The sequence below is a fragment of the Sarcophilus harrisii genome, chromosome 1, assembly GCF_902635505.1.
Source record: "Sarcophilus harrisii chromosome 1, mSarHar1.11, whole genome shotgun sequence".
Classification (NCBI taxonomy): domain Eukaryota; kingdom Metazoa; phylum Chordata; class Mammalia; order Dasyuromorphia; family Dasyuridae; genus Sarcophilus; species Sarcophilus harrisii.
Genome location: NC_045426.1, coordinates 104,854,212 through 104,926,300, shown reverse-complemented (window position 1 = coordinate 104,926,300; position 72,089 = coordinate 104,854,212).

Below are 72,089 nucleotides of genomic sequence, written 5' to 3'. Positions count from 1 at the left end.
GTGTTATTATTGAGTCATTTTTTTTTAATAATGTCTAACTCTTTGTGACAACATTTGGGACTTTCTTGGCAAAGATAATGAAGTGATTTGCCATTTCCTTCTCAGTTCATTTTACAGATGAGGACACTGAGGCACAGGGTTAAGTAACTTGTCCAAGGTCACACAGCTACTAAGTCTCTGAGGTTGCATTTGAACTCAGAAAAATGAGTCTTTCTGATTCTCAGACCTTTATTTTTTGCTTTATTCACAATACCACCTAGCAGCCCCAAATCCCAACAGTGCTGGTTACCTTTCCACTGGGGAGGACGAATGCCTCAGAAGGAAATTATTGTTCCCAGCTCATGCCAATTCTCTTAGGGAATAGTTTGGGTGTCCCAGCCTGGTCCATGCAGCTTGGCCTGGTTCTACTGCCCACAGAAATTTTACGAGGCCCATTGAAGCTCAAGCAGGCAAAGCAGTCATTTGATGGGGGCAAAGCAGCTGTATCAACTCAGATCAGAAAAGCTTATGTAGGCAGTAATCTTGGACTATGCATTTGTGCAGCTTGAAAGTAAGTTCAACATATTATTCACGGCAACACTGAAGCGAGCCAAGTTAAACAGTGCACTCCCTGAAAGAGTTCATGTACTGATTTCAGAAGGAACTCCAATTTGAAGAGACACTTTTGGGATTGGGAGTTTTGTTGTCTTAAGGAGCAAGGGTTGATTCCTCATTTTTTTTTGAAGTTTAACAACAAAAAAAAGGTATAGCTAACATCATGATGCAGTTTCATTCCAAAGGCTGTGGAGCATCTGACTATTCTGCTTTTCTACAGTTCAAGAATACAGACTACCGATGGCCCCACTCTTGGAAAGTCTCATATTTGGGTCATACCCTTGGGTTCAAAAAATTAACCATACAAGTACAGGATGGGGAGATGTGGTTGGACTTAAACTTATGAGAAAAAACCTAGAGGTTTTAGCCGACTGTAAGCTCAATGTGAGTCAACAGTGTGATGTGTCAGCCAAAAACATTAACATGATCTTTCCATAACTGAAAAATTTGTTTCCTAGTGGCTAATTTGCCAGTTATGATCGTTTTTTTTCTTAGCTAGCTTGATTCTTGGATCACAGACGGAGTTTGTCATTGGTTTCATTGGCTACTAATGTAGCTAATGTAGCTACTATTGTGTCTGGTTCTATGAAGATGATAGGACTATTATATTCTGCCTAAAGCAAACCATACTTGCAGGGTAGCCCATCCAGTATGGTAAAAGCTGATCCTTCCTCCCTCCCTCCCTCCCTTCCAAAGCACAGTTTGTACTCTGTCATAACTATTCGAAGCAGCTAAGTGCTGCAATGGATAGAGCACTGCCTAGAATTCAAATCCTGCCTCAGACACTTACTATGTATGTGGGTTTCACCTAGTTTCTATTTCAATTTCCTCAACTTTAAAATGGGGATAATACTAGCACCTCCTAAGGTGGTTGTGAGGATTAAATGAGATAATATTTGTAAAGCACTTAACACAAGACAATAAGTGCTTAATAAATCATTTCTTCCTTCTTTGTCTCCCTTGCTTCTTCCTTCCTTCCTTCCTTCCTCCTTTCTTTCCTTCCTTTCTTCCTCCCTTACTTGCTCCCTCCCTCCCCTTTTCCCTTCTTCCTTCCTTCCTTCCTTCCTTCCTTCCTTCCTTCCTTCCTTCCTTCCTTCCTCCCTCCCTCCCTCCCTCACTCCCTCCTTTGCTCTCTTCCCTCCCTCCCTTCCTCCCCTTTCTCCTCCCTCTCTCCCTCCCTCCTTTACTCCCTTCTTTCCTTTTCTCCCTCCCTCTCTCCCTCCCTCCCTCTCCGCCTTCTCTCCCTCCCTCTCCTCCCTCCTTCTCTCCCTCCTCCCTCCCTTCCTCCCTTCCTTCTTTCCTTCCTTCCTTCCTTCCTTCCTTCCTTCCTTCCTTCCTTCCTTCCTTCCTTCCTTCCTTCCTTCCTGCTGTCCTTCTCTTTCCCTCCTTCCCTTCTCTCTTTCTTTCCCTCCCTTCTAACTCTCCTTCCCTCCCTTCCTCCCTTCTCTCTTTCTTCCCTTCTCTACTTCATTCCTTTCCCCTTTTCCTCTCCCTTCCCCCTTTCCCTTCTCTCTTTCCTCTCTCCCTCCCTGTCTCCTTTCCTTCCTTCCTTTCTTCCTCCCTTACTTGCTCCCTCCCTCCCTTTTCCCCTTCTTCCTTCCTTCCTTTCTTCCTTCCTTTCTTCCTTCCTTCCTTCCTTCCTCCCTTCCTCCCTTCCTCCCTCCCTCCCTCCCTCCTTTGCTCTCTTCCCTCCCTCCCTTCCTCCCCTTTCTCCCTCCCTCTCTCCCTCCCTCCTTTACTCCCTTCTTTCCTTTTCTCCCTCCCTCCCTCCCTCTCCCTTCTCTCCCTCCCTCTCCTCCCTCCTCTCTCCTCCCTTCCTTCCTTCCTTCCTTCCTTCCTTCCTTCCTTCCTTCCTTCCTTCCTTCCTTCCTTCCTTCCTTCCTCCCTCCCTTCCTTCTTTCCTTCCTTCCTTCCCTCTCTCTTTTTTCCTCTTTTAAGAACCTAGATCAAATCTTTATCCTGGGAAACAGATGATGATGCGCATTTTCCTCTTACTCAATAGAGTGTTGGGGCAGAGGGGGGGTGGATCATGGATATAAAATTCTACATAAACTAGCAGATACAGTTGGTTGTTTATGTCTTTTTCTTTGTTTCAGGTAGGAAGCAAAGAAGCAGTGGTTAGAGCATACCAGGAAATTACTGGCACAAAAAACAAAAGGCATCAACAATATATTTTTTAATGAACCCATGGTCACCTTTGCTCCACAATGAAGCCTTGGAGTAGTATTTAGCACTAATGGAATTACTAGTCTAGAACAAAGGAGGTTATATTCTTGTTGCAGTCAGACTGCATCTGTGATATTGTCCTCAATTCTAAGTACCTCATTTAAAAAAGGCTAGATTATAACCAGAAGAACAATGAATATTTGTTAATAAGGGTTGTTTTATATTTTTAATTTTTTCAGTAAGCAGGGAGATGTGGGAAAGAGAGAAAATCAATGTTTGTTAAGTGAATATAGAATTTAAATTTTTTTTAAAAAAAGCTTAAGGTAAAGAGGGGAATCTTTGGAAGTACTATCCATCTTCAAATATATGAAAGACTATTAAATGGAGTAATGAGTAGTAGATTCATTCCTTTTTAACTCCTAAAGGCAGGAATTGAAGTAAAGGGTAGAAATTCTTGAGAGGAAAGCTTGGGTTGACTTGATAGGAAGTTTCCTCACCCTTAAGAGATGTCCAAAAGTGAATGCCTAGGGAAGAAGAATATTCTTACTCATTTTTGAAGGACTTCATGTAAAGGCCAAATGGTCACTTACAAGTCCAGGATTTTGCGGTGATAATTCTTGTTCAGGTCTGAATTGGGCTAGACAATCCATGGTCTCTTCCAACCATGAGATTCAGTGATTCCATAATCCTGTGGGTGGTGCTTGACCAGGTCAGCAAACCCACCCATGATGGTGGCTGCCAATACCCTTTGCAGCTGCATGTCCATAGAGATACATTTCTTCCAGCCTTTGTTATTTCCATTCCCCAAAGCACAGAGAATTAGGTTCCCTCTCCCTACTCACCCACCATGAAAATGTTCATATTTTCTTTGTTTGGTCCCCAAAGAGGTGGGGCTCTTGTTTTTTAGCCTGGGTAAGAATTCCAGGGGTGGTAACTCTATTTCTCAGTGGGGAAAAAATGTGTTATTTTAAAATGCTTTATTTTTCAGTCTGGTCCCTGCCTGCTCCTTGCTTCTAGGACCACACATACACACATGTGCACACTTGCACGCACACAACTAAAAGTTTTTCCATTCATCTCTATTTGGGGGAATCAGTGGTCATTGGGTCTCTTTTCCAGCACCTGCAAGAGAAGAATGAGGCGAGTCAATGGCAATAACCCAGAAGCATCCCTTCCCACAAAAGAAGGAGCTACACTCCCTGGACAACTATGGCTCTCCAGAGGTCACATTCAGATTCAGGGTGGGACCTCAACAAGAAATAATGGGACTTCGAAGCACCTTTGTTTTTGTACATCTCTCCTGGCCAGCTATTCTCTAAGTAGACAGGAACATCTTCTCCACAAAGTTTAGCAGTACATTTTATTAGTACGTGACAACTGTCCTCTAACAAAGTACTATGCTCCACCACAATGACCACACAAATAGTTGACTTCAGAAAAAGAAATTTCAAGAGTTCAAATACCAGATATGCTAGGGACATAGTAAGTATTCAATGATAATTTTGAATTGGTTGATTAAAAGAGCTAAGTTTTGCTCCAAGTGAAGGTAGGGGGTTCCAGTAGATCAATTTGCAGTCATTTCTGGCACTTTCCATTCATATGGTATCATCCATCATTCATTCAACAAATTTTTGGGAAAAAATGTCTTGATACCTTTGGTTTTTGTGTCACCTACATTTTCCAAAAGTTTCCTTTCTATCATTTGTAACTCAGAAAAAAAGAAAGAAAGCAATTCAGCAAAACTAACCTAACAACTAAAACTGCTAGGCTATGCACTATTGTGCACCCATATTGCTCTGCAAGAAAGGAAAGGAGGTAAATTTTTTCATCTCTTTTTTTGAGCCAAGCTTAATCATTTTAATTACATAGCATTCAGTTTCAGAGTATTTTTTTCTCATTGTTGTCATTCTTTCCATGTACATTTTAATAAACATTTATTGTGTGTTCTATTGTCCTGGGATTCTGTCAGGCCTTAGGAATATAAAGACCAAAACAAAACAATCCTTGTCCTCAAGAAGCTTCCATTATGTTGAGTAAAAACTGAGTGTTCAAAGAAAATAAGCCCCCAATAGGTAAAGAGAAATTTCGATGGGATCAAGGTAATCTTCACAAGGGAGGTAGGTAGCATTGGAACCAAGTTTTAAAGGAAGCCAGGGGAGTTTATGAGGTAGATCTGAGGAAGAAGTGCATTCCTAGCATGGGCAAGGCACACAGATGAAAGAACGAATACCATGTACAGGAAAGAAGAAGGAGGTCCATTTGGCTGCAACATAAAATACAAGAGGAAGAATAATGAGCAATAATAAGCCTGGAGAGGTAGACTATAATCAGAGATGTTTGTATTTAATCTGAGAAGGAAGAGAAAACCACTGAGCAGAGAAATGTTATAGTCAGACCTATACTATAGGAAAAATCAATTTGGCAATTATATAGAGAGGGGAAAAGAATTGGGGCTCAGGAAATTTAGTTAGGGGGACACTGTAATAATCCAGGGGAGAAGAGATAAGAGAATGGGAGTGAATTTATTTGAGAGGCAAAATAGTCAAGAGTTCCAACTTCTTGGCTACAGGAGGGCAGAACAGTGAAGAATTGAGGTCAACGTCAAGGCTGGAAACCTGACTCACTGGATGGATAATGGTGCCTTCCCAAAGGATACAGGAGAGGCTGGTATCAAGGGCATAACTGAAGAAGCTGGAGTTTGCAAGGAGAAAGGCCATCTTTTCATCTGGTAGTTTCCTGTTTTAACTAATTATTTCTGTTAAGTGGATAATAAACTCAGTTATTTTAACCAGCTAAAGGAATACAAGCTTTTCCAGTGACCTATAAATTATGGTCCCTAGAGCAAAGCCCCTGTTGCTTCACCCTAGTTACAGTTCTATATGAATAAGTCTCAATCTCTGTGAATAGCTGTAGTATGGGGTAGCTAGGTGGTGCAGTGGATAGAGCATCAGCCCTCAAGTCAGGAGGACCTGAGTTCAAATCTGATCTCAAACACTTAATACTTCCTAGCTGTGTGGCCCTGGGCAAGTCATTTAACCCCAACTGCCTCAGCAAAAACCAAAAACAAAATAGCTGTAATAAGGTCCTGACAATAAAACGTATACTCTCTTTTTTATTATTATAACTTTTTATTGACAGAACCCATGCCAGGGTAATTTTTTTTACAACATTATCCTTTGCACTCATTTCTGTTCCGATTTTTCCCCTCCCTCCCTTCACCCCCTCCCCTAGATGGCAAGCAGTCCTATACATGTTAAATAGGATATATATTCTCTTAAGGTCACTTCTGGGTCTCAGAGCTATGCTTCTTTCAGTCCCACTTCATTTCCACAAGCACTTTATGGCAATCATCCCTAAATGAGTATCCTTCTTAAGCTCTGCCCAGTTTTTTCTTGTTTGAAATGCCTTCCTTTTTGGAAAAAAAAAAAACACTCAGAAATAATTGAAAGGTAGAGGGTGAAAGAGTGAGAGTAAGATAATTATAGGAAGCTAACCATTTTGATTTAGTTAATTTTATATATATGACATGGAATATTGAACTTCATATGTAAATCCACATGTGAATACTATGCAAATTAGTACATATGACCAGAATCACTGTCACTTTTAAAAAATAAGATAAGCTGGAGTTTTACTGGTTTATCTCTGGCTTTCCCTAAGCCCATAAGTGCATTTTTCCAGCTACATGAAAAAGTGAATTTTTTTTATGACCCTTGAATAGAAATGACTCTTAAACTATAAAAAAGTGAAGGTAGAATGGAATCAAGTCACTGTACTTGCTTTTATCCCCAAACCATACAATACCGACTTATCTAACTCACAGTAGGAAAGATATAGATTGCATACTGCATGAAGACAATTTTTTTTTCTGTAGTTGCTGTTAAACACTAGCATTGGTGACTAAGACAGTTGGAGAAATGTATGTCCACAAAGACCTTCATTAATAATACAAAATTGTATCTATCATGGACAGTTTAAGAGCACTTATGCTCTGAGATTGAGGGATAGACAAGGCTGAAATGTGTTCTATTTTTACACAATGTTTCAGTAGGAAGCTCATCCATACCAAATACATGTAACAAAGAGTTCAAAGAGGCAGTTGAATGGCCCAGTGGATAGAGCACTGGATTTGAAGTCAAGATAGACCTGAATACAGTCTCAAGACACTTATTAGATCTATGATCTTGGACAAGTTTCAGTTTCTGTTTGCCTCACTTTTTTCAGCTGTAAAATGGACATAATAGTATTTATACCCAGGGTTGTTGTGAAAATCAAAGGAGATAAATAATATTTGGAAAGTGGTTAGCCTAGAGTTTGGTATACAGTTGCCGTTCTGTTATTTCAGTCATGTTCTACTCTTCTTGGCTCCATTTGGGGTTTTCTTGGCAAAGATAATGGAAGAATTTGTCATTTCCTTCCTAGCACATTTTTACAGATGAGACAACTGTGGCAAATAGGGTTAAGTGACTGTGCTTCAGTTGTCCCTAACTGTACATATATAATATATATGTATGTATATATACACATATATATGGTTTTATATAGATATATGGCACTATATAAAAGTTATCTGTTATTATTACTATTATTAATACAGAATGAGAAAAATTTGCTTCAGTGCAACAGAAATGTATGGTTCCGTTGCTCTGTATTTACAGAGAAGACAATGCATTTCAATGACAAGCATATTAAATTTGGATTCAGAAGTCCTGCATCTGAATCCTGGCTCTGCTACCTATACCAAGGTGTGTGACTTTGGGCAGTGACTTCACATTTTTGATTCCCAGTTTTCTAACCTGTAAAATGAATGACTTACTTGCTACTTACTATACCTTAAAACCCTGAAACCCACTTTGATGAGCCCCCTGAAAAAAGTCCTACAACAACATGTTACTGTAAGGTGGAAGGGACCTTTCTTTCTTCTGGAAGCAATCAGGGTTAAGTTACTTATCTATAGTCATATAGCTAACAAGAAATTAAGGCTGCATTTGAATTCAGAACTCAGATCCTTCTGATTCCAGAGTCTACTCTACCTACTGTACCACCTAGCTGCCCTATAACCTTATTTTTTTGAATGCTATACAGTAGAATTATACAATCTGGAAAATTCTACCATTCTGGAAAGCCTTGGGAGTTTGAAATTGGTAACAATTTATGCCTACTTCACAAAAATAAGCCTGGTTAAGCATGAGAAAGTCTGAACAGGAGGTATAATATATTTTGATAAATTCTTTGGTCATAATAACCAATGAGACAAAGAAAAAGACAAAATGAACAGGATGGTGATAGATGATAAAGATGGAAGAGATTGCTAGGAATTATAGTATCTGAGGGTTATCACTAAACACAAACTTAACTGTTGGTACTCTAAATGCAAAAATGTTGTCTAGGGACATACTATTCAACCATATCAATCTTGAAATTGTTGCTCTGAAATAGAGATTCTTAATTTGAGGTCTACCAATTGGGTTTTTAAATATATTTTGATGATTGTTTCAATAAAATTGGTTTCCTTTGCAATCTTATATATTTCATTTCATTTTATGCATTTAAAAACATTATTCTGAGGTATTGCTAGTTTGCCAAAATGGGTCCATAACATAAGAAAAGTTTAACAACTCTTGCTCCACAATTAAAAAAAAAAAAAAGGAAGAAAAGGGTGTGATTGGAAAAGAAGAGGGCCTGGTCTAGTGCTAAGGGTAAGGCATTCTCTATCAATATTCATACAATTTCAAGGGTTCTAGATGGACTAGAGCAACTGCTGATGGAGAAATGATGGACAGGAGTCATCCAGGATAAGAAGCAGGAGATGGAGAGCCCACCCTGATTGGGTCACTGATTCACCGGAGAGTGGAAATGAATGGCCCTGAAAAGTCAAAAGTCAAAGTAAGTAGATAAAAAGGCATAAGCTAAAATCTAACTTCCAAAGAGAGATGATTTCCACCTCCCTGTGTGTCTTCCTTGGGAACCAAAGGGGGGATACCGAAGTCTCCTGGGTGATGGAGCAGCTGGCTTCTTCACAGTGTTAGAAGCTAGTAATCAAATTAAATTACATTTGCGGTGGGTCCTCCTGTGTGACACAGGATGGCCAATGTGTGATGTCTCTTTCACATCCCAGACAGATGTGGCTTTGATATTTAAAGGGGAATGCTTCCAAAACTCTTTGTCTTCATCCGGCATGCAGAGGGAGTGTGAGCTGTTTGCCTTATGTGCACACTTGGCCTTTTCTTGGGAGTCTCCAAGATAACTCTGCAACCTCTGGAGCAAGTGCTGCTTCTCCAGGCTGCAGAAGGCTTCCTCCGATAAGAACAATGCAGCTTCTACTGAGCTGTTAATTACTTTTCAGAAGCACCTGGGATAAGGAGGAAGTATATTTATCACATGCACACATAAAGCACATACATATTCTCTTATCAAAAGAAAGAATACTTGATTTTAACCTCAAAGAGCCTGGATTCTAATCCCAGATTAGTTACTTATTTCCTATGTGACCTTAAACAAATTGACCTTTCTGGGTCTCAGTTTATTCATCTATAGAATGGGAAAGTCGGATTAGATAATCAACTAGATAATTTTTGTCTAGTCTTTAATCCTATGGTCCTAAAAACTTGATTTGGAATTCTGGATCATTGAGTAAAAATGTGAAGTGAAATCTATATCTCTCATTCCAACCCTTGTCAATTAAATTATATTACATTGGAAGATGAAATGAATTTTGGATAAGGGTTTTGGGTAAAATGTGTATATGTGCACAAGGGATATCCTATAAGCAAAAGTATGAAGGGAGATATGGAGAGAGATCTCTAGAATCTTGTCCACCTCTTTCAAAGGGAAGCCGTGATTCCTGCTCTGAAGAAAGCAAGAGAAGGGATAAAAGGCTGACCACTCCATTTTACTCAGAGAGAGGGAGGTCCCATTCTAAAATCATGTCTACGTACTCCCATAAATATTGATAGTTCATGGAGACAATTTAATTTAAAGTTGATTTCCAGGTTACTATCTCAAAATGGGGAGAATAATATAAGTGCTAGCTACATAAAAGATCATAACAAATAGTGAAGAGTGAGTAAACCCATTTATCCAAAGAGATAGAAAACAAAAACTAAAATTTCTTTAGATTAGAATGTATTAGAAAATACTCTAAAGGGAATGAACTCTTCATTTAAGACTAAACTGAACTATTGCTTAATCAAAAGAGAGGCCTTGATCTCACCCATGGGCACATTTCCCAAAATCTGCACAGAGGCAAACTGGAAATCAGGGACATTTTGAGAAGCCATATTCCCCTTACATTCTTTCTCCTTCCTGGAGTTGTTCCCAAAAAGAGTCTGGAGCAGGGCATGTCTCTCTCAAAGCTTTTCTGTTAAAGAATTGAGGCATCATTCTCTCCAACAATTAAAAGAGTATTATGCAAAATACTACCAGAAAATAAGCTTATATTTGGTTTTGTTCTAACCTATGATCTTACCTATGTAGAAATGAAAATCCAATGATACATAAATTACTTGGGACAAATAATAATTTTGATATGTTTTTGTTTTATGATACCAATGGTTATGTGCGTATGCTTCTATTAATTCTAGCCTGATCCAGGACTTCTGACCATGTCCAGATGGAACCAAAATGAAATGTATTCTCCACCTTTCATTATTTTGCTATTAGTTTAGTGTTAAATTTCAACTGGATTCTCTAAGAAATGGGTTTAAATCCAATCTATAATGCTAGCTGTGTGATACAAGGCAAGTCACTTTAATCCCTGTTTGCCTCAGTTTCCTTATCTATAAAACTAAGATAAGACCCACATCCTAGGGATGCTGTGAAGATCAAATGAGATACTATTTGAAAAGCATTTAGCACAATGTCTGGCACATAGTAGGCACGAGATTAATATTAATGATGATGATGATGATGACTTTGGAGAGAATTCCTTGTTACTATTATGCATTTATGGTTTCATAGAATTTCAACTCGGAAGCATAGTGACTATGGCTGTAACCTTTGTTGTGGGGTATTTGTCTAGGGTGATGTAAATAAGAGAAGAAACAAGAGAGAGCGTGATGTAGTAATAGAGGGTGGTAGTGAATTTGCTCTCAAGAAGTCCTGGCTTCAAACACTTCCCAGCTATGTAACCATAGGCTCTCTGAGGCTGTGACCTCATCTCTAAAATGGAAAAATTAATACTCATTTCACAGAGCTGTTGTGAGGCCCAGATGGGATAATTTAGGTAAAACACCTCATGAACTTTAAAACACTTTATAAATATCAGTAATTATTACTCCTTCCTTCTGACTTGCAACTGAAACTTGCTAATATGCACTGTGCTTCTCTGTTAGAATAGGAGCTCCTTGAGAGGAAGGATTCTTTTGCTTTTCTGTTTATATTCCCAGTGCTTAAGACGTTGCCTTGTACTTATTAAGTGATTAATAAATTCCCTTTTATTCATTCATTCATTACCAGAAGTATCATTGTAATCATCTACATATGACAATCTTAAGGGGAAAGCTCCTATCAATAGAGGTTGTTGTTGAGTAGTCAGGAGAATAAATAAAAAATAGCAGCCTCCCAAACTAACCCTTTTAGAATGTGAGGAGATGTGCTCTTACTTTCAGTCCCCAACCACTCGTAGTCCCCCTAATAGCCACCTTTACTGATATCCCACTAAATTCATCATGGGGAGTCGACAAGTCTGTGGGCCTCCAGTGGGCTCGCTGTTGCTTTCATATTTCATATGGTATATGGGGCTTCCCCAGGGCCTGGAATATACACTGTATTCCAATGCTTGCCAGCATGGTCCTGACATGAGGAAGCTCCAGAGCATCGCGAATGAAAAAGCAGCAATTGACCCGCAAGAGAGTGACAGACTTCTGAGGCCTGCAAGGAACCTCAAGGCAAGGAGGGGCTGAGAGAGACAGAGACACAGAGAGAGAGACACAGAGAGAGAGAGAGAGACAGACAGAGAGAGAAAGAGAGAGAGGCAGAGAGAGACAGAGAGAGAGACAGAGAGAGAGAGAGACACACACACACACACAGAGACAGACAGACAGAGAGAGAGAGACAGAGAGACACAGAGACACAGAGACACAGAGAGAGACACAGAGACACAGAGAGAGACAGAGACAGAGAGAGAGAGAGACAGAGAGAGAGACACACATAGAGAGAGACAGAGACAGAGAGAGAGACAGAGAGAGATACACACATAGAGAGAGACAAAGAGACAGAGACAGAGACAGAGACTATAGTGTTTTAAAGTTTATAAAGCACTTTCCTCATAAGATTTTGGAGACAGAAATTGTAAATATAGCATCCCCTCTGAGTCGCACCCCAAGTCTCACTTAGAGGTTGAATCCCCCATAGGATCTTCATTCTTAAAACTATAGCTGAAAAGCCCCTCCAAGAACATTTACCTTTAATGGCCATCCAATGGCACAATTAGGTAAAAATAAAAGTCATTACTGAGATGGCATACCATAATCAATAGTAATAATAACAAGAGCTAACATTTATATAGCATTTACTATGGGTCAGATACTGTGCTTCACAAATATTATCTTATTTGACCCTCACAACCTTGTGAGAGAGGTGACTGTTATTATCCCCATTTTATAAATAAGGAAATTTGGGAAGACAGTTTTTATGACTTGCCCAGGCTCACACAGCTAGGAAATGTTGGAGACTGGATTTGAATTCAGATCTTCCTCATTCCATCTATTCACTCTGTCCACTGTACCCCCATTCACCCTATGAACCTGTAGGGCAATTTCCCATAACTATCCACTGGACCACCATGAAGAGCAGGCACAATAGCGTACACTATTACACAGGCACAGATACAAGAAACACATAGCATTATAGAGCCCAAATGTCTTGCCCCTTCCCTCATTGTCTTCATGCTCTCACAGAGGGCACAGAATCTCTCCTGAGCAGTTCACTCAGCTGTGCTCCCTTGTCTCTCTCTGTATCTTAATTCCCAATGGCCAGGGATCACATTCTGCAGAGTTGTCTTTTGCCTCAGCTATCAACTATTTAGAGAAATCACTTTTTAACTTTTTAAACATAGCAATGACCAATCTTTTGCCAACCAGCTTCCCTCTCGTCAGTTTTGATTGGGATGGGAACTTATTCATACCTCACAAAGGAGTAAAGATGTCTAAACCCTTCTTTATACTTCCTTCAGCCCTTTGTCTCTATTACCTACCTCTAATAAGCTTTTGTAATTTTTATCCAATGGGTGAGGAAAAAAATCAGTTGATCAATTTCTGATTTTTATCAACTTTCTGCCACTAACATATGATTGTTCCCCTTTTTTGAATGAGGAAATTGAGACTCAGAGAAAAAAATACTTACTCATGGCCACATACATAGTTTGCTGCAGGAAAATACCTTCAACTCAGTTCTACTTTCTATTAATTGCACATTGTCTTTCCATTATACCACCCTGTAACATAAGATGCTTCACAGAGAAACCTTTGAGAGACATTATGGTATAATGATAGTATGTTGGTCCTGGATTCAAGAATAGTTGGATTCAAATCCTATCTCTTTCACCAGCTGCATGACTATGGTCAGGTCATTTAACGTCACTGAGACTTAATTAATCATCTGTGAAATGGGGGGGGGGGAATGCTGGACTAGATTGTCTTAAAGGACCATTTCAGTTCCAAATCTATGATCTTTATAAAGAATATCTCTCTCCAAACTTCACCCCTTAAATAAGAAGAGATAACAGAATAAGAAGATTTAGTTTAAATGGGAAGAAGGGAGAAAAGCTGAAAGGATTGAGACAAGAGTACACACATCACTAATATGATAAGAAGTGCATATATTTTAGTGTTTCATCTTGTGTGGATCTTTCTCAAGTGTCCTTGGAGACCACTTCATTATCTAAAAGATCTTATTGAAGAGATGTTTTTCCTTCCCTTAAAGCCTCATCTACCCTAATTTCATGCCATTATTTCTCATTTTGGTCTGCTCTCTAAGGAAGAACTCCTTACTTCTCTTGCTACTTACACCTTAGGACACCACTTTGGTGTATTTGAGATGATCCTTCATTAACAATAAAAGTCAAAGATTTTTCATTTGACCCCCAATATTTTCTTGGAGATTGCCCCAATCTGTAATATCCTCTATGACACAGCATGTACTGACACACATGGTAGTGATCACAGTCATTAGGAAATATTGCTACAAAGTCCCACAATTCACCAAAAAGGCCATTATTGTTATTTTCTGGGAAATCTAATGGAAATTTGCTTTAAAATATAATTCTTGTCTATCTGGGCTTAACTTTCTTTGTCTATTTGTTTTCATTTACTTGTCTGTATACATATTGTTTCCCTTCCAGTAAAATATAAGGTCCTTGGAAGCAGAAACCATTTCATTCTTTTTTTAAAAATTTATTTACTTTGGTTTTTTTTTTTTTTGTTTTAGCTCAAATACTTATTTGAATCTGTGATTTCATCAATATAGATATTCTTTCCAGTCAGTCAATATTTATTAAGTACTTACTATATATATATATATATATATATATATATATATATATATGGTGTCTATATCTATCTAAATCTGTGGGGGGGGCTAGGTACTGTGCTTAATGCTATTTTCCATCTATATTAAATTTTGGTTAGAATTATCTCCATACACATTGAAGAAATTTATTTTAGTAAAGAATAGGCAGTCCTTCACAAGTGATACTCCACCGCAGACGACAGTTTTATCATCACATTAAGTGACTAAAAATTGTACAGAATGTAAGATCCTACTGGGCTCATTTTTTGATTTTTGATTTAATATTTTTTATTTGATTTTATTTGGCATTTGATTTGACAGAATAAAATGTCAGTTTTAAAGCTCTTCTAACATATCTCCTACATATTAATCAAAATAATTCAAGATGCCTCTAAAGATAAACAATGAAGATAAATTTTTTCAAGGACCATTACCAAGTAAAGTATGTAATTGGGAGACATATGATGCCTGAGTTGGGGTACAGAGATTGATAGCATTATGGAGATCCAATACAGAATCCAAGTTGAAGAGGGATTCCTTTGGAATACAAAGGAAGGTTTACAAAGTTCTTTGCTTTCAAGGAGTTCACTTACAATAACAAAATATTCAAATAACGATGTCCATTTTAGAAATATATAACGAAGAAATAGAAGATAGCCTCATACTATTTGTAGAGGACAGGATTTGGGTTGTCTTGAAGGAAGTCAGTCATAATCTATATTATTTACTTGGTTTTTCCCATCTGAAAGGTTAGGGCAAAGTCTAATGAATGGTAATATATCTCATCTAGGAGTTTCTATAGTGTTCTGGAGTTCAATGTAAATAGAACTCCTGGATGAGAAGGAGAATTTGGAGGACTTCATTGTTCGAAGGAATCCCTCTTCAACTTGGACTCTGTGTTGGATCTCCATAATTGAATCAATATCTGTACCTCACCCTAGGCATCATATGTGTCTCAATTTTATATTTCACCTGGTATTAATGGTCCTTGAACAAAATTATTTTTATTGTTTATCTTTAGAGAAACCTTGAGTTATTTTGATTAATGTGTAGGAGATGTGTTAGAAGAGTTTTGAAAGTGTCATTTTATTCTGTCAAATTAAATAAAAAATATTTAATCAAAAGTCAAAAAAAATGAAAATAGTGGAATCTTATATTTTCTACAATTTTTAGTCACTTATGTGAAGATGATAATGAAATTATCATCTACTATGAAATATCACTTGGAAAGGACTGTGTATTCTCTAATATTAATTTCTTCAATGTGTATGGAGACTACTCTAAACAAAAATTTAATATAGATGGAAAATAGCCATATGAGGCAGTGACTGCTAACATTTTCTTGGTCATTTTTTTTTTGTTTTGTTTTTGCTTTTAAGGTCTGAGATGTTAACAGGCTTTTAGTATCTTCTCCTTGAAGTACTTTATAAATAAATCCCCCAGTACCCTTACAATTATGTCATTTCTATCACGAACATCTTCTATGTATACTTGACCTTATTTAGTCACTTTTATTGTCTTCCCTGTAGTACCATTTCTATCTACTATAAGCATGTCCAAGATTGTGATGCTAGACTGCCACTGTCCTTGATGGTCAAAAAACTTTGCTATAAGGACTGCTACAGATCTTTTCCATTTTTTCTTTTATTTGATGTACTCCTTTTATATTCATTTTTAAATGTCTTTGATTTCTTGCCAAGCTTTAAAAAAAACAATTAAAGCATCATACCTCTTCTTGATGACTTATAAGGTGCTAATTGCTCATCATTTTTCATCATTTTTTAAGATTGTAAAAGTGAATATTCTATACCAGTATTACCCTTAGTTTCTCCGTCTCCTTGCTTGGAAAAAAATGAAGTATATAGGTGCTTTTTAAGCTTTTATTTTCTTCTTTATAAAGGAGAAGTTTTATCCTTCTTGTCCTAGTGATTATATTAAAATTTTGTATGAAAGTATTATATTTGGTGAATCCATCCTTCCTTACATCTGTGTTCTATTTTTTTTCTATCATTAATTCACATAAATAGGTAAAGATGGGGTGGTGTTTTTCTTTCAATTTTATTCTTTCTTTTAGCTTTGTACTAACTTTGATATTCATACTAACAAGTCAATGATGCAGCTATCTGTAAGTAGCTAAGGCAAGAATGATTCCCACAGCCATAATGAGTCATTTCCTGTCTATTAAGATATAATCAATTTCATCTTTTGTAATGTTATTTGGTGCTTGTCATGTCTGGTCTTCTAATTCTTTTCTCAAAGAAAGCATTCATAGAGTATGGAAAATTATACCGGTGTATGAAGTGTTTTTGCCGTTTTTTGTCTGTGAAACTTTCACATAGTCTGCGTGGCTTTGACCTCTCTCATTCCTTATTCCTGATTCATATATTTTCAACATCCTTACCTATTCCTACTTTTTCACTGAAGTCTGAGTAACCAATATTTCATTCTGATTTAATTTGGAGGATTTTACTGAGTCATTCGCAGAATTTCTTTATGTCCTAATCCTTAGCAATAGCTGTTGATGCAGAAAATGCTATTGTTTTAATGGTGGATTTTTTTTGTTGTTGCAAATGGTTAATTAAATTATGCCCAGTTTTTCTTTGGTTGCCTAATAAAATCAGCTCAATCAACTCCTTTTTTTCCCTTATGGAGAACCTGTGACACATTCTGCTCTTTACCTGAAAATTTCTTTCTCCTGTTGGGTAGAGGAAGAATATTAAGATTCATAGAATTGTAGTCAAAGCCTTTCCAGCATAGTAGAACCTTCCTCTGCTGGAATGAGCCTTTGGAACTCAGTATCAATTTCACATCACGATGAGGCAATGGATTTGAACTCTGGAGGATAGAGTATGTTTTTCCAATCTACAAATATTATATTTGGTGCTGAATAATTCTTTGAACTTATATTTCTTAATAGGATAATTCTACTTATACATGAAGGATTGGATATTTCATCCTCCTAGCAGCTAGTCTATAATTAGGTAGATAATTCTTCAATAGGTGTATACAGATTAAGTGACTGGCCCTTGGCTGTAGTTATATAGCTAATGAATGACAAAAGTCTGATTTGAATACTGGTCCTTCTGAAACCAAATTCAGTTTCCTGTCTACTTTCTCACTTCTACATATTTTTCTCACATTAATATCATGATACTTTACTGACACCTTGCACTTAAAATATATGGATATTGAAGTCTGAGCAACAAACATTCTTCATCCCTTGGTCTTTCTAATCTGGATGGACAGATAAGACCTTTTTGAGTAATTATAGATCCTTTCCAAAAATCTCTGAAATATTTTGGTGCTTAACAAAATCAGTATAATATCATCCACAATTATGAGACACCAGAGAACCTCATAATCTACAGGCAATTACTGGTCTTCTGAAACTTCTCCATCTGTCACAATCAGAAATATCTTTTATGATTTCACATTGTCCTGTTATATGTTTCCCCTGATGTTTATTATCACAGGGTTTTTCAATCACAGGGTTAATTCCTGGAGGAATTATTTATTTTTGCTGATCCCCCTTTTCCATGAAAGCAGACTCAACTTTTGGGTACTATTCTCACTACTATAATAGTCTCTATAGTAGTAAGACACAGTATGCAATCTGCCTTTGAAGAATTAAAAATGAGGATCACACAGTGGGAAACGGAAGGTAAATGGTGGCCGTGAGCAATCTACAACAAACAAAGACAAGAGTAAGAGATTCCATCAAAGAATTATATGACAGGAAGAGAAGGTGGGCTGGTCGCACAAAAAGGCGAGTGGGTTATGTGGTAAGAACTAGCTATAAGAAAGGGATAGCCCAGATGCCCCAAAGGAAGAGTAAGGAATACCTCCAGCATCTAGGATGGACACTTGGGACTCCCACTTATGAGAGATATAGACAAGAATCTCCTAGAATGAGCAGACATAGGTGGATTTTTGCTTTGCATTGTTGGAAGAGACCCCCAAATTATTGAAATTCTAGATCTGAGCATTAGATAAAAAGCTCCTTGAGGGCAGGAGCCACATGTCATTTTATCATGATGTAGTGAACATAGAGGTGCTTTGCAGAGGGAAGCACCTAATAGTTCATTGAATGAATGGATGGATGCATGAATGAACAAATGAATGAATGTTATGTTCTCTCAACTAAGCCATATGTAGTAATAAGAAAAAAAAACATGAGAATATGTTTAGGAGGGTGTGGACACAGCATTAAAAAAATGAGGGTGGGGCAGACACAGATGTTGGCAAACTCAGGAAACTTATAGTCCATTAGATGATATTTTCAAAACCATATGTTGGGCTATTACTGCAGTTCTATGACCTTTGGTTTTTGTTTATTTATTTTAAAGTTGTAACTTTTGGGTGAAGGATTTGATGTGATCTTTACAAACATTTTCCTTCCCTCCCTTTTTGAAATTCATGGCACCTGGCAAAAGGCATTCGCAGGCTGCACTGGCAGAGTAGAAACAGCCCTAGACTTGGAATGGGGGAGGGAGAGTCCTTTTCTAGCTGGGCAAAAGTCATTTTATCTCTCCATTTCTGTTTCCTCATCTATAGAAATGGGGAGAAGAATTTTTGCCATATCTACCTCAGAGAGTGTTTGTGAGCAGAGCCCCTCTGAGAACATGTAAGTGCTGTAGACATAGGAGTTGTTATTTTTATTTGTTGATTGAGAAATCACTTGATCTGGAACCAAGAAATCTGATTTCAATTCTTGCTCTGTTTGCTTCTTGGGAAAACCTGGTCCAGTCACTTAACTTTTCATGTTTAAGATGAATGTGTCCTCCAGAGAATATTACATCATGGAAAGTGTATTAGATTTAGACATGGGGGACACTGGCAAAGGATTGCCCAACATGGCATGGTCACGTGGACTATCTATGCCTGAACTGTGGTTCTTCTGAGTCTGAGTCTTCTTGGTCTGGGTGACCACAATCAGACTCATAGTCCTTGTCTCCCACACAAGGTCATTTTGGTCCTCCTCAAGAACAAAGGACAATAAGCGACTAACCACCAGATTTGGATTCTAAAGCAGCTATGCTAACATCTCACCTCTGTTGCTTAACTTAGAAACACAAAAGAAGCATCGTGTAGGTCAGATTTGCAAAACACTTTAGAATTTTTCTCATTTGATCCTCACACTAACACTAAAAGATATTTTCTATTATAATCACGCCTCATTTCACAGATAAGGAAACCAAAACTAAGAGTTTAAGAATCACATCGCTAGGAGCTTAAGAAAGGTTTTGAACTCGGGTCTTCCTCAGTCTAGTTCCAACACTCCATCCACTGTACGACCTAGTTGTATCCCTGAAGTCGCTACAACCCAGGGGATGTTGGACCAGTCACTTTTCATAGCTGTAAGATGAGGGTAGACAACCCAGAGGTCCACTCCAAAACTACTCCCCAGAAGTCTGGGATCCTCTTATTTTTTCTTGGAGCTTAAAGGCTTTCTGAATGACTTAGATCCTCTCCCCTTTGTTTATGGACATCACTCCTATATTTGCTTTATGCTGGCAAAGTTTTAAAAGACTTTTTCTTTCTTTTCTACAGCTGTGAAGTAACAACTCATTTGGTCTTGGCTGCCTCTGAAGACATAGTGGTGGGCTGGGGTGGGGTGAGAGGGTAGGAAGGGAGCAAGAACATCTCCAAAGATTCAGGTGGACTTCTGTTTATTTCAATTCTCTCTCTCCCCACCTCCCCAGTCTGGCCCAATTTTCTCATTACTAAAGGAAAGCGGAAGCGACATGACCCCAGATCTGTCTAGGGGCTCACGGTGAGGGCCCCAGTGAGAGTGATGATTCACTCAATGGGGAAACTTTATTTGCTGGTTTTCTGCCTTCCATTGGGAGAGATTTGGCGTTGTGAGTTAGAGCAATCCCTCTTTCACTCCTACCCACCATGCAGTTTAGTTCTTCATTAAAAGAAAGTCCATTGAGGTGCTTAAACACCGAACTCTCCATAATGGGGAATACTGTGAATTACCCTCAACCCGATATGGCTTCATTTAATTGGAATAAAGCAGAGGCTCCCCTGACTCCAGACTCCCTGGAAATTATACCCGAATTTGCCTGGCTTCTCTATGGGCCCAGGTAAATGTGTTTGGGGCACAAGGGGATTAAGAGCAGGGCTCCCATTAACCATAATGGTTGGTGCCGGACTGATTCCCCAATTGCACCCCGCTCCCTGTTCAACCCCAGGAACAGGCTTGCCAGTATTCAAGGAGTTGGCTCCCCAGTGCCCCCTTATGAAGAAGGTGTTGCACAATTTCATTTAATATTGCATGGGTTTCCATTAGCCAGAGTAAATTGCTCTCCATCCTCAATTTAAGACTCCCTCTTTCTCTTGATTATCGCTCTATTTTGGAGAGCCCCACCTGGCCTCCCTCGGCCTCAAAGCCAGAATGGAATGTGTTGCGGATTTAACCTTGGGGCACCTTGGTTTGGCCAGCGCTGGTATTGCCCGGCCCTTCTGCAGATGTCTCCAACTACAGATGCCTCCGTTTGAGACCTGTGGTCTGTGAGGTGCTTAAAATATTATTTGCCCTGGCTCATCGGTTTGGGAGAGCGTTGGATTCACTTTGTTGTTTGTTTATTTGTTTTGGAGTAAGAGAGCTGGGGTTTGAGAAGGAGGCGAGGAGTCCTTTAGGGAATCTTTCACATCTGCTGGGTTTTGTGTTAGGGTGAGTGTGACTCAGTGTGATGCAAGACATTTCCCGGTGTTGTACCTAGGACCATAGCAGGAGGAGCTCAGCACTTCTCAGACTGGAAAGAAATATTCCATTGAAGTACAGTGTCTCGATATTTAGATAATTCAGTGCACCTGTGACTTCTTGCAGTATATGTTAGAACTCCCTCCCGCTGTCATCTGCCCATCCAGAATGACCCCTGGGTTTACATTCTGAACCTTTCTCAAGATCTTTTGTCATCATTTGGGTACCAGTGGAGTATGCAAATTGTCTACTGGCTATCACTCTTTCTTACTATGTGATGTCCCATCTTTTTTTGTTCTGGAGAATACATTTTAGGGAATCAGATCCTTAATATCATTTCTCTCACATTTCTACAACCGTGCCCATTATTAGTATGAACAGGAAGGGAACGGAAAACTTTAGATTTTTCAGGAGGAAGCTATTTCTTCTGAGACCCAGGGTGTTCTGAATTGACAAATTCTCTAACCATAGTTTCTTGGGATATTTGCACAACTGACTGCACCATTTTCTCATGGCTCTTGGCCACTAGATTTTGTAGGAGCACTAGAAGTATGTTTCCTTTCTTACCCAACAAATTCAATTATAGGTAAGGCAGAAACTAGGAAAGAGACATCCAGTATTGGTACTGATTTATATCCAAAAGGAAAAGTAGAGATGTGATTCTTTCTTCCCATGTTTAAGTATCTCCTGCACCTTCCCAATGATTCTGGATAAACACAGAAATCAGAAGCCCTGAATGTACATCCCACCTACCTGTTTGATCTTAGCTAAATTATTTGCCTTTTATATACCTCAGTTTCCTTCTCTAGAGAATGAAAGGATTGAACTAAATAATCTACATGCTTCCTTCCAAATCTAACTGTCATGATCCCGTATGAATTACCTTTGGTCTCTCACTTATCTAAAATGCACCAGGGCTAATGCAATGATAGGTTATCAAAGTCCATAATCAGGGAGGTATGAGATATAGCCAGATGCTATCAATTTGCCTAACCATTCTTGTTTGGTCATTTCAGTCATGTCTGACTCTTTGTCACTGCATTTGAGGTTTTCTTGGCCAAGATGCTAGAATAGTTTGCCTTTTTCCTTTTTCAGCTTATTGTGTGCATAATAGGAAAACTGAGATAACCAAGATTAAGGGGCTTAACAGAAATCATACATCCAGAGTCAGCTTTGAACTCAGGTTTTCCTGATTCCACTCCTGGTGCCCTATCCTCTGAGATACCTAGCTGCCCAATTTACTTAGTACCGGCCTTCAAACCACCTACCTGAACCATTGCAATAGACTTTCTGCCACTATCCTTTTCCCCTGTAGAGATACTTCCCCCTGAAGAATATATTCCAGCTTCTTCCAGCAGCAGCAATGATGCAGTGATGCAAGGATGACACTTCTACTCAAAAAGCTTCTGTAGCTCCCTCTTATTTTATTCAGTAAAACCAGCTTTTCTGTCTGTTTCTACAACCTATTATGTCCCTACTTTTCCTCTGATTTGTCTAATTCTTGCTTAGCATGACAAATGTGGAAATATGTTTAGAAGAATTGCACATATTTAATCTATATTGGATTGCTTGTTGTCTAGGGGAAGGAAGGAGGGGGAAAGAAAAATTTGGAACATAAGGTTTTGCAAAGGTGAATGTTGAAAATTCATTACACATATTTGGAAAAATAAAAAATCTTTAAAAAATGAAAATAAAACTATTCTTTAATGCCCACCTCAATTGCTAATTTTTTATGAATGAATGAAAATTCTCATTTAACTCTTTCTATATTCTATAGAAGTAGTAACACTGGTAACACAAATTCAAAAGTGAGGCAGTCAATTCGCCCCAAAAGTTGGAATATCCTAAAGGAAAAGACAAACACATATACCAGAGTGATAACCACAGAAGGAAGTTATGGCCTGAGAGAACTTGTTCTGAATGACCCAGTCCTCAGGGACCTCTATCTGCTCAGATCACATAGCATTTTTATGTTTCTCACTACTGTACTAATTATACATTATATATTATTTTATATAATAGTTATTTGTTACCATTAATCATACTACTAATAGAGAGTGGTAGAGAATATTTTGTCCAAACTTTGTTTCTGCCTAAGTAAGGAGCACCATGTTCTGCAAACAAATTCTTACTGAATTCAAAGAATATTCCCCAGTATTAAGGAGCTTCAAAGCCTGAAGCCTGACAAATGACTACCAGTTTTTGTTTACCTCCTCACATGGGCCACCCAGGAAGGGACACAATCATAGTCATCACAGGCAACCCAAATGTTGGTACCATAGACACTGTATGTAATATGGGACAACAAGACATTATGTTATTGGTAGTATGAATGCATGCAATGTGTGGCTGTGACTTCATTCTTAGCAAGTGTAGAGAAGAGAAGGGAGATAGAGAGGAAGGGAAAGAAGAGAAAAGTAAAAAAAAAAGAAGGGGAAAGAAGCATAAAAAGCATTGAACCAAGAAAAATACCTAATAGATCCTTAGTTCAAGCTGGACTACACATTTCCATATGATCAGGCAAGTCTGATTTGTCCTTGGCCATTCTCTCTGTGACCATGAGGTCATAAAATCACAATCTTAGAGCTGAAAAAGGTGCTCATCTAGTCTTATAGTTCTTCTAATGAAGAAATAATAAAGAAAAAATTTAGGGAATTTAAGTAAGTTCTCTAAAGCTGTATCAGGATTTGAACCTAGAGATTCTGAATCCAAAGTCCTAATTTTATGCACAGTACCACAAACTGTGCTAATTTTGGTCTACAGAAGGAAAAATGGTGTCTTTAATCAGGAGGGATATTTGTTCTAGGACTGTTCTAACTAATGCCTACAGAGACATGACTGTGCATCTGGGCTTGTGTGTCTAGCACTCACTTCTGTGCAAGTGGGAACGTTAACCTCAATAATCTGCCGATAAGGTCTTAGGTATTATGTAAATGATAAATTCAGATGTGGAATGTGTGTGTGCTGCTGTTCAAGACCATGTGATAAAGAACAAATATTATATGTTCTTTATTTTCATTCTTCCTCCAATCTCCCCTTCTCTTTCCCTTCCTATCACCTTATTCTTCCTTGAATTTGTTCTTTCTTCTTACCTTTTCCTTTTATTCACTCTCTCTCCTTCTTTCTCTCTTTACATTATTCTCTTCTTCCCTATTTCCTTCCCCTGTCTTCTCCCAATTTCTTCCCCTTTCTTCCCCTTATCGTCTCCCCTTTTCATTTTCCCTCTCCCCTCTCCTCTCTTCTTTCTTTTTTCCTTTCCTTCTTCCCTCTCTTCTTTCCTCTTTACCTCCAACTTTCTCTTTCCCTCTTGCCAATTCCCTTCTATTCCTTCCCCTCTCTCCTCTGCTCTACTCATGAAAAGAACAAAATCATAGGCACACATCACATGTGTTCATATTTTTGATTCTAGGAATAAAAAAGACCCTGTCACAAAGGCTTTAAGCTCTCAAAATGAGATCCTAGAGTCTTCATGAAGATGAAACACACCAAGAGGCTTTTATGGAAACTTTTACCTGCAAAATGGTACCAAGAATTGACTTGAGGTAATTGAAGAGAATTCAGTAGCATCTTGTGCTGGCTTGACCTGTTGGGTTCATGCTATTTTTCTGGGCATTTTCCAGAGCAGAAAAGGCTCTGTGCCCCCAGCACTTAACATGGTGATTTGCCTACCATAGTTACATTTGTAGAGGCAGAATACCTGGTTTCCATTATAAGCTCTGACACAGCAATTTTGTGAATCTGCCTTTTAACTTCTTTTAGCTTCCGTTCCCTCACCTATAAAACTGGGGGTGATGATAATTGTGCTACCTTTCTCATATGGTTATAGTAAAGAAAATGTTTTGTAAGCTTCAAAGTGCCACATAAATAGAAGTCATTATTATGAGCATGATGATGTATCAGAATACTGTTATGATACAATAAGGCTCTAACACTTGGGCTCCCACTAAATATTATGAAAGAGTCACCAACCTTCCCCAGAACCTAATGAATCAGAACAGATTTGACTAGATAGCCAGTCCCAAAAGGTGTGGCCACCCCCTACCAATACATGATCAGCCAAACAGAATCAGTTATAGAAGGTCTCCTATGTTCCCTGGTCTCTCTGAGATACTTCCCTTACATAATGCCACAATTCCCTTGGAAGCAACCTCTCTACTTAAGGTTGCATTAGCCAAGCATACCAAGGGGGTTTTTTCATGGGCCAACTCTCCCCATTCTACCCTTACATTCTCGAGAGCCCTGAAACTGGGGTGGAATCCAGGCTCTGCTATTTACTCACCAACTACCTTTGGGCAACCTAGTTGCCCAGCCCTCTTTCAACCTAATTTTTGGATCTAATAAATCATATTTTCACTATTTATCTTACAGGGTTAGGAAAGGTAAGGAAAGGGTATTGTAAATCTTAAAACATGTAGACTTTTGATGCAATTAAACAAATGTTTATTAAATACATAATATACACAAAACCCTGTGTCAGACTCTTAGAATACACAGACAAAAAATGAAGTCCTTGACCTCAGGAAGCTGAGTGCAGGTTATGATTATTGTTATTAGCACTCATCCCATTCTTCTCATTTATTTCAATGGGTGTTCAGATAGAAATTATCCTGCCACGAATCCCTAGTCTGCTATTATTCTTTTATATTTTGTGTTCTGTACACTGTTACATTGGGGGATTAAAATAACTAATTTTTTTCCCAATTGAATAGAATAATCAGAAGGTAAGCTCATTTTTGGTAGTTCACTAAATGCATTAGAGACAAATTCAGTAGTAAATAGGAAGAGATGAGATGCACAGCATCCTTTTCTCACATAACTTTTTGTTTCTTCCACTTTTAAAAGTTTTTTGTTCAAGGTAGCTTGGAGATTATATAGTTTAAGGATGAAAATATCTGTTAAAAATATTGTCCTTGAATTTATATGGATCAACATTATATTGGTGTGACAATTTTGTGTGTGATAATAGTCCAGGACAACTTATTTATTATAATCCTCAAAAATGTTTTGTGATTTGTATTTATAGTATGGGGATTTGGAATATGTTAGTTATGAGAGATAGTGAACTTTGTATGTATAATTCTATCCAGTAGTTCCTGTTTTGTTATTAAATGTTACTATTAATAATAATGTTAATGTTCAAAATGTTTTGAATGAATTAATTGAATTAAAACACAGAGAAACAGTATAAAGGATGCCGTCAACAAATGTATGATTAACCAAGATTATCTGGCCATATCAGAAGAGTAAACAAGATAGAACCAAAAGCTAGCTTGCATGTTCCATTAATATCCTAGCCAAGAGAATTCAAAGAACGCCTTCAACATACTAGAATAACTCTCCTATGACAGATTTACATAAGGTTATGGTGAAGAATTGAACAGGGTGGGCAGGAATACATGGATTATCTTTTGCATTGCTGGAAAGAATGCCCTAAATTCTAAGAGGGCACAACAAAGAATATATATGCTTTGGCAATATGATTGGTGAGAAAATGGCTAGGAGTGAAGGTAAAGTATGGCTAAAGCCAGCCAAGGGTTTATTCACAATAGTAGGGGAACTCTGGGCAATTCTCATAGAATTTGAGAATTGGTTCTTTTCATGCCCTACTTAAGCAAATCCTAAACTGAAAAGGGTTCAGAGCTGAGAGTGTTACTTGGACCAAACATGACTTCATTGTATATGTGTGTATATATACATATATATATTCATATTTATAAATTCAAATTTATAAATAAAATGAAGTCATGTTTGATATATATGTATGTATATATATATACACACATATGTATATATATATATATATATATATATATATAAAATGGAATGATGCCATGTTGAATATATATGTATATGTGTATGTATATTTTAAAAATGGAATGATGCTCTGCTAAATAAAGGAATAAACACCTTTTTCTTAATAATGGCTAAGTTGAAAGCACAGCTCAGAGATCAGAAGACTTGAGTCTGAATTTCATTTTTCTACTTGAATGACTTATATAGAACCACAATGAGCAATTCTGGTACCTAGAGTAAGCAGTCAGATGTGGGAGTAGAAGTGAGTAAGAGGTGGAGAGACTTCAAGGAAAAACTTGGTATTGTGGGAACTAAGACTTCACAGGGGACAGACAAATATGAAGAAACCAATCCCAAGAGTGTGACACCGTGAGGCTCGTGCTAAGGAGGCCGGTGCAAGGAGGCAGGAGACCAGACCAGATCAGGAATAACTGACCCCAGGGGGGACAGAAGATGGGTCAGGGATGGGACAAAGAAATGCCATCCGGCAGCCTCCTGTTTTAACTAAGTCGTCCGCCTGACTAGATGCTGAGTTCAGTTGTTTATGCCTGCTGGAGGGTCATAAAACCTGCTACCTTTCATCTCTCTGGGAGGGAAAATCTCAGTCATCTCACCCTAATTATGGCTCTGGACCTGGGTGACCTTAAGTTCATTTTACCTCCATAGATCTCATTTTTCTCAAATGTGAAGTGAATGGGCTGAATCAAATGATCTCAAAGGCCCTAAAAAGATGCAAATCCTATGTTCTTTGACTATTGTTCAATTCAATTCAACAAGCATTTATTGAATGCTTATATGATCAGTCTCTGGGAGTACAAATTAAAAAATAAAACTCTCTGCTTATATTCTTTTGCAGTTTGGAGTAGGATCCTCAAGGCTGCTTGCAGAGACTTGCTTCCCTATCAGTTTTAAACATGGAACCAAACCTCCACCCCTTGCAGAATGACTCTGAGGTTTTGGTTGGAATCTTTACTAATGAGAAATGAACGATGCAATCACAGAGCTCATTTTGAGTTTGCAATTACGTAAGGATTATTAATGAAGCAACAATGTCAAAACTGTGTGAAATCAAACTCAGATTTAAGTACTTAAAATAAACAGATATAAAGTAACAGATGTCCCGTTTTGTTCTCAGATGATTTCATCCCTTGTTAAAAATAAATGTCTGGCTTGAAAGAAAAAAAAAAGAACTTTACTTCAATGTTAAAAATTAATTGAATCCAGAAACTGGTAAAGCAACTAAGTAATGGCTTTGAAAAACCGTATATTTAAAGAAGGCAAACACATATTTGTGTCAATTTTTGTTTCAATAAGTAATGAACTCACTGCTAAACACTAGTGCTGATCGCCAAATTCACATCTACCTAATCTTAAGGGAGAATTATTCTGCAGTTACATAGATAAGAATGGGTCCTATGATGCTTCAAAGAATTTAGTGCCATCTTGCAAACTAAAGGAAGAGGAGTAGAGCTTTCTAAAATTGTAAAGCCTGATTTTCATTCACTGCAGCTCTGGAAATCCCAGTGGACAAGGGTTTGCATTGGAATTTCACACGGAGGAATTCCCAGAGCAGCTCAAACAAGTAATGGGAAAGGCAAATTAGGTCATTTTCTCTGTCCCCTTGCCAGCTTCCTTTACTGTAGTTAATTTTCTCCAGCTTTGATCAGGCACATTTTAAATGTTTCAAGAGATGGAAATTATACCAGTTGCCTCCCTCAACAGGTCCATGGTCTACTGCCATTGCAAGACTAGATTTTCCATCTGTGTGGCTAGTTGGCAATTCTCCAAAGAACCACAGGCTGCATTTGCCAATCATCCCTTCCAACTGTCAATCTCATACCCCATCTCAGAGGGATTAGAAAGCCAACTGATAGAAACCCAGAAGAAGGTTTGTCTATCTGAGAATGGCAAGGTTGCTCCCAGGAACCTAAAAAATAGTCAATTTATGCACTGGATTTGGACACAAATTGCCCCTGTAAGAGTCAGCCTGGCATAGGAAATGTAGAATTAGCCTTGGAGTCAAGAAGAACGGGTTTCAGGTCCTACTTCTAAAGTACATTAAGTGCTTGACCCAGGGCAAGCCACTTAAATTATCAGTGCTCCAAGCGATTTCTAGGACTAGATGCATATCAAGTTGCTGATATGCATCAGTAGAACGAGGTTTCCATAACGGGAGTTCCTTGCACTGATGAAATCAATCTGGAACCCTGAAATTTTCAGTGACTTACTCATGGTCAAAGCACTTTTCAATCTTTAATTCTGTGCAATGGCAGAATCACAATGCTAGCTTTTTAGGGTATAATTACAACTTGAACAACTCCATTACTTAGCAGATGGTAGTTTGAAAAACATTCCAATAGGAGCCTATTGGCTTCCAGAAAGAATAGTCATATGTTTCAAAGCTTCTAGCAGCTGGGAAAGTAAAAATCCCTTGGATCCTGGAGAAAATAGTAGAATATTCATCCTTAAAGGACTACATATTTTGTTATGGTTATATCCAAATTAGGTTTGGCTTTAAGAAAAATATGTATCTACCAAGGGATGATTTGAAAAGTTAGCGTTATGAATGACCATTTTATCTTTTTTTCTTCCCTTCCTATCTATATTTGTTGAATATCATTATTTGAGAGGAGGCAGAAAGGTGATTTCTTTGGCATGGGGGGAACAAGACCCTGTGTGAAAATACCCTTCTTCCAACTACTGATGCTGAACAATAGTTCCCCTATAACATATAGCATAGAATGTAGATGCATCTGAATCATTGAAAGGTTAAGCACCTTGACCGTGGTCTCTCAGCTAGTATTTGTCAGAGGGCAGACTTGAACTGCGGTCTTTCTCACTCCATAGCCAGCCCTCTAAGCACTGTACCTCGCTGCTGATGGAAAGCAAAAATGGAGCAATTTGCTGGAGAGCAGTGCAGAACACAAGTCTGGGATCCTGGTTGGCGTTATCAGTAGCAATAAGGATAATATAGATTTTAAAAATATGAATGCTCTGTATGTCTGTGATTTCCCTGTTTGACCAATTCATCTCTATAATGCCAGTGGATAACTTGCCATTGCTCATGACCCTAATGTGTTGTGGGAGATCATCTGTGTTCCATATTCCGGTTCACTTCTAATGCATTTCAACTATTGCAGAGGAAACGTCAATTCCCCAAGCCAAGAAGACCCCCATCTCCCAGAAGCTCCTGCAAAATCTAGAATATAGATGAGTTTGGTCCAATCACATACTCTCTCCATACCCAGTGGATTTACAACACACCTGCATTGGAGGTAAATCGATTGGTATTTCTTAATCCTAGAGACTACCAGTCAAGTTTTCTTCTACTCACTGAAGCTTAGTAGCTACATGCCCTTCACTGTAAAGAGAATTTTTTGTCCTCTCGCTTGGGACTAAAGGTCAAAGTTTAAATCTATATTTAATGCCATTTTCTGAAAACTGGATTTGTGATTCCCTTTATGTTGGTATTACATATCTTAAGGGATTTCAGGGAGAGAAATCTGGGAAGCCCAGCAACTGAGAATGACCTTTACTTTAAATGTGTAAATAGGGTAGATCCTGTGTTTCTGGCTTTTAAGCCTTCTAATTGCACTTCCAAAGGCATTCCTGAAAATCGAGAGTTATGTTGATCTGGCTGTATGTAAACTGCTTTGAAAGGAGGAAACTTTGATCTCAGAGGACAGGTCAAAGGTCAAAACCACATTCTTTGTGTTGTCCTGTTTTGGGGGGGTTTCTTTTGAAGACAAGAGTTAAATTGATCCCCATATTATAATATGCAAATAATATGGCCTTTAGCTCTCTTGGAAAAGGGAAAGTTCAAATTTACTTAATTCTATGTTTCCTAGTATTTTATAAAATGTTATTGAAGCAGTATCAGAATATTATTCAGAATGTCAGTTTTAGAATATTTCAAATATTTACCTAAAGGGCTTTTAGAAAGGTGGCATTCACAGTCACAGCATGCCGTATTGAAAGCAGGTATGAAATTGACTTTCTTCACATTTGTAAGCTCAACTTCATATAATTAAAATTGAGGATCTGTCTTTCTCCATTTCCACTTTGTGAATCTAGCCATATGCATAATGTAATAATTAATAAATAGACTGCCATGAACCTGTTCAGGAAGGGAAAAAAATAGCCCTTATGGCATAGTCCCCTTACAATTAGATTTACAAAATATATCACATATTATCAAATAATATGATGACTATGTATTTGCATACATATTATGCATACCTACCCCTTCTGCCACCTCTTCTCCCTCATCTAGAATATAAAAGTATTTGAGAACAAGTGTTTTCTTTTTTTTCCCTAGGTATCACTTAGCCATAGTTAAAAAATGAATGAGAAAATGAATGAATGAATGAGTGAATGAGTGAGGAAATGTATAAACTGGCTTACTGAGGGTAGAATTAGCATATCATATATCTTTTATCTAGTTTGAATTGAAAAAGTACCAAATTTCTCAGCGTGTTTTTTTTTTTCTTTTTTTAAAAACTCTAGATTTGTAGACTGATACACTTTCTAAGTCTGTTTTATGTAGGCCCTTTTATTGTTCCTTTCTTGTTATCCAATACAGGGCATCTCCCTTAATGTTGTTCCTTCTATAAAGTCTTTTCTTACTGCTGGGGCTTTCACTAAAGAAAAACCAGAGGCAGATACTACTCTACCCATTTATTGAACACCCCGAAAACCCCCACCTCAAACTAAATTGTGTCTTGAATGATTTTTTATTTTGTCATCAACCATCATTAATAAAAATTAATAATAAAATTATAAGAAGATGAAGAGTATGACAATGACAATAACTTAACATTACTTCATGATACTGTGGAAAGAAGAGATGAAGAGTGAGAGGAAGAAGAGTAGAATTTTATTTAATGAAAAAATTTTAATTAAAAAAAAGAGACTGCTTATGGAGTCAGAAGAATTGGGTCCATACTACCTGTTTACTTTAAGCAAGTTAATTAATTTCTCCAGACCTCACTTTTTTCATCTGTAAAATGAGAAACATGGATTATCTTCTGGGATCTCTTCTACCTCCTGTGAGCTAGTGCTGATGAAAATAATGATGATGATGATGTTGATGATGATGAGGAGGAGGAGATGAACATGCCTTGAAGTCAGAAAGACTTGAGTTCTTTAATCTTCCTTTTCACACATGATAGCTGTGTGAATATGAGCAAGACATTTAATTTCAGTGCTCTAAATAACTCATAAAAATTTCAAGTTGCAGATAAGTTGCTAATTTACATCAGTAGAAGGAGTTTCCACATAGGATATCCTCCAATTATATGAAATCTCAGGTCCAGACAACAACAAAGGCAATCAACTGCTACTGCTACTCCTCCTCCTGCTCTTCCTCTTTGTCCTCTTCCTCCTCCTCCTCCTCTTCCTCTTCCTTCTCCTTCTACTTTACTACTACAATGTACAGGTATTCAGGGAAGAATTGTACCTCTGGTGTGAGGGCTGCTAATGCCCTTTTTCAAGGGCTGCTTTACACCTTTGGTATCCACTTGCCACCCAACTCCAAGAACCTATAGCATTCACACAGTAGCCACATTTCAGGTAAACAAATTTGGTGGACAGGCTAAATCAGGTGGAGGGTAATAGAAAGTCCTCAAATTTATTAATGAACCAGGGGGGTATCTACTCCAAGCATGTGAAGACTCTCCCCAGGCAGAATGAGTAGATGAAAACTGTTTGTTGCAATGGGCCATGAAGGAGTGGGAGCAGGTACTGAAGAGTGATTAGAACTTGCTTAAACACCCAAAACATCAAGGGCATCCACAGCATCCTGAGACATAGTCAGTAGTCTTGACTTGTATCTTTCCAATGGACTTTGGTGACTCTGTAAGAGAGAGTGAGATTGATTACTTTGTGCAACTCCATCTTACTAAAATCCAGTTCGTTCAGAAGTAATGTCATTGGTCCTCTTGGAAAGAAGGACGAACAATTACTACTACTACTACTACTACTACTACTACTATTACCATTATTATTATTAACTACTTTACTATTGATTGCTATTACTGCTACTGCTACTACTATTGCTACTATTACTATTATTATTACTAATGCTGCTGCTACTATTATTATTATTACTACTACTATTACTGCTACTACTGCTACTATTACTATTATTATTATTACTATTAGTACTACTGCTACTATTTGTTATTATTACTATTACTACTACTGTTATTGCTACTGCTGCTACTATTATTATTATTATTACTACTACTACTACTATTATTATTACTACTACTGCTGTTGCTATTATTATTACTACTGCTATTGCTACTATTACTATTGTTATTACTAGTACTACTGCTGCTGCTGCTACTATTACTATTATTATTGTTGTTATTACTACTATTACTATTACTTATTACTATTGTTATTACTACTACTACTATTACTTATTACTATTGTTATTACTACTACTACTATTACTTATTACTATTGTTATTACTACTACTACTATTACTTATTACTATTGTTATTACTACTACTGCTACTACTACTACTATTGCTACTATTACTATTGTTATATGAGTTATATACTGCTACTACTACTGCTATCATTACTATTGTTACTACTACTACTACTGCTACTATTATTATTGTTATTATTATTACTGCTATTACTATTACTACTACTTACCACCACCACCACGACCACAAACATTACCATCATGTCCACAGTCACTATTAAACAGCTTAATAATTTTTCTACTTATTTTAATAACAAAATCAAATTGCTTCATTGTCAACCACTGATCTAGTTGGATTTAATTTGTCGCAATAGCTTCAGGCATATTTTGTAAAAAAAAAAAAAAAATGTGAACAATAGTCTTTGCAATTTAGGGAAATTTCTATATACTTCCTTTTACTATTTTTCCATGTCCTTCCTATTCTTAATTTTTCCTTCCCCTCTCTTGTTGTTGATTTACAGCCAGCTTTTTCCACTCTTATGTGCCCTTCCCCCTAAAGAATTTACCCTCAATCTCTATGACTTCACCGTTTCCCTTCATGCCCTCTTCCTTTTGTGGCCTCAGCTTTCCACAGACTGCCTTTGTCCCAAGGCACCCAAATAGCTGTCACTGAAATGTTTCGACCCTCACCTTTCCACTGCTCAAGCCAGAATCCTTTATTTAACTGCTGCCTTAGGCACTGTGATGAAACTGCCTTCCCCCTCCTTCTCCTTCCCTCTCACCACACTTTCTTCCCTGGGGCTTTGTAGTACCTCTGGCTTTCTTCTTACCTCTCCAATGATCTTTCATCTGTTCTCAGAGCTCCCTTCCCTTTTCCCTCTGCACTTCCCTCTGAGATGACCTCCTCTGCTCCTACAAAGAAGGACTTTAAAAAAATCTGAACAACCCTCTTCTCCACCCCCACTACCACATCTTTTTGGGTTCCTCCTTTCTCTTTTAAGGTGAGTTGCCATCATGTCAAACTAAAGCAGGCTTTTATTGTCTTTGCCTCAAGCCTTTTCTGCCTTTTCTTCTTCCTGTTTCTACTGTGACAACTCTATCTTCTTTCCAAACTCCAAATCATTCCCTTTTTTGCTGCCAATTTCAATTCTTACATCTGGGTCCTCTTTTCTCCCCAAGTACTCATTTTTATTCAGATTTACTCATTCCTTTCTGACATTAACAATAGGATATCTATCTAGTTTTGTGCTGCTCATGCTTAAAATCCCCTACTTTTCATAGTAGTCCTAATAATAGGAGAACCAAGGTTGGCATTTTCTGGGCCAAGCTGGTTGAGTCTCATCATTCTGAAAGCCTTCCTAATCCCTTGCACATAGTAGACACTCAATCAATATATGAATTGATTTTGATTTGAATGTATTCAATAAACACTGGGAAAAAATGTTCATATCTCTGTATCACTTGATTGCTAAACGAATTAATTGCATCCTTAGTTCACTGATTTCCCTGCCTAATAGCAGACATTTGATTGGCTGCTAGCTAAAGCTGAGAGTATATGAACCAGCAGCACTCCTACTTCCACAGACTCATGAGGCTCTATGACCCTGTTCATGAGCAGACTCATGACCGTGGTCATGTCATCTAACTTTTTTGTCTCAGTTTTCCATATGTAAAATGAGGATAATTATAGCACTTCTCCGAAGCCTGATATGAAGGGTTAAAGGTGATAATATTTGTAAAGTGCTAGACTAGCCTTAAAGCACTAAATAAATACTAACTGCTCTTTTTAGCTGAGTCTGATACATTAAGACACAAGGAATGACACGTATCTCAAAGGTCAGATAGCTGGTCCTATAAGCATGGTATTAAATCTAAATATGAACCATACATTGAGAAATGAAATTGTGGTGAACGTTTTATAACAGCTGCCTTAATCTGACCCTTCTCTCCCCAGAATCTGAGATGATAGTTGAAGAAATAATAGTAGTTCTTTTTTTACTATTGCTTCTCAGTTTTACATAAAACTGAGCAAAAGGAGAACATATATGTGTGTATATATATATATATATATATATATATATGCACTCAGCTAAAACTTAGAACAGCTAATTGAAGTTAATTAGTTAAATGAAACAAAGTCACTGATTATTTGTGACTGATGTTGTGAGGTATACATAGGAACTTGAGCCAATTTGCATTAGTTTGAGACACCCCTGACCCCTCAAGGATACCCCTAGAATTTTGACAGGGAGATGTAGTCTCACTCTTGGAATCCAAATTTCCAGCGAGTTGAACAAAGGACTCACAAATTTAATAAGGGTTACAACTGCTTGTCAGTTTAACATAAACCAAGCCAATTTCTTTGCTTTGTCTAATAAAATCTCAAAACTAGAAAATATTTTCAACTTAATTGGTCATTTCCCCTTGACCTACACTATTTTTCCCTATTGATTTCACTTTCATCAGGTGTTTAGTTAGGATCACAACAGTGTGATAACTAGAAAAAGCTCCATAGGAGCTGAACCTGGGAGAGAGTCCTGCATTTTAGTCATGACATCATCACATACTACCTATTTGACTTTAGTTACCTTTTCTGATGATCTCTGAAGTCTTTTCCTACCCTAAAAATGTAGATTCTTCAAGCCATTCTCCAATTAATAAATGGTCAAAGGATATGAACAATTTTCAGATGAAGAAATTTAAATCATTTCTAGTCATATTAGAAGGTTCTCTAAATCACTATTGATCAGAGAAATGCAAATTAAGACAACTCTGAGATATCACTATACAGATTGACTAAGATGACAGGAAAAAATAATGATGAATGTTGGAGGGGATGCCGGAAAACTGGGACACTAATGCATTGTTGGTGGAATTGTGAACAGATCCAACCATTCTGGAGAGCAATTTGGAAATACGCTCAAAAGGTTATCAAACTGTGCACACCCTTTGATCCAGCAGTATTTTTACTGGGCTCACATCCCAAAGAGATCTTAAAGGAGGAAAAGGGACTTGTATGTGCAAAAATGTTTGTGGCAGCCCTTTTTGTAGTGACAAAGAACTAGAAACTGAATGGATGCCCATCATTTGGAGAATGGCTGAATAAGTTATGGCATATGCATGTTGTGGAATACAATTGTTCTATAAGAAATGACCAGTAGGATGATTTCAGAGAGACCTGGAGAGACTTACATGAACTGATGCTGAGTGAAATGAGCAGAACCAGGAGATCATTATACATGGCAACAACAAGATTATATGATGATCAATTCTAATGGACGTGGCTCTCTTCAACAATGAGATGATTCAGACCAGTTCCAATGATCTTGTGATGAAGAGTGCCAACTATACCCAGAGAGAGAGGACTGTGGGAACTGAGTGTGGATCACAACATAGCATTTTCACTCTTTTTGTGGTGGTTTGCTTACATTTTATTTTCTTTCTCATTTTTTCCTTTTTGATCTGATTTTTCTTGTGCAGCAAGTTAATTGTAGAAATATGTTTATACATATTGGATTTAACATATATTTTAACATGTATAACATCTATTGGATTGCTTGCTATCTAGGGGAGAGGGTGGGGGAAGGAGGGAAAAATTTGGAATACAAGGCCATGCAAGGATCAATGTTGAAAAATCATCCACGCATATGTTTTGAAAATAAAAAAAGCTTTAATAAATAAATAAATTTGTAGATTCTACAAGAGCTATCAAACATTCATTGTAGCCTACAACATTCTCCAGTACTACTCAAATAGATTAAAATGTAATTAGGAAATATTCTACAAAATAAATAAAAATACAATGGAAAATAGATAATGTTAATGTGTTTTTAAAAGCAATATGAGAGCTGAAAGGGATCTTTATACACAGTTTAATGATCCCTGTTCCTTTTTAAGTTGGAAACCACTGGTCTTCAATATTATGGTGGTAAAGTTTGGCACTTAATCCCTCATAATCCTTTATGTAAATCTCTAGAATTTTCAAAATTAAAAGCTCAAGGGATATTGTGCAGGCTTAGCCTTTTTTTAAATTAGATTGAACATTGTACAATATTTGGTGTTGTTCACTCATTTCAGTCATGTCTCACTCTTTGTGATATTATTTTTGTGCTTACTTGGCAAAAATATATATAATGAAGTGGTTTGCCATTTCCTTTTCCAGATCATTTTAGGGATTAGGAAACTAAGGCAAAAGGAGTTGTGTCACCCAGCTATTACGTATCTGAGGCATGATGTGACTTCAGAAATAGGAGTCTTTTTGACTCTAAACCAATTATCTACTGGGCTGCCTAGGTGCTCTTTAGAACATTTAGCACTAACAAAAAGTTGATTTACTTAGTCTTGGTAAGGAAAAAATATTCAACAAGGATATTTAGTGAGGGAAGACTCAAGGAAAAATTCAATGCCTTTTAAAAACTAGTCCATCCCATTTGGAAGAGAGCAGATTAATTTCTACTACATCTAGTTTGGAGATTGAATATATGTATTAAACTAGTCCAGCTGTTTGAATGAATTGACTAGTAAATCCAACATACATTTTTTCTAGCTAATTTTTAATTGATAATAGCTTTTTATTTTCAAAATACATGCAAAGATAATTTTCAATATTCATCCTTGCAAAACCTTGTATCCCAAATTTTTCTTTCTCCCTTCTTCCTCCCTCCCTCCCCTAGATATCAAGTAATCCAATATATATTAAACACATGGAATTTTTCTATACATGTTTCCATATTTATCATGCTGCACTAGAAAAATCAGATCAAAAAAGAAAAAAAAAGTGAGAACCAAAAAAAGCAAGCAAACAACACCAACAAAGGTGAAAATACTAAGTTGTGATCCACATTCAGTTCCTACAGTCCTCTCTGGATGCAAATGCCCCTCACAGTTCTATTGGAATTGTCCCAAATCACCTCACTGTTGAAAAGAACCACGTCCATTAGAATTGATCATCGCATAATTTTGTTCCAACATATTTTTTTTAGAGTTTTAAAGAAAGTTATCCAAACAACCAAAAGAACCAGACCATTTTGGAGAACCTAACTAAGTAGTTATTTTGGTCAAAATGATTGAATTGCTTGTGCATTACCTCACCTCAGATCATTAAAGGATCTTCAATGAAATTGTCACATGTAGGATGTCTCAAACTGAATCTTTCACTTGGGTTTATTAAATCATGATTTTTAGTCCAATTTATAGAGTAAAATTCTGTAGCATAAATTCCTCAGTCTTCTGTAGCCTAAATTCCTCAGTCATTGTTCCCATGAGAAGAAGAAAAGAGTATATAGCTTCATTGCCAGAACAGGGAAATGAAAACCAGGAATCCTGAATGTGATTTCTCATTTCTGACCCATGTTAATTCTCCTTACCCTAAGGAAGTCTTGCACTTTTGATTACTCAGTTGCTGCATCTATATAATAGGGGTATGGGAATGGGTACATTTAGCCTGAAGAAGAGAAGATTCAAAGGGATATGATAATTGTCTTCAAGTATTTAAAGGTGTGCACCATCAAATGAGGGGTTAAATTTGTTTAATAGTCCTAGAAGGTAGAAACATCAGCAATGGAAATTTTGCAGACTTAGAATTAGGCAGATTTAGAACTGACACCAGAAAGACCTGCCTAACAATTAGAATTGGACAAAAGTGGAATGGAGGCTACCTTGAGAGGTATTATGTTTTCTTTCATTGGAAATCTCTGAGCAAAAACTAACTGATCACTTCTCAGCGTTGTTAGAATGGGGATTATTTTTCAGGTTGGGATAGATAGCCCAACTCGGACCCCTTCCAACTCTGAAATCCTGGGATTCTGTAATTCTGCGATGTCCAGAGACCTCAAAGACATTAATGAGATAGCATATGTAATGTTCGTTGAGGTTCTTGGAGAGAGAATTATCAGAAGTTACGGATTTGCTTATAGACTTCCAGGCTGAGCAGAATCCAGACACATGGTTTGGGATTCACAATGACAGTCATAATGGAAGACAGTTTTTGATTTTTCTAAAGGACTTCATAACTAGTCAGATTTATGGATAAGTGCTTGGGAATCTTTCTGAATGCCAGTTAGTTTTTCCAGGTCTGGCTCCAATGATATTGGGTGTGGAAGTTTCCTAGCCTGTGTATTTGTCCATTTGTCCATTAATTCTTTTCTCTGGCTTTCTCCCAAATACCCTTGTCATCATATATTCCCTACATTCAGATCTACATTCTATGTGCAATACTACAGTGAGGTCACTTCCTAAACTTTTCCCTTCCACCCAAGGAATACATCCTTGCCTTTCTTTTAGCTGATAATAGTATGACTACTAGGAACCATATTTCTTTACAGCAGGTCTCCAACTGACATCTTGGTTGCTGCCTCTGCTTGTATTTTCTTATATTCCCCTATAGCTTCCAACCTACCTCCATAACATTCTTCCTTGCCTGCAGTTTTTGGAAAAGACCAAATGATAACATTGTGTGAAGCTGTTAACTGAGGAGTAATGTGCTCTCCTGGTGAGCTGATTGGAAGATGAAAACAGATAGAGGGAAGGTCTACTGTCCTGGAGCTAAAGATCCAAAATAAAAATCAGATGAGAATTCAAATGGCTTATCTGTAGACAGTCCATTTTAAAAGTAATGACATTTATAATTCTATGAAGTGTTAACATAATTGTCCCCTAAGTTAACACAAGGGTTTACTTATTAGCTTATTTCTGGACTGGGCAAGAAAGTGATTTTCCTACTTGGCTTCCTTAACATATAGTGTCACTTCTGTGACTAGCTGATGGGAATCTGATCATTCATTCCACAAATATTCATTAAAAACCTGGAACTAAAACTAGGGTTGGCTAATTTGGGGCTCTGGCTCCAAGAGCCAAAAATTAGAGGGTGCTGACAGCTGTTGCAACCCTTCAGCAATGTAGAAACAACTTGAACTTAGCTCCTAGTTAGCAAGAACAATTAGTTTTAAAAGTAATCTGCAAGATAGAACGTTTCCTTAACTAGCTGACCACACCACAGCAGAGTCTTCTCTAGTTTGTCCCAGCCTGTTAATTCTTCTTCTGGGGGTAATCTCTCTACTTTTGAGTTTGGGGTACCTTAGGGCTTCTATTTCCTTTCCATAGGGTAAGATCCCAGAGTCATCCTTTACGCCTCTCCCACTCAACTGAATTTGTTTTTTTTTTTTTGTTTGTTTGTTTGTTTTGTTTTTTAACTTAATTGACTCAAAAGCTTGTTTGGTGCCTTTTGGCCTAGGGATAACTATTGCTCATTACATTTTGTAAATGCTACTACTTCCTCAACATTGTAAGATGAAAACGAATTTTGAGGTGCACAGATATTCATAGATCAGTAGGGCTAGAAAGCACCACATAGATTATCTAATCCAACTAAATGGTCTTTACATGCTTATCATAATTTAAATTCTATAAGGTCAGAGACTGTGCTATATCTCTGTTTCATATTACCTTTAACCCCCAGCACAATTTCTTCACATGACAGTGCTTAATATGTATTTTTGAATCACACTGACCCTTTTCATTTTACAGATGAATAAACAGAGAGTCAAAGGGGTAAAGTGACTTGCTCAAAACTACAGAGTGACTTAGTAGAGAATTTTGACTAGCCAATCTTCCACTGTTCCTTTGAGAGGTATCTAAGTGGCCTGATGGATAAATCACTGGATCTGTAGACAACAAGATCTGAATTCATAACCCAATGTCACTCAAACTCACTAACCATAGGACCCTGGGCAAGACACTTAATGTCAGTCTGCCTTAGTTTTCCCTATTGTAAAATCGAGGTAACAATCAGATCTACCTCTCAGAGTTGTTTTGAGGATTAAATGAAATAATACTTGGTAAAATGCTTAGTGCACTACCTAGCACATAGTAGGTACTTCAGAAATGTTTTCCCCCTTCCTTCTTTTCTTAGTTCACACCTCTAAGTGGCTTCTAATCCAGTTAGTTTTAACGTGGAAGAACCAAAGCATAAAGCATTCAAGTACTTTAGAGAATTGTCCTGGTCCCCGGGGTTCTGACCCAGTTAACATTGGGTCATCATTATCATCATTATGATTGTGGATTGCCATGTGCTGGAGCTACTTGAGCTAGCCAGATTAGTTTCAGTCAACGTCTCTTGAGATCACATCATGTCCTAGTCACATCATTAACACATCCTTACATGGAAGTCCAGCCAGAGGAAGAATTTAGATCAGGCATATATCGGAACATAATACAGCCAAACCAATACCACAGGGAAATGGGATGGCTCTAGTAATATCACAGCACTGAGAACAGGAAAAGGCAAGCAGGGAGATGCATAAGGGAATATACAGAATATGGAAATTCTAATGAAATGCCAGCTTTTTCCTTGTGAACCATTACTTCATCCTCCTATCTATACAGACTTGCTAATATTACTTGCTATGAAGTGATCTTTGCTCTTACACAGAGAATAGTGTCCAATTTCCAAACTTTAAGGATCCATGATTTCATCAGTGTGGGTACTCCAGCCACTGACAGAAATTTCAACTCCTCTAACAATTTAGTTAGTTGATGGTCCTCCTGAGTTGCTATGGCCAAAACAATTCATCATCCTGTAGCCAACTGGGTGATGAACTTCTCCAAATTTAGTTAGGCTGAATCCTTGGACAATAGAAAGAGTCTGAAGCTGGGATTTTCTCAAAGCTTATCAGTTTTGTTTCCTTTTCAGTCTTGTCTCACACATATACCAAAAAAAAAAAAAAAAAAACCCAAATCTAATTTATTCATTCAAATTCATTGAGAAAAAGACCGAATTGCATGAGTAAAAGATCTAAATTAGGGGCTAGAAGATTTAGGTTTGAAATCAGTAACACCTACATTTTTATACTGATTGTGCTCCTTAGTGTCTTTGTGACTGAACAAATGATAACCTCCTTAGCCTCAGTTTCCACATCTGTAAAATGGGGATGGCAATTGTACTTAATCTTCCTCATAGTGCTGCAGTAAGAAATAATATTTGTACTTTGTGAATTTAAATCTGAATTTTCATTAACGTGTTACAAATAAAGAAACCCAGATTAACCAATCAGATTAAGTGATTGTACAGCGTTACACAAATAAGTCATTAGCAGAGGCCAGAATCCAAATCCAAGCTATCTAACAACTTGAAATCTAATAATCTGGTCACTATGTCACAGTGTCTCCTTGTGTGGTGACTGATAGATATTGTCAGAAAAGACTGGAAAGGGAGATGGTGGCACTAGATCATGGAAGGCCTTGAATGTGAATCTAAGGAATGGGGACTTTATTTGTCTGACAAAGAGACCTAGAAAAGTTTTGAAGAGATGAGTGACCAGATTGGAGCTGTGATTTTGGAAGATGCAATAGTAGATAGTAATAACTAGAATAGGGAGCAGCTGGCTAACCCCAGAGATCCAGTACATAGTTTTAATAGTTTAGGTAAGAAATAAGAGTAAATTGTGGCAGCCCTTTTTGTAGTGGCTAAAAACTGGAAACTGAATGGATGTCCATCAGTTGGAGAATGGTTGAATAAATTGTGGTATATGAAAATTATGGAATATTACTGTTCTGTAAGAAATGACCAACAGGATAATTTCAGAAAGGCCTGGAGAGACTTACATGAACTGATGCTGAGTGAAATGAGCAGGACCAGGAGATCATTATATACTTCAACAACAATACTATATGATGACCAGTTCTGATGGATCAGGCCATCCTCAGCAATGAGATCAACCAAATCATTTCTAATGGAGCAATAATGAACTGAACTAGCTATGCCCAGAAAAAGAACTCTGGGAGATGACTAAAAACCATTACATTGAATTCCCAATCCCTATATTTATGCCCACCTGCATTTTTGATTTCCTTCACAAGCTAATTGTACAATATCTCAGAGTCTGATTCTTTTTCTACAGCAAAATAACGTTTTGGTCAGATATACTTATTGTTTATCTAATTTATATTTTAATGTATTTAACATCTACTGGCCATCCTGCCATCTAGGGGGGGGTGGGGTGGGTAAGAGGTGAAAAATTGGAACAAGAGGTTTGGCAATTGTTAATGCTGTAAAGTTACCCATGTATATATCCTGTAAATAAAAGGCTATTAAATTTAAAAAAAAAAAAAAGAAATAAGAGTAAAGCTTCTTTTTTCAGGCTGTGCTAGATAGACCAACTCAGGTCCCTTCTGACTCTTAAATCCTACAGTTGTTTTATGAGGTCTAAAAAAGGCGAGTTCTTGATAATTGAAGGTGGGAGAGTAAAGGGGAAATATCCACGAACTGTTTTTTTTTTTAAAGATTCCTTGGCAACTTATTTCAATATAATTGTTTCCCTTTTATCCTAGTGATTTTATTTTATGCATTTAAAAATATTTTCCTAAAAATGTTTTACATGATTGCATATACATCACCTATATCTGATGGCTTATTGTCTCAGGAAGCAGGAAGGGGAAGATGGAAGGGATAGCATTTGGAACTCAAAACTTTTTTTAAAGTAATTTTTTGAAGTAAAGTAATGTAATTGGGGAAAATAAAATGTTATTTTTTTGTTATATTTTATCCTGAGAAGGAATATACAGCCTTGATCAGTACAATGAAGGGGTCCATGACACAAAAAGGTTAAGAACATCTGGCCTAAACTAAGATTCTGATCATGGGAATAGGAAAACGAGAATAGATATGAAAGACATAACTAAGGTAGAATAAATAAATTGGTAAAGAATACACTCCCCAAGCAAGAAATTATGAGAGGGAAAAAAAAACACTAAGAAATGCCTACAGGTAGATATAATGGGTGGAAGGAGAACCAAGTAGATTTCAGTCTCATTTCAATTAGGAACTATCATGAAATATAAATAAGTGGGAAGCTGGTGGATTTGGAGGCAAATAACTTGAGTTCAAATCCTGGCTGCTCCCTAGCTCAATTTTCTCATTTATTAAGTATGAGAGTTAAACTATATAGTCAACATCCCTTCATCAATCAATCAACATTTATTAAATTCTTATGTGAATCAGGTTTCTAACCTAAAATATTTGCCTAAGATTATCCTTTGGTGGAAAGCATGTTGATCCAATGATGTCTATCTACAGGAAGGATAGAGTTGGGTTGGGAGTCGGGAGAGGAAAGATGTTCTTTTTTCTCCATGTTCAAGAGAAAATACTTGCAGTTCCAGACCTTCTTCAGAGAGACCATGTTAGAGATAAAACAGACTGTGAAAGGAAGATATGGAGGGGAAATCCAGCTCCTCAACATGTCCCTGATTTCCAGCTTGTCTCCATGGAGACTTTGGGGAACTTCCACTTGGGACAGATCCAGTGTGAGTTCTCTCCCTCCCTCGCTCTGGCTCTCGCTCTGTCTGCCTGCCTGTCTGTCTCTATGTGTGTGTGTGTGTGTGTGTGTGTGTGTGTGTCTGTCTCTCTGGTGTGTATCTGTCTGTCTGTCTGTCTGCCTCTCTCTCTTTCTCTCTCCCTTCTCTTTTTCTCTTTTCCTCTCTCTCTCCCTCTGTCCTTCTCTGTTTCTCTTTGTGTTTCTCTGTCTCTGTCTCTGTGTCTCTGTCTGTCTGTCTCTTTCCTCTTTCTCTCTCTCTTCCTCTCTCTCCCTCTGTCCTTCTCTGTTTCTCTCTGGGTTTCTCTGTCTCTGTCTCTGTGTCTCTATCTGTCTGTTTTTGTCTCAGTTTCTCTTTTTCCCTGAGATATCCCATTCCCAGTGGGATTCACTCTGTCTATTGTCTGGTTTATCCTAATCTCTATAAACTCCCTAATTTCATATTGCTATCTGCTTGAATAAATGGGTTCATTTGCTATTCACTTGACTTGTAATAGTCTTTTATGTAACTTAGATATGATGGGAAATGATCAAGTCAGGAGGCATAAGTTTGGGGTACCTCTTCCCCTTTACAAGATAGCCAAGAAAGTAGTTGAACAATAACACAATCATTTTACCAGGAAGAAATATTTTTAGTGGGGCAGATAAATTTGATTTTAGTCCCAAATGCTCTCTGTGAAGAGAGCAATTCAGCTAGCCTTCTTCTGCTTCCCTAGAATTAGTCTCCCTCTCCTTAAGTGAAGGTTGCTCAAGCCCCATTTAGGGAACCCATATGGATTCTACATGAAGTAAGATATTTCTGCCCTTAGGTAATAGGGAGCCACGGGAGTTTATTAAGATGTGTGTTAGGTGCTGTGCTGAATGCTTTAAATATAAAGAAAAGGCAAAAACAGCTCTTTTCTTCAAGGAACTTACATTCTAATGAAGTGGATAACATTTACAAAAAATAGATATACAAGATATATACAGAGCTCATCAAACGTAAATTTAGAAAGGCACTGGCAGCTTGGGAGAACAGGAAAGGCCTCAAAAAGCATTCAGAGCTTCTAAGAGGGAAGTAAAAAAAATGCTGTTCCAAGCATGGGTAGTGAACAATGCAAAATCCAAGGAGATAGAGTGGGTATTTGTATTTGTGGAGCAGATTGGGGAAGGGGTTTGTGGTTTGTTTTGATTTAGGAAAGGCAGAAAAAGGGACTAAACTGGTAAGTTTTTGAGTAAATACCAGTAACAGACTGTATATGTGTGAAGAGTACCAAGTACCAGTATGTCTAGACTGCAAGATATAAATATATATCCTACACACATATTTCTCATACACACACACACATAGGGGATTGTGGGAGTGGTGGGGATATTGTTTAGGAAACCTGGAAAAATAAAAAGAGGCTAGATTGTGAAAAGTTTTAAATACCACATAGGATTTATATTTGGTCTTAGAGGTAATAGGGAGCCACTGGAGTTTGTTAAGACGTGTGTGTGTGTGTGTTTCTGTGTATGTGTATGTGTAGTGTGACACAGTCAGACACTGGCTTTAAGAAAATCCCTTTGGCAGCTGCAGGGAGGATGGAATGGAATGGGGGACATGACCTTTGCTAGTTCTAGATCCCATATGATCTTATGGATTTATGTAATTTGGCTGTACCTGGTTTAGAAAACTTGACAAATATTTTGTTATTTAAAGGTTCATGTCACTTTGCCATCTATGCTGTTTATGGATGAACAGCTGAATAGAAATAACCCCAGGAAGGTTCCAGCTGGCCTTGCTCAAAAGGTAGAGCAAACCCCACATTTTTAAAAAATCTCTATAACATTTTGTGGTCCCAGTAAATACTTTCTGGGAAGGGAAAATTTCTGAGAGCTACCAAGGAGATGTTAGGGAGCCTTTGTAAAAAAGGGGACAACATTGTAGAAATCCCCTCTACCATCTTTTCACCAAAAGGAACCCCGACTTCATGCCATAATAAATGCAAAACTTGGAAGGGCTCACAACCCAGTCTGCATCTCTGGCTAATGACAGCCTCAATTACAGGGCCTAATCCTGCATTCCTAACACTCTCCTTATCCATGCATAACTTCCATTGGAGTCAAAAGGCCTTCTGCACTGGTGAGGGAGACATTAGTTATTCAGGAGCAGAGCTTGGGGCATTCTGGCAAATTTAAGGGTCTGCTACTATAACCACATTCACTTGGAAACCTTAAATCATCATATTTTTGACTGTTCACCTTATACTGAAATAAAAACCACAGTAACTCCATTAAAAATGTAATCTCTCCATAAGAAATGAACAACAGATTGGTCCATCTAGTTCTTATTTTGGGGGGGAAACAAACAAACAAAACAAAAAACAAAAAGCAAAAAGCAAAAGCAAACACATGAATCCCTGTATTCAATTCTATGGAAATTTTTACTTTTGAGGGGGGAAATGCGAGCACACAAAAAATGCACACACACACACACATACACACACATATTGTCCTAATATTATGGGTATGTGAGTCTTACTTATTATCATATGTAAAACATTTTATTTGCAGGCTGTTACTCTCTGAGAGCCAGATTCTCTCTGTGTGTGAGCACACTGGGAATGAATCAGGGACACCTCTGATTTTATTTAGAATGGCCATGTTTCTGCAAGCTGATCATTTATCTTATTATAGGAATAACAAGCCTACACCTCATCAGGAGTGTTTCAGGTGGCATTATATTATTATTCCCAATTTTCCTGACTGCCATTCTAGGCCAAACATAGGTTGGAGCCCCATGGTCCAGCTGCCTTGCCTGCCAAACCACTGGAGGACTGCATTCCAGAGAGGTCCCCACTACAGATAGCCTCCTAACAGGCAAGCCCTTAGAAAAAGAATGCTTTGGGATCCTTCCACCTCAGAATAGGGGAGAGGGAAGGGAAGGGAAGGCTAAGGAGATGGAGGGGAGAATGCATTTCTAGCAGAGCAATGATCTGGAGCAGCCAGGAACCAGGTGAGGGACATCCATGGATAAAGAGATTTCCCCTAGATTGGAAAATGGATACACAGAAGAGTTCAGCCTGGCAGATTGTGGGGTGATGTTCTGATTATCTAAGGCCTTACCCAGTTTGCATGCTTACACACTTCTCAGATTTACCTGAGTCCCCAGGCACCTCAAGGCAAGCTGGGGCAATAGCTCTGTCTTTGCATTCTAGGTGACCCTTTCCCTGCTCTCTGTTTCTTTTTCCCTTCCCCCCACTTCCCAAAACATAAGAGGTAGTTTTGCCCAAAGGCATTTGGTAACCAAGGAGAAAGGTCATAGAAAAAAAGGAATATTTATGCTAATTTCCCCAGCAACTATAGTCTCTCTGCCTTGGTATGTATGGCAGGACAAACTTTTAATTATGGCCTCTGTGTATTTCCTACTATAGTGATTGATGGTGGTCTATAAAAATGTCCAAAATGGAATGACAATTCCCTTAGAAGGTAACTGGGAATTTGTCCAATGGAACATGAAGCCAGGTTCTGCTAGTTATGACTTGTATGATCTTGGACAAGTCACTTACTTCTCTAGGCCTCCATTTTTTCCTCTGTTAAATGACAGAAGAAGGACGAGTTTTTGTAGCTGTAAATTTTGGAACCCTATACCTTCTCTTGTTATGCTTTTCCCCATAGAGATAAGGAGAAACTACAGCCTCCTTAGAAATTATAATCAGTCTCCTATTTATTGGGTTGGAGTCTTAGAAATCTGGGCTTGCTATGTGGAAGTTCCCTAATCTTACCTTTACATCCCCACAAAGTAGTCCCTCATTATATTCAGAGATAATAGATATCAGTTAAAATCCTAACACCCAGAAGAATGTAAGCATTCAGAAAACAAGGACACATTTCTTTTAAAACTTTGTGAACTATCTCCGTCTCTATTCACTAAACATAGTAGGCCTTCAGTAAATATTTGTGGAATTGAATTAAATTAAGGCTCCAAAAGATAAGACATATCATCATTCCCTTTTTGTAAGGGAAGATAGCAATAATTGACAGTTTAAGATGGCAAACACTTATTTACTATTTCTATAAGTGTAATCCTTTACATGTACAAACAGACAGATATTTTAAGGGAGATTTCATTTGACAGATTCTAGTCAGTTTTATGGGAATGTTTCCTGGGTAATTATTGTTTCTCAGCTTTAATTTTCTGCAAAGATACTACTATCTTTCAGTTGGATCAGTGTGATATGCACTTTGAGAGGCAGCATTTGATTTTGCTCTGCCTTTGGACTCCTGAGATGAACAAGACAGCCTACTAGAATGGAAAGTACACTGGATTTCCAGTTGAGATCTGGATTCAAATTCTATTTTTGCCACTTGCTAACTGTGTGAATTCTGCCAAATCACTTAATGTCTTTGGGTCCGTTTCTTCTTCTGTAAAATGGAGACAATAAATTCTTCTGCCTGACTCCAAGTGTATTCATAGAATATTAGAGCTGAAAATCTAGTCCAGAATTTTATAGGAGAGGGAATTCAGAGGCCTAAAGAGGGTACCATATCACACAGGTAAAGTCAGGAGCAGCTAGGTGACATTGTGTGTAAAACACTGCAGTCTAGAGTCTATACTCGCTAACTGTGTGACCCTATATAAAGCACATAACTCTCATTTGCTCAGTTTCCTCATCTGTAAAATAGGGCTACTAATAGCACCTATTTCTTAGGATTATTGTGAGGAACAATGACTCAATGCAATGTTCTTTCTCTTACATCACGTTGAAATTCAATTAGCAAAGAAAATTTGGACCAGGAGAGTAAAACCCATATTAGTAGCATAATAGCTTGGGCAGAGACCCCAGAGGAAGCTGAGGTAGGATTGGTCTCATCTATTTGCTGAACCACCTTTGGTACCCTCTAAAATTGGCACCCTGAGACAAAATTCCAATTGCCTTGCCTTAGTTATGGCCCAATCAAAAAGCACTTATTAAAGACTGACTAAGTATTCAAGGCATCACAGGCTGGCTAATGTAATCAATAGAAAGCTAGCCTTGGAATCAGTTAGACCTGGACTAAAGTTATCCTATTTTTACTTCCTAATAACACTACAAAGTTATGAAGAGGCAGGGTGGTTCAGTGGAAAGAACACTGGATTTGACTCTGAGTTCATGGCTTTCAATCTGGTACCTATGAGTGCATCAGTCTGGAACTAAACTCTTAAATGGAGAATGAATGGCTGAATTGAATTCTTCCACAAATCAGAGGTCCCAGGAGGAACTTATAAGTGGGAGATGAGCCAGGCTGGCCAGAAAGATGTTCCAATGAATTGGCCCCAAGTACTAAGGGACGGCCCCTATTTACAAATAAGGAAACGGGACCCCGAGGACTTAGATGGCATTCTGTCCACTAACTACCCCATTTACAAATAGAATCAAAATATAGGGCCATGTCTCATTTTTGAACCAGTTCATCCCATTTCTAAGATCAGAGCTAGGCTGCTCTCTTTGGACCTTTCCTTCCAATCCCTCCTTTTTCTCAGCCCCCAATCACTTTCTCCCCTGGCCAAGTATACTATAAAGCTGTGACCTGGCTGGAGTCTTTAGGCAATTGCTGAACATTCTAATTCTTTGATCACCTCTTCTGACACGATCCCAATTTCTTTCAATATGTCTTTTTTCTACACTTGGGAAATATATGTCTATTGTAGCATCTGTCCCCATCCTCCTTTGTGATCAGAGAAGCAAGAGAGAGAGAGAGAACACCCAACAAAAAAAGCTTTTAATATTTTTTAGTGATGTCTGAATCTCCTGTCAATAAATTATCCCTGCCAGCACGTAGAGGCCCTATCAGCTCCTGCACTGACCTCTTGTTCCTCATGTACTGGAAAAAAGCCTTATTATTTATCTTAACCTCTCTTGCAATCTTCTTTTCATTCTTCACCTTTTGCTTTCCTTATCGTGTTTTTTCACTTTCTTAACTTTGTGCTCTAATTTCGCTAGCTGGATCTATATTTGATTTTTTTCTTATACTTTCTTGCTTTGATTACTTTCCCGTAACCTTCCCTCTTTCTCAACCCCCACCCCTTTCAGAGTTTGTTCTTTGGTCTATTTTCTGTTCTCTTGGTATTTGTTGCTGGGTAGCAGGCATTTTCCCCAGACAGTTTTTATTAATTTATCTCTGACTACTTTCCATCTTCACCCTGGGGTCTTCCAGTCCTCTGTTCCACTTATTTGGCTTGATGGGAACTGTCCATTTATGCTTCATTCACTTGTATAATCTCTAATTTACCGGTTCTAATTCGCCAAACATTGATTAACTATTGTATGTTTTAAGGCAAAAGTAGGTCCCAAATTTATGAGATCTTTGCCTTTATGAAACTTATAGTCCATAGTGGGGATACAAAACACCCCCAGCTTCCTTTTTGTGTGCTAGGCTTTTTTGTACGAGGTATTAGGGAGAAAAGACAAAAAAAAAATGTAATAGATCTTTCCCCTGAGGAGTTTACATTATTAGCAGAATATAGGGGATTGAGAGCCACACTTTGGGCTGAGTTTTGCCACTGGCTCAAACTAACTGTCTGACCATGGGCAATGCACTAAACCACTTAGTTATTAAAGTCTTAAGACGTTAAATTTTTTTTCTCCTATATCTCCAAGTCCTTCACCCCATATATCCAATTAAATGCCAAATATTGCCACTTCTGTCTCTACAACCTTTCTTGAATCCTCCCCCTAGTCTCCCTACTCAAGCAACTATCATCTTAATTCAGTCCCCTGATTTCTCTTGCCTAGTTTGCTGCAATGGTCTGCCTCAAGCCTCTCCTCACTTTAGTTCATGCTCCATATTGCTTCCAAAATATTTTTTCCATTTCACTCCCCTACTTAATAAACGATACTGGCTTCCTGTTCCTCTAGATTCTTCCAGAATCATATATCAGCTACTCTCATTGTGAACTGATCCGACCATTCTGGAAAGCAATTTGGAACTATGCCCAAAGGGCTATCAAACTACAAACTTCCATACCCTTTGATCCAGCAGTGCTATTCCTGGGTCTGTTATCATAAAAGACAGAAAAAGACTCACATGAGCAAAAATGTTTGTAGCAGCTCTTTTTGTGGGTAGCAAAGAATTGGAAAATGAGTAGATGCCCATCAGTTGGGGACTGATGATCAATTGTGGTAGATGAAAGTAATGGAATATTATTCTAAAAAATGATGAACAAGCTGATTTTAGAAAGGACTGGAAAGATTTCTATGAACTGATGCTGAGTGAAACAAGCAGAACAGGAATATGTTGTACACAATAACAGCAAGAATGTGGATGATCAACTATGAAAGGCTTTGGTTCTTCTCAGTGCTTCAGTGATCCAAAGCAATCCCAATAGACTTTGGACAGAAAATGCTATCTGCATCAAGAAAAAGATCTAAGGAGACTGAATGTAAATCAAACCATTCTATTTCACTTCTTTTTTCTGTTTTTTCTCTCTCCCATGGTTTATCACTTTTGCTCCGATTTTCTCTCCCAACATGATTCATAAAGAAATGTGTGTTAAAATACATAAAAGAAGAACATTGTACACAGTAACAGCAAGATTATGTGATGATCACCTATAGTAGACTTAGCTCTTCTCAGGAATGCCATGATCCAAGACAATTCCAGTAGACTTGAAATGAAAAATGCCATCCTCATTCAGAAAGTGAGCTATGGAGACTGAATGCAGATTTAAGCATATGAGTTTCACTTTTTTCCATGTGATTTTTCCCTTTTGTTCTGATTCTTCTTTCACAACATAATTAATATGGAAATATGTTTTAAATAATTGTACATGTATAATCTATATCTAATTATTTGTTTTCTTGGGGAAGAGGGAAGGAAGGGAAGAAGGAAGAAAAATTTGGAACTCAATATCTTATAAAAATTAATATTGAAAACTATTTTACATGTAATTGGAAAAAATAACATTAAGTGAAAAAATAAACTCTTCATTTTAGCTTTTAAACCACCTTGCCCCAACATTTTTTCTAGCTCCAACATTCATTATTCCCATTTCCATGCTCTGCTACCTAGCTAAATTGATTCTTTCTCTGTTCTCCAGACTTTCTATATCCCTTCTCTATGTTATTACTAACTGTCCCTGTAGGCCTAGAATGTATTTTCTTCTCACCTCCATCTTATAGAATCCCTCACTTCCTTTGAGATGCAGCTGAGGTTCCACTTTCTAATTAAAGCCTTTCTTGTTCCAGTGAGTCTTCTTCAAAATACCTTGTCTTTAACTATTTTGTATTCATTTATATTTATTCTCTTTACATTTTTTCTGTATATACTTAAAAGTGTCATTGTTTCCTTCCCCTTTAGAATGTAAGTTTCTAGCCAGTCCATCTTGTTTATTCTTGCATTTATATTCCTATCTCCTATCAAATCCCAGGGTCATAGTAAATTGACCCTTGTTACTAAATGCTTGTTAATCTATTGACTGATAAATTGAGATCTGCACCAGTGAAGAGAGTTTTTTGCACAAGGAAGTTCTCTACCCTAATGAAATCATGGGTCTAGATGCTCTTCCTGCTGTTCATAAAGGAGCCACAGCCTTTGAATTTGCAAAACTCTCGATGGAAAAAAAATGCTGTGTAAGGACTGAGAGTCATTACTCACAATGTAGATCAGCAAAGTCTTCAAGCAGGAGACATGCTTGAGCTAAGCATGATTGCATCACAACAGTCAGAGGGAAGAGTATGAAGAGCCCCCTCAAAAAATATATGGAGGTGAGAAGGCCATCTTAGCCAAAAGGCCAAGAAACAAAAAGAAAGAAAAAAATGTTTTCTGAAAACAACAATATGGATCCAGACAAAGAGAGAACTGCAGCTGCTCAGGGCTGTTGGTGTAATAGGAATTGGCAAGAGAGACGATAAACCTGCTAAATTCTTCTTTTCTTTTTCTCAGGTAAAGAAAATGATCTCCAAATTCTGATGGATGTAGCTCTTTTCAACAATGAGGTGATTCAGGCAATTCCAATAGACTAGTGATGGAGAAAGTCATCTGCACTCAGAGAGAGGACTATGGAGACTGAAAGTACATCACAACATAATATTTGCCCCTTTTTGTTGTTGTTTGCTTGCTTTTTGTTTTCTTTCCTATTTTTTTCCCTTTTTGATCCGATTTTTCTTATGCAGTATGATAATTCTGGAAATATGTATAGAAGAATTGCACATGCTTAACATATATTGGATTACTTGCTGTCTAGGGGAGGTGGGATGTGGCAAGGGATGGTAAAAATATGGAACACAAGGTTTTGCAAGGGTGAATGTTGAAAACTAGACATATATTTTGAAAATAAAAAGTTTTTTTTAAAAAAGAAAAAGAAAATCATCTCCAGACTAAAAAGAATGAACAAAAGTAGATAGTATGAAGGCGATCTTGGAAAATAAAAAGGAAAGGGGGACAATGAGAAGGCACTAATGAACTGCATTAGCATATTTTGAAAAAAAATGGGCAAATATAACAGTGAAACCATTGTCAGAGATATTAAAAAGATTATGGAGAAACAGGGAGAAAGCTCAGCATTGTGAAGAAAAACAAATATCACAATTTTCAAAAGGAGAAAAGAATGAAATCACTTGTAAATATATATATATATATATATATATATATACATACATATATGTGTGTGTATATATATATAATGTGATATTAAAGAAATGGGTTTTGAACATCTGGAAAAAAACAGTGATTACAAAAAACTAACATGGGTTCATCATAAACAAGTAATGATAAACCTTATTTTATTTTTGACAAAGTTGCTAAACTAATAAATAAAAAGGATAATATAGATAGCATTTAATTAGATTTTAACAATTTAATTATATTGCAGTAGATGCCCTTTCTTCCCACTTTCTGGGCATTCATAGACACCATTCTTAGTGAACTAGAGATGGGCGGGGTGAAGGAGGATGGAATTGCTTCTGGTTATGCATGATTCACTGCTGTCTCCTTTCTTTCTAGTGTGCACATGCTTCTGAACATATATAATTCATCCACTGAGATTCCTCTTATTGGCTTATGAGTCAAAAGAGTTAAATGCACAGTAGATATTTTTAGAAGAAATGGATTCTAGCTGACTCTCTAGGCATTAGATATGGCTTCATATTGTAAGAAGAAGGAGCATAAGTTACTGGAAAAAGTGGAGAAGAAGCTCGACATGAACCAGGTCTCTCATACCTTCTCTTCTCTTATATATGTCCTTCCTTTAGCATCCACATTGTTAATATCTAAAGTCAGGAGAGATTATCATAGTGGCAATTAGCATCTTTCCTTTTAATGAGGAGAGAGTGTAGCAGCAAGAGTTGGGAATGGCATCAAGGAAAGAATTAGTATTAGGAACAAAGAAACTATTAGAAAAAAATCAAAGTTGGAATTTGATGGGACTTTGTCCAGTGGTGGTGAAATGTAAAATGGTCAATTTACAAAATTGCAAAAACAATTTTATTTCCCAATTGGCATGACTAATAACAATTGAGCTACTGGATTCTGTTTTGATCATTCTGTAATGTGCCCTATATTTCTCATATGTTCATCATGACTTTCTTCAAGAAGGAATAAACTAGCTGTCTGTACTCTACTTTGTCTTTTTTCATTGAGTATCTTTCTTATTTTCCTGGATTGTCCTTGGAATAGCTAGGGTGATGGTGATGAACCATTAAACATGAGTGGAGAAGTTGTCAGTATTGGATAGCAATGAAGGTATAAAACCATATAGCCAAGTTTCAATCAGGCATGGGAAAGAGGGATGTACTACTAAAAGTTTAACAACCAGGCTTGCTAGGGAGAACTGTATATACATATATTTTTAAGTTTAAGCTACATTTTAACACTTTCTTAAATTTAAAGATAATCAACAAGATAATAAATCAAATCCTGGTAGTGATTGCCAATTTCTGAATATGAAGGAAAAAGCTAATATAATGAATGACAATATGAGGTTAAAAAATGCTCACACTGAAAATTTGACAATTTAAAATTTATTAGAGCTGGCTTCAACATACCCTTAGTTACAAAGCAGAGACTGGGCTGAGTCCCTATGAGTCCCAGCAGTGATTGCTTCTAGTCACTATAATAGAATTTAATAAAGTATCTCATACCATTCTCATGACAGATAAATGTGGTCCAGTAGTACATTTAAGTGGATTTAGAACTAGTTGACGGTGTATATTCAAAATCTTTCAATTTCAACTTGGAAGGAGGCTTCCAGTGGAGAATCTCAGAGATAGATGGTCGGCTCTTTGTTACTAACATTTTTATCAATGACTTAGATAATGCCATAAATAGCATCCATATTGAATTTGCAATTGACACAAATTGTGAAGGAATAGCTAACACAGTAGATGATGGAATCAGAATCCAAACAATCTTGACGGGCCTAAGTATGGCCTGAATCTAATAAGACAATTTAATAGAGATAAATATAAATCAGGCTTAGAATTGGGTTCAAAAAAAATCAGCTTCACTAGTACAGGATGGGATAGACACATGGTTTGTCTGAAAAATATCTGGGGATTTCAGTGGGCTACCAACTCAATATGAGTCAGCAGTGTGAAATGGCAGCCAAAAGAACTAATGCAGTCTTGGACTCCATTGAAAGGCATAACTTTTAGGATTAAAGAATTGACTCTCCCACTGGACTCTGCCCTGGTCAGATCACACCTGGAGTGCTGTGTTCTGTTTTGGACACCATGGCTTAAGGAGGACATTGACAAACTGGAGAACATGCAGAGAAAGACAGCCAGAATGGTGAAGGGTCTTACATTAATGCCTTAGAGAGATCATTTGAAGGAAGTGGTAATATTTAGCCAGAAGATGAGATGACTCAGGAAGTGCATAAAAGTCATCCACTAGTTCTTAAAGGGCTGTCATATGGAAATAGGATCAGACTTGCTTTGTTTAGTCCTAAAGTACAGAAGTAGGAATAATGAATAGAAGTTGAAAAGCAGAAAATAATAGTGATAACTTTTATTTTAAATTAAATTTGGTTTTTTTCAACTATTAAACATTTAGTTTTTCTTCCTCACCTCCTTCTCCTTCACTAAATAAAAAATAAAACAAATTATAACAAAAACACATAGTCAAACAAAATAAATTCAATAACTAACATTTATTTAGCACTTTAAGTTAGCAACTTAACATGTGTTATCCCATTTATTCCTAACAAGAAGTCTGGGAGGTAAGTTCAATTATTATTCCTATTTTATAGATGATGAAACTGAGGCAAACAGAAGTTGTCACTTGCTTATGAGGCAAGATTTGAATTCAAGTCTTTTTTCCATCAAATTCAGCGCTCAATTTCCTGTACTATCTAGCTATTTATAATTTAGGCCAGAAAGGAAGCCTAACAATAAGTAAAACTATCCCAAAGTACAATGAACAGTGGACCATTCAGGAGCTCCCTCCTCAAGCAGAGGAGGGATGATCATTTGTCAACTATCTTATCATATGGATTCTTTTTAGGTGTGGGTGGGCCAAACTGGTGATAAAAGCCTTTTCCACCTCTGAAATGCTGTAATTGTGATTCTTTGACTCAAGAAACAAGAAGCAGGAGATTCAAGCTAAAACAGTAAAGATGACACTAGATTATAGTCAGCCTTGAAACTGGGATAAGGAATGTAAGCTTTACACAAAGAGCAATAGGTAGCCACCAAAGAGTTCTGAGCAGAAGACATGACCAGGTCTATACATGAGGAATAATCCCAATAGATAAGAAGATTAATCTGGTTGTGGGGTAAAGGATGATTGGAGGGCAAATCATGGTTTCAGAAGAACAATTTATACTATGACATCAAATTATAAAGACATTTCTCAAAGTCTTAAAGAACTCTTTTCGACTAAATGATTAACCATGATTCTGGAAGACTAATTTTAAAAAAAGTTTCCCCATCTCATTGCAGAAAAATGTTGAACTAATATGCAGAATAAGAAATGCATTTTTGAATTTGACTGATGTGGAATTTGTTTTCTCTGGATGTGCTTATGTGATACAATAATTCTATATTTTCCTATCTCCTGCCTTCCTTCCTTTTTCCTTTCCTCTTTCCTCTTTTTTTCATTGTTTTTTTCCTCTTCTCCTTTCTTTTTTCCTTTCTTCTCTTTTTGAGTTTTTCTTTCCTCAGTGAATGGGGAATGGTGGGAGGAACAAAAAGTGAAATGATTGGAAAAAATTTAAAGGATACTTCGGAGAGAAGTGAGGCACAAAAAACTTTTAGTAAGCTACTCTGGTAGTTCAGGTGGGTACAAAAGCCTATTCCAAGGGTAAGGAAGTAGGAATACAGAGGGAGGGGCAAATGCAAAAGATATGCCCACTGATATCAGATATAAGAAATGAGGGAGAAAAAAGAGGCAAAGGAAACACCAAGGTTTTGAGAAATTTGGTGATTGATGGAACCATGGACAGAAATAGTAAAGTCAAAACAAAGAAAATAAGCTAAATATTAGATATATGACCACTGAGGTTCTCTACTTTCTACAATAATTCATTAATTTATTCAATGAATATTTATTAAACTTCAATTCAATTTGAATTCAAGTCTTTCTTCCATCAAATTCAGCATTCAATCCACTGTACTACCTAACTATTTATAATTTAGGCCTGATATGAAAGAAAGCCTAAAAATAAGTAAAATGAACAGTAGATCATTTAGGAGATTGTGAGCTCCCTCCTCAAGCAGAGGAGGGATGATCATTTGTCAACTATCTTGTCCTATGGATTCTTTTTTAGGTATGGGTGGAATGTTGGCAGAGGAGGAGTGAATTTTTAAAAAGTGAATTAAATTTCAATTATGTCTAAAGTACTTGCTAGGTGCCAGGCATACAGAGGCAAAAGCAAAATCAACCATGTCCTCAAGGAGATTATATTCTCCTAACAAATATAATAGATAGCAGATCAATAAATATAAAATAGTCTGAGAGGAGGAAATACTAACAACTTCGGGGGATCAAGGAAGATATCAGGTAGTATATGGGACCCAAAATGAGCCTTGAAGGAAGCACAGGATTCTATAAGTTTTAGATGAGGGGGGAATTCATTCTAAGAACAGGGAACAGCCTGTACAATGATACAAAAGAGGAGAACTGAACGTTGAGTTGGGGGAATCAGAAATAGACCAGTTTTCCTGAGCTGGGAAGTGATGTGAGCTAAGTGTAAAAAGGTAGACTGGAGTCAGAGGTGAAGGGCTTTAAATGCCAAGTAGAGGTTTTGTTTTTGTTTTTGTTTTTTAATCCTAGAGGTAATAGGGAGCCACTGAAGTTCCTTTAACAGAATTTGGAAAGGTCAGATAAGAGGACCAGGAATGTAAGACAGGACTTCCAAGATATATTTTTTAAAATAGTCTTTGTGTGTATCCTTTCAGAGCTGTATTTAGTCTCTCTCTCTCTCCAAAGGTAATAACCAGCAACCAACTCCACTTCCTGTTTCAGATGGGGGAAGGGGAGGAAATAGCCCTTTTACCTGCTGTTTTCTATCCCCAGACTCATGGGGTTTATAGTTTTGTCCTAACGTTGCCAGAGCTCCCCTTTTCTCCCAAGTTGCTTTTTTCCGGAGACCTCACTGGTCCCTGCTCTTGCTCTCTTGCAGGGTCCCATCCTGACAAAATGTTTTCTACCTTTTGGCTCAGTGACACGCTGACGCTCCCCCGGCTCCCCCTGGCAATACACAGGCTGCTTCCCAGGGTTCTTGGATCCTTTGCCCCATCTTGATTTCCCCTAATGTTCTTTGTTGTGCTGCCCTAGGCCCCAGGCTACCTGTGTGACTGCTTTCCTTCCCTTCCTGCCCACCCTCCCAACCCTAAGCCCTCCACCCTACCATCTGTTTATTTTGGCTGAATCTTACTCTTTTTTCCCCCTGTTCTGTGTGATGGGGAATAGTAGATACTTCCGTTAGCCTGTCAAGAGCCTCCCCCACCCCTGCCTTGTCCATCACTAAAAAATTGTCTCCAGACCCACAGCAGCTCTGCTCAGTCTCCTCAGGCAGTTGAGTCCATCAGCACGTTTTTGCTAAGAAAAAGGCCTCTTTACCTTTTTGTAGACAATCCGGCTGACTCTCCCCATTCCCGATGCCCGCTAGCAAATCTATACTCCCCCTCTGCCAACATTCCAACCACACAGTCATGTTCCTAATCCACAACACCGCAGGCCTGGGACAGGGGGTGTCATCAGTAGAATTGCACAGTTTCAGAAGGTTTGCTTTTTGTTTCCATTTTTTATGAACACAGGATTTTGCAAGTGACTGCTACTGAAAAGACATTAGGCTCTGATTTCTTCCCTGTTCTGAAGGGAACTCACACTGAGCTCGGTTGGACCATGTTTCAATTCAACAAACATTTATTAAAGCATCTTCCCAATAAAGGCTTGTAGACAAAAGTGACATGAAAGGTATCACTGAGAAAAAATATGACCAGAAAAGTTGGTGGGTGTGTCATTTAGTGAGATCAAGGCAAAGCAGATGAATGGAGGGTCTGAGTTTTTCATTGACATTAATGCAATGTAAAAAAGCACAAGAGAAAGGCTTAGAATACATTAATCCTTGAGTACATCTTTAAAAGGTAAAGAAAAGGATCATACACAAGGAAAAAGTGGGAGTGGATTGAGATTTATATCACAGGAAAGAGTCCCACATCAGTGACATGAATCTATCCACATATCTTAACCATGTATCTTTGTATGGTTTACATCTTGCAAAGATGGAAAAAAAAATAACTTCTAAAGGAAGAAAACCAAGAGAGGAATATGGCATTTCCACAAATAAATGTTGAGAACCTGGCTAATAAAGAAATAAGCTTTGAACTACATCCCCCAGAAACTTGTGTGAGTGTTTCACAAACTGGAAATATCTCCTAGGTGATAAATAAGTATATCCAAATATGAATAGAAATTATCCTTTCCTGACTTAGAAAATCACAAAATAATATCAGTGTCATATTGTATTTTATTTGGTTAAACATTTCCCAATTACTTCTTAAACTGGTTCAGGCTGCACTTTATGTTTTGTCAGCACATTGGACACCTCTGATTATCTGTCCAGTATAGAAATTTTCAAAAGCACTGGGGTTTTTTTGGTGGGGTGTAGTTCTTAGGGGAACAGCAGAGATTCAGATGAAAGAAACAAGTTATACCCAGAGGCAAGAATAGAGTATAAGAAAGGAAAATAGATAGAATATATATCTATATGGAGGGAGGGAGGGAGAGAGGGAGGAAGAGAGAGAGAGAGAGAGAGACAGAGAGAGAGAGAGAGAGAGAGAGAGAGAGAGACAGACAGACAGACAGACAGACAGACACTAACAAAGAGATATATAAATAGCCACAACAGGAGCAAGTGAACAGGACTTGTAGCTATGAGGAGGCCATCTCGATGAACAGCTGCCTGGAGACAGAGCCCAGTGTTCTGTACCTGATAGCACCCACTAGCAGCAGGCAACAATCTTCTTTAGGACATGATAGGAATATCCAATATACCTTGCCTCCCACTACATTAGAGAGACCAAGAAAATTAATCAGGAGTAGAACTGGTGTTCTTTGGAAGGCACATGTGAAAGGATAGATAGTACACACTTGGGAATGGGTGTCTGGGGAATTTAATACTCGATTTTAATTCCATGTTATTACCCATCAATGTTTCACTAAATGCCTTTGCTTTGGATTTGTGATTATCTAGTTTGGCTTAGTAAAAGAAGCATCACTTGGAACTTATGAGCTATGAATTTAAATTAAGTATGGTACTAAGAAGCTAGGATTAGCCAATAAAGGGGGACCTTAAGAGAGGGTTCTGGGGCTACATACTATTATACTAAATCTTATTGCCTATCCTACTACCTGCAGTCCTATTACATTGGCATTTCTGTGGGTTCAGCCAGCAATGATCCCATCACTACCTGATTTCCAAATTCATTTCTCTTCATGTACTTCCCTGTTTCTGTTGAAGGTCCTGCCATCCCTCCTTTTAGGAACCCAAATTTATAACCTAGGAGTCACTTCCTTCAACCCCCACATATGATGAGTTGCCAAGTTCTCTTCAATTCTGTACAAAACTTAGATCAGGGCTTGCAATGTAGGTTTTTAATGAATACTTGTTGACTACTGTTGGTTTCTAAAATACCTCTTCTTTCAATCTTCTCTCCACTTACGCAGATTCTCCTTTAGTAGAAGTAGAGAGAGGTAAAGTAGATAGGAGAGATCCGGATTCAGAAAGAGCGGAGTTTGAATCCTGCCTCAGAAATGTGATAGCCATGTGCCCCTAAACAGGTGATTTCCCATGTCTGAGACTTGGTTTCCTTATTTGTAAAATGAAGATAACAATAGCACTTACCTCTCAGGGTTGTTGGTGAAATATAAAGTTCTCTGGCACTTCATATGCATTGATTATTATTTTTATTAATTGTTTAGCCCTATCAACCTTCTATTGATCTCCCTGTTTCTAGGCTCTCTAATATATCTTCCACTTGCTATCATATTGCTAATATTAAAACAAAGACAAGAGTGTAAAATACTATTATTCAAAAATTCTTGGTGGCTCCCTATTTCTTCTAGGTCAATATCTCTTAACTATTTTTGTGGCAAAGGTCTCTTCAGTACTCTGATGGAATCTATGAATTCCTTCTTAAATGAATGGCTTGTTGATCATATTCATAATAGAAAGAAATGCTAAATTTCAAACTAGAGATTAATTTTATCATGTCCACAAACTTTTATTGAGCACCTATTAAGGACTCAGGCTACAAAGAAAGGCAAAAACAAAGTCCCAAGGAATTCATAATCTAATGGGGGAAGACATCATGAAACAAAAACAAGAGTAACACAGTATTAAGTGAAGATCATCTAACAGGGAAGATACTTAACATTAAGGAAGTCCTGGAAAGGCTTTTTGCAGGAGGTGAGATTTTAGCTGAGACTTAAAGTCAGGAGGTAAAGAAGAAGGGGGAAAGAATTCACTGATATGGAGTATAACCAATGAAAATGCAGTCAGGAGATGGAGTATCTTTATAAAGGATCCAGGAAAACCTCACAAAAAAACTTGTGCACAAAGAAAAAGGGGGGATAGATTGATATAGGAAAGAGTTATAATAGGAAGGAGTATTCACATCAGTGAGATCATTAATCCATCCTGACTATTTTACACTGTGCTTTGTGCTAGGTAATTGATTATATATTTTTTGATTCTATACACTTAATTCTGCATCTATTCATAAAAATCTCAAATGTGTCTCTAAATTATTCTATTTGATATTTCTTTTGGAGTCAGAGAGTTAATGGGAGGATAAAGAGCTATGACTTCATCAGTGTAAAAGTTCCTTGTGAACATTAATGCAGTTTGTTACTTTCTCTGAATCTTATCATCTGCAGTCAAGACATTGAGAGTTTAATTTCTGTCCCAAGTCACAGCCAACATGTAGACTTGAGCCAAGGCTAGCCCTCCATCCACTATGTCACACTTCTTCTCATCATTCCTTATTACACAATAATATTTCATTATGTCCATATACCATAGATCGTTCAGACATTTCCCAATTATTTGTCATCTCTTTTGTTCTAAATTCTTAGCCACCACCAATATATATATGTGTATATATATATATATATACATATATATATATATACATATATATATATTATTTGTGGAACTGCTAGATCAAAAGATAGATGCAATTTGGTGACTTTTCTTCATCAAGTTCATATTTTTCAGAAGAGTTAATCCAACTCAGGATTCTACTAACTGTACTAGTAACTGCTCCAACATCAACTCTTCCTTTTTGGGGGTGATTTTTTTTTTAGTTTTCTGATTATGAGATGAAATTTCAGAATTCTTGTATATTAATTCCTTAATTATTAATCTGTTATAATGATTTAGAACATTTTCCATGAACAAAATCAATGCATCTAGAATGAGAATCTAGGGGGGAAAAAACCATCAAATGTCACTGATAAAAGTCTGATATCCAAAATAGATAGGGAATTGGCACAAATATAAGATCAAAAGGTATCAACCACCATATGCAAAATGTCATTTAGGTGATATGTTGCAGGCTCTTTATAGTCTCCGTGCATCTCTCCCTTAAGTCATTTCTAATTTTGACTCTTTTAGCAATTGTGGTGTACTATGATTCACAGCCATATGGCATTGCCAGAAGAATATTGGTGTTGAAAAGATGGGTCTTTGTGACAGAGAGCAGACTAGTATCATTGAAAGCACTGCAATTCAGCTTGCTTTTTTTCCTCATTCAACTCTGTGACACAGAACTAGCAATGCGCCAATATTCACCAAGAATCTGTGATTTCTTCTATATAGGAATTCTCTTCTCTTCCACCTAAGGCAAAGCATAACAGAGTCTATAACTTAAAAAATAAGAGGTGCCAGAGTAGCAAAGGTTAAGCTATCAGCCTATGGCCATACAAGTAGTTAGGGTGAGAGGTGGGACTTGTATCCAAGTTTTCCTGGCTTAAAGGTCAATGCTTGCATTCATCCACCATACTATGCTGCCTCTCTAGCTAAAAATACAAAGAAGTCATTAAGTGCTGGTGGTCCAGAAAGCAAATGATCTCAAAGTTCATTAGAGGTTATTGGCTTATGATCCTGACACCAAAACCCAGGTTTCTATATTAATTTTTAAAGCCCTTTCCTGACAACAGCCACGTGAACAAGATAACACAAATATTTTCATTGTCTCCATTTTACAGATGAAGAAACTAATGCACAAAAGTAATTTAATAACTTGATCAAGATCACAAGGTAAAATGATAGAGCTGAAACATGAACTCAAGTCTTCTAATTCTTAGCCAGTGGCTTAATTCTTTTAATCATTAGTACTCTTTCCTTCTTGAAATAACTGCATATTTTATGATTAATATGGTTTGCTCATTTGAATACATGCTATTACTCTAGTGGAATATAAGCTCCTTGAGGGCAGGGACTATTTAACCTTTGCCTTTGTGTCTCCAGCATCTAGAATTGTACTTTTTGAGGAGACAAATGAAAATAAGTTGAAATTCAAACTAAGCTGCTTTTGCTGCCTGTTAGCAATTCTGCTTGAGGATAAGGTCAAAACATTTGGCTAAAACTGCTTTGGGAGTTCCTCCTGATCTCTTGTCTTCCATTTTTGCCTCCTGCTACCACCAAATAAGCATCGACCGCGAGATGGGCCAGTTTCTGGGGAGCCCTTCTTCAAGAGCTACTATTGGCACACCAGTTAATACAACCAAACATTCCTATGGGCTGCAGCTGGGGAGCAGGGCTGCTTTAATGAAATGCCATGGCTGACATCCATCAGTGATCAGCAAATTACTATATCGTGCCTGTGTTGTCACTTAATTTAATGGTTTCTTCATTTACTCGTTAGGGGATCTTAGCACATGAAAATAGTGTTTAGAATAACTCAATAATTAGCAATGGGGACAGTTGCCTATATAGGATGACAGAATGTTTCCTACAGTATCTTCTATAAAATAAATGATTAGCATAAAATTATAATTTACTCAATTATTGGTTGATAGACATTAGCTTGTTTTTAGAAAATCACCATAAAGAAATAAAATACATGCTTGTTCAAGAGCATGTTTGAGTCCTGGTTCTCCTATTTTATAACTTTATAATTTCTTGACCTTTTTGACACTTAGTATTCCTCATCAACAAAATGAGTTTGATAATAACCAATTGAACTTTTCAGCACTTTAAAAGTTACAAAAGACTTTCCTTACAATGCTATAAAGCAGATCAGAGATTCTTAAACTTGTTCCACTCATGACCTCTTTTTACCTGAGAAAATTTTACCTTACCCCAGATATATAGCTATATAAAATAGTCATACAACTGAAACATTTACTGATAACAAATCATAATTTCACAGCTCCCATATTCAATTATATGATCTCATATGAGGTTACAATCCACAGTTTGAGAAGTTTTGAAGTAGATTAGGGAAAATCATTAATTCATTTTACAGAATATATATAGAAACTGAATTTCAGAGCAGTGGTTTACCTAAAATAAAACAGCTAATTATTGTCAGAGCTTGAATGTATATTAAATAATAATAATTACAACATACATTTTTAGAGAGCTTTAAAGTCTTTACATTTATTGTCTTCTTTGATCTTGACAACAACATTTGAAGTAAATACCTTTATTATCCCCATTTTTCAGATGAGGAAACTGAGGATAAAAGAGATTAAGTCACTTTCCAGGGTCACAGATTTAGCTGCTTTTCATACTGCCTTTTATCCTGTCTTCTACCATGACTCTGTGAGGATTAAGTGAGATAACATGTATGTGAAGATACTTTCAAGCTGTAAAGCACTGTACAAATGTAAGCTACTATTATTAAGAAAAAAGTTAAGGAAGTCATTTTTGTCTTGTGGTAAATGTCAGAGGGTCTACATGTAGCTGTTTCATGGAATTATAGAATCTCAGAGTTGGGATTGACCTCAGAGATGACTTAGGGAGACCCAGACCTGAACAAAAATCCTTTCTGCAGCAAACCTGACAAGTGACCATGGAACCTGTGTTTGAAGACTTCCATCAAGGTGTAAACTATGACCTCTCAAGGAATCCCATCCCACTTTGGGTAGCATCAATTGTTTAAGAAATTTTTCTTCACAGTAAATCTATATCTGCCTTTCTACGATAGACAGCTGATGTGCCTAGTTTTTTTTTTTTTTTTTTCCCTCCAAGAACTAAGAAGAGCAAATCTAATCTCTTTTCTATGTGCTACTCCTTCACATTTTTAAAAGACAACTTATAGAGTCTCATCAAAAAAGGTTCATCTGCAAGCTAAACATCCTTTGCTTCCTCAATCATCCTATGGCCTAAAGTTAAGGCCTTTCACTCACCATATTAGTCACCCTCCTTACTTTGAAATGGGAGAAGAGAAATAATTTTATGTATATCAAGGAATCCCATGCTAGAAATCAAGATTGAAGAAAGAAGGAAATGAAATCTCTTGGCCAATATATCTAGTCCCAACCCCAAGCTGTCCAATGTTCATCTGGCTTGGATGGCAAGACAGAGAAAAGGTCAAATGTTAAAAGGAAATTTCAATCAAAGAAAATGTTCTTCTAGTGGGTTGACTTGGTTAATTTAATTATATATTTAACAAAAGGCTAAGCAGAATTTTTTTAAAAACTTAAACCTGTATTGTCAAAAATATTACTCAAATGAATGAGTTCATTTTTATTGTTATTCAAATACATTATATTGACTGTAATTGACTTTTTTCTTGGGTGACTGCAGATTTGAATAATCAATCACTAGTCACAATTATCAAGGATTGTAAATACAAATGGTACAGGAGATTGATTAGAATTGCCTCTGAGCAAAGGCTAATCCCTTAGAAGGAGTGCTGTTCCTCTTTGAATCTCCGATTGCAGCACCCTGGGATGACTTCATGATCTTCCTCTACAGGACTACACACCAACTCCTTCATATTCATCTACAAAACTCTTATCCCATAGGACAGTCAATGGTCAAAAAGTATTTTAAATGCTTATTATACTAGGCATTGTGCTAAATCCTGGGGATACAAATACAAATAAAAACAAAGACAACTCTTATCCTTAAGAACCTTATAATCCAATGAATTCTTAAAATCACAGGTCTGGATCTGGAAGTGATCTTAGAAGGCTCATTTTTCAGAAAACTGAAGTTCAAGGGAATAAAGAGATTTGCATGAAGTCACATAGAGACCAGGTATCAGAGTGCAATTTGAGCCCAAGTGATACAGTTTCAGAGCCAATGTTATTTCTAATATGCCATGCTGACTCTGATTTTTCAATAAATATTGTAGTTCAGGAAGAAGTGAGTTCAAATTCAGCCTTAGACACTTACCAACTGTGCAATCCTGGGCAAGTCACTTAATCTGTGTCTGATCGTCTGTAAATTGCTACAGTTGATGTTTTGTTGTTATTGTTGTTATTTACAAATATTGTCACATTTTATCCTCACAGCAGTCCTGGAAAGTACAATGATTTGAGAACATCATTGAGAACCTTAAAGCTAGTTATCAAGAATAATAATAGTAATACTTTGCCCAACCATCTGTCATGTTTCATGTCTTTAGAAAATTGGTCTACTTCCTTTCCTGATCGTAGTCATCCTTCATCGTACTTGCCATGGCATTTCTCACAAGTAAATAAATCTCCATTAACAACATGCTGCATCCTCTATATAACACGTCTTTCCATTAACCTTTGGCTTACTTGTAACTTATTCTTTTGAATTCATTATTTTCCTTGTTTCTCAACTAAATGCATCACTAGGAGAATGCATATTAAAGAAATGGGCTTTGGAGGCAGTAAGCAGCAGCTTGGGATCATTTAAAAGACTATATTAATTCCTAAATACTTCTGAAGCTCTTACTCACTTGTGTGACCATCTCATTGTCAATCAGCAGCAGCCCTGAGATACATGATAGACTGACATGAAGTCAGGTAGGCAGACAAACAGACAAATAAGCAGATAGATAGATACTGATAAATATATAGACGGATGAGTGGATGGATAGATGGATAGGTGGATGAATAGATTCATAGGATTTCTCACCCTGCTCTATATATTAGTCTGGGCAATAACATTTTTTAAATCCACTTTGTTTTATTAGTGTAGATGACGATGCCTATTTATTCTACATTGCTTTAAATTTCAGAGGAAGCTTTACAGTGTTCCAAGGCTTAGTGTACTTAGAAAACATCATGTGGAAATGCAAGAATTTAGAGAATCTTTCCATTAATAAAAATTTGACTGTTTCGCTTCTGTTTAGGACACCTTCCATGACAGTAAAATACATTATATAAGTATTTATCTCCTTCTCTAATGCCTCACTTGATGCTGACTCTCACAAGATCATCAGCTTTATCTCATTAGCCATATCTATTAGATCCCAGGTAATTTTAACATTCATGTTAGAGTATTTGAGGAAAGCCTTTCAGTCTGCATCTTGTTCCATTGTTTAAATTTTTATATTAACAAATAAGCAGAGCAGGAATCAATCTCTGCCATATTTCTATATCAGTTATGAAACTGTGAAAATAGGGTCTGCTATATAAAATCATATGCAAAGCTGCCTGTTCCTTTCTCATGTTTTCATCAAGGAGAGCCTCTGTGCCTCCATAGACCATTTTCATTAAGTTTTAATAGAGATGAGAAAGACAAGATTTTTATATATTATACTATAATTTGCTACTTTCTGCTAATAAGCCAAGTGTTCCTCTAAATTCCAAGGAATGGGGTCCGGTTAATTGAACTTTAATGGAATATGAAAGGTGTCCATATATCTGTTTTTTTATGGCCTATTTTCCTGTGCCAATATACACAGGACTTGTTACACCCAATGAATCTGAGCTAAAGTTTGATTCCTACTGTTAAGCTATTAGATCAAATGGTAGATGGGGTTGTAGGAGGTGAGAGGTGGAAGGAGGGGATTGCCAAGACTAGTCAGTGCTCCTTGGATTTAATCTTGAACTTTGATCCTGAATGAGAGATTACTAAAATAGGATTAGAGACCCTTAAAATCATTTTGTAGACTACAAGACAGATAAAAAATCTGAGGCTTAAAATACTATAAAAGATATTTCCTCTCATACTCTCCCCATCCCTGCCCCCATCTCTTCCTGAGAAGGATTGGCAAACACACTTGTTTTGTCTGACCTTTTAGTAAACTGTACCATGACAAGGGACAGCTTAAGCAGGTGGTTACTGTCATTGTTGATACCAGGGCTGGGGCTGAAATGTTTTCATTGGGAGGGACAATTAAAGGAGGCAGATGGGATGGCCATAAAGACTCCCACCTACCGTCCATGAAAAACTAAAAATACAAAGCAAATGTGAAAATATAGCTCAGCCTGGGGAAGAAAAGGTGAATACACAGCAGGGTGTCTGAACTATACCAAACCAAAAAACATCTCAGGGTTGTCACTCATTAAAGAGAAAGGGAGAGAGAGAGAGAGAGAGAGAGAGAGAGAGAGAGAGAGAGAGAGAGAGAGAGAATACAATTTATTTATGAATAAAAAAGAAACCTGCACAAACAGACCTACCAATTTAAGGACGCCCACATGCTTGTCGTGGATTCCTAGAAAGGCAGATATAATTTAACTGGGTGTAGGTTAGTGCACTCTTTGGACATTTTTATGACACCTTTAACACCCTCAATGGCTGATCTCTCCATGTGACAGGAGTTTACCACATTCATTGCACCAGACAAGGATTAGGGGAGTAAAATTAGTCATGTATGTAAATTATAATCACGTTGAATAGTTGTATGTGCTCATTTAGGCATTTTAGCAGTGTGTGATGTTATCCTCTCTGCAGGACTAATAAGCATTAGCTGTAATGAGGTCAGTCAGTCAGGCAGGCATTATCATGGGATTTAATTGGGACACTGGTCTCTGCTGAAGTGAAAATTAATAACTTTTGTCAATGTTCTGGTGAAATGTTCTGTCTTATTAAACTATGAGGGTCAATTAGAAAGCATTATGTAATAAAGTCCCCAGCAGCAGAACTCGAATTGAGTTATACCACAGCCGTTATTCCAGGGCAATTGCATTTGAAAATGGAAAACCAGGGTGCCATATGGAGGATTCGGGTCATATTTACAAGCATTGCATGTTAAGGCTTCAACAAGAAGGAAACAATTAAACGTAATACTGAAATAAATCAGCCCGCTGCAAGTGCGAGGCTACGCCAAAGGGCCGAAAACAGGCTTGTGCCCTGGCCAGGGTGACTCTGCAAAACAGGCCTTGTTTATAAGCCTTGTTTGGGCTCCATCAGACAGCTCCATCCCTGTAGATCACTTGACGCAGTCAAAATCTGGGGCACACCTGGAAGGTAACAGGCCTGCACACTGACTCGTATAAATAACACTTTATTGTGTGGCTATTAAGACCAGAGATTGCTTTTATTAAAGGGCAAGTTATTGTGGTACAGCAAATTAAAGAATTTTAAAGCAGGCTAAACAGCCTCCAATATTCCCTATTCGGTCATGTTTTACAGTACTTTAAATGGGCAGTATATTGTTAGGGAGATATAAAATCTTTGCCAGGATTGGAATACAAGGAGAGAATAGTACTAGGGCGCCCCAGCCAGGCAAGATTTGGAGTGAAGGGGGAATGAGGAGGTAGGAATTGGGGTGATCATAAGACCAGATGGGCTGGGGGTGCCTAAAGGAAAATAACCCCCCCATCCTAGCAAAAAAGGGGCAACCTGGGACTGGAGCATATTAAAAGCATGCTTCAGTTGGGTTAACCCATCACCAAAGATTGACCATTTTTAGCTATTTCTTCCACATTCTGCTGAATGTGTCCCTCATTAATGAGCTATACTGAAGTTAAGTGATAGCCTCTTTAGTCCTAACTCTGGTCAAGTTTCACCATAAAAACAGATCCCAATAATAATTTCAAGGCCATTGAGTAAAGGAAGCCACACAATCAGAGAGAAAACTCTTCTTCAAAGGCATTCCAAGCTTTCCCTCTGCCACACATCAAACCACTCACTATCTGCCTGGATGGACTGGCATTTGCTATCTACTATCCATAGATCTGCTAAAGAAGAAACTAAGCCAGGATGTTCAGTGAGTCACTAGTAAAGTCAAAAAATAAATCTCAAGTTTATAAACACATTGACTTAGATTTCTGCTCTGTGATCTTGTTGATGAAAATGTATGGACCGTCCAGTGGTGCAGATCACAACCGTTCATGCCTGCCCATTTTGTGCAACTCTTATCATTATTATATTATTCCATTTATGGGTCATAATTGTGTGGTTTCAAATACCTTGCAAGGTTATTATGAGGGCCAAATGAGATTAATTTTTTTTTTAAAAAGCATTTAGTATAGTCCCTAGTACATAGTAGGTACCATATGAATGTTTATTCCCTTCTCCTTAATATATGTAGTAGAAAGGCAGTAAGATATGGTTATATATTCCCACAATTTTGAAAAGCATAATATCATAGCTCTACAGCTGGAAGCAGGGTGTGCTGGATCCCCCTGTGTTGTTCCATTATTTCCTACTCTTCATACTGTACTGGGGTTTTCTTAGCAAAGATACTGAAGTGGTTTGTAATTTTCTTCTCCAGCTCATTTAACAGCTGAGGAAACTGAGGCAAATAGGGATTAAGTGATTAACTCAGGATCACATAGCTAGTAAGTATCTGAGGTCAGATTTGAACTTGGAAAGATAAATTGTTCTGATTCCACACTGGGAGCTCTGTTCATTGCCTCACTTAGCTGTCCTGGATCCTGCTGTCCTGAATCCCAAGAGCTAATTGTTAAATTTACACTTTGGAAATTGGCAAACACTACAAATCAGTGTTTGATTTATTGTTCTGTTGATTGTCTAGACTGCAAAAAATGATGGAGAAAATGTTAACAATGCAGATTAAATTTAAAAGTATGTTGTGAATTTTGGAGAATTTGTTGTTAAACATTTACCAGTACACTGCTATCTGGAAGAAACCTCAGAGATTATCTGGCCTGCTCTCCTCATTTTATAGATGAAGAAACATGGCTAAAAATGTTGTGTAGCTCATAGCTTGAGGGGTAGAGAAAGAGCAGATTTTGAATCTGGTTCCTCTGACTCCAAATCTTTCATCCTTTCCATTATATTAT